At 33.2% G+C, this 72,089-nt stretch overlaps 2 protein-coding genes and 1 pseudogene across 2 annotated transcripts; 2 read left to right on the forward strand and 1 right to left on the reverse strand.

Moving 5' to 3' along the window:
• Nucleotides 1-212, forward strand: part of LOC146883201 (uncharacterized) — a 5,519-nt pseudogene extending 5,307 nt beyond the window's left edge.
• Nucleotides 213-22,905: 22,693 nt separating this feature from the next.
• On the reverse strand, nt 22,906-27,837 carry LOC146883202 (DNA N(6)-methyladenine demethylase ALKBH1C-like). Its single transcript, XM_085667474.1, has 4 exons — nt 27,790-27,837; nt 23,945-24,418; nt 23,518-23,862; nt 22,906-23,181 (listed from the first exon to the last, which is right to left on the reverse strand). The coding sequence occupies exons 1-4, from the start codon at nt 27,835-27,837 to the stop codon at nt 22,906-22,908; spliced, it is 1,143 nt and encodes a 380-aa protein (XP_085523600.1).
• An 8,126-nt stretch (nt 27,838-35,963) lies between these two features.
• Nucleotides 35,964-38,591, forward strand: LOC146883203 (uncharacterized). The gene is made up of 5 exons (XM_085667475.1): nt 35,964-36,198; nt 36,300-36,771; nt 37,330-37,692; nt 37,768-37,873; nt 37,971-38,591. Exons 1-5 carry the CDS (start codon nt 35,964-35,966, stop codon nt 38,589-38,591), a joined length of 1,797 nt encoding a protein of 598 aa, XP_085523601.1.
• The last annotated feature ends 33,498 nt before the right edge of the window (nt 38,592-72,089 follow it).

Here is a 72,089-nt window from a genome sequence, read left to right on the forward strand (position 1 = left end):
GTGGACCAAGGTCGATCTTTCATCTATGGATTCATTGAACCTCAAACAATTCAACCTTCGGGAAACTCACCTGACCATATCAAACTTTATTTGCAAACATGGATGGTTGAGTCAAATAGAGAGATCTACTTTGCACCATACATTGATTCGTAAGTGTTTTTGCTAATAATATTTTGTGAAGTATTATTAATTATTTTGGCTAAGTACTTGTGATTGATGGTAGGTATCATTGGCAATTTGTCTCATCATTCCAAGACAATGCCTAGTTGTATGGTTTTGTTCATGCCATAGGAAGATTCCACCAGCTTTTAAAACCATGTTACAAGAGTAAGTATTATTTCTTTTTCAATCCTAACCTATGTATCTACTTAGTTATAAAAACTTACATATGTTTTATGTTTCCAAAATTTCAATAGAATTGTGGGTAAGCCTAGAGGCCAACAACTTAAAGTCATATATCCAAAGGTTAGAACTCATTCATTTTAAAGTTATTAATTTATGTATGTCAACTTATGAGTTTGATGTGTTTATTTTATTTGTAATGTTCAATGTAACAAGCAAGAAGATTCATGGGAATGTGGATATTATGTCATGTCTTGGATAAGAACAATCATTCGAGCTGCAATTAAAGATGAATGGATAGAGGTAATTATATATATCTTTCACATATTATAAATCATATCAAACTTTAAAGAATGATATTCATACATAATGAAATTGTATTACTTTTTCAGCGATTCAAGAATCCATCACCTCTGCTAGATGACATTATCCACACACTAAGACAGGAATGGGCAGCATATCTATTGGAGAGATGGAGTTGATACCACATGAATTAGAACTCCTTTTAAAAACTTTATTGTACAAGAATTTCATGTTGAAACGTTTAGTTTGTTGTTATTTATATTAGTTTAGAATATATGTTGAAACTTAAGTTCTATTATATATAACTGTAACTCCAGAATTGTGCTAAAAGTATTATGAAATTGTTTTGGGAATTTTCTGATTTTCAGGTGTATGGATGTTGTAAAAATAGTCAATTTTTTTTTTAAAAAAATGGAGCAGTTTGACGTCTGATGTGCCCTGACAGACGTTATTTAACGTCTGACCGTACCAGGGCCGACGTTATTTAACGTCTGACGAGCTCTGACAAAAGTTAAATTGCGCAGGTTTTTCCATCATTTCAGCGTGAAAATTGACATCTGTTGTTATTGGCCCCGACATTGGATAACGTCAGACTCTTAAAGGACCGACGTCAAGTGACGTCTGCTATTTTTTTGACATTATTTTGACGTCACCCGATATGACGTCGGTGTTTGGGCAGACGTCAAAGGTCGAAAATGTCGGACGTTAAAAGGCTTTTTTGTGTTAGTGATTTTAAATGTTTTCATTTATTCATTTTTGCATTCAAAATTCTTTTACAGAGTTTTATATTTTATCATACATACTTTTATATATTTTAATATATACACATATACATTTTATATATAACAAAACGGTTGTATCTATATCTATCTATATGTAAGGCTCAATTATTTTTTGTTCTTATTTTTAAAGGTTGCCCCTAATCAATTGGATCTAAAGGCTGGCCCATAGTGTGTCAAGGCCCCTAAAGCAGCCAAGGTCCCTCATTCTGCACTCACTTGCCAAAATCAGTGCTCTCACTCTTCCCTCTTCTTTCCACATAAACTCTGCTAGGGTTTGGGTCTTACCCTTCTTCGCGTTAGCTCAACTCCATTCTTCAGTCCACGTAAGTTGATTCTCCATTATACCTTTCTCATTCTAGGCTCTGTCATCATGATTCTAACTAGGGTTCACCATGGTAACTCATTTTGAATCTATTCCAATGTTTTATAGCTCGTGAATCTGCTTCGTGGTCGGTAGTACTCCCTTGCTTAGGTGTCGAGATATTTTGCTAGCTTTTTCCAGGTAAGGGAAGCTAGAACTCCTTTTTCTTTGAAATATAGTGCACTTATTTTCGTTCTGGAATGAGTATGTTTGATTTATGTGGTGCTACTTTTTTTCTACATTGCACACTTTTTGTAAATGAAGGTTCCCACTTCGTTAACCATTGGATCGAGCGGAAATTTTAACAGCGGATCCTTAACACATAATTCTTGACTTTGACCGTTCGGATCTTGAATCGGAGCTCTATAGTGAGAGAAGTTTTTATCGCAAGGTCACTGTAGTTTTGTTATTGACATCATTGCACACGTTTCGTGAAATGAAGGTTCCTACTTCGTTAACCGTTGGATCGGGATGATATTTCAACAGCTGATCCTTAACACATAGTTCTTGACTTCGACCAGCTGGATCTTGAATTAGAGCTCTGTAGTGAATGCAGTTTTTATCGCAAGATCACTGTAGTTTGGTTGTTGACAACGGTGACCTTTGTTGCTAGTTTGGTGCATACCTTTCTTTATAGTTATTCAATTAAGTTGGTTTTTGTTTCATTTGGTTCTTGATTCAATCATATTTAATTTGAATATATATATACAAAATTTTGGAGCTTTACACAAGCTGCAATTTTATTTCTAAAATACCAAAATCGTTTGCATAATGTGTTGTTAAGTTGGATTGGATAAAAATTATAAGGTTAAAATACCTTTTTGGTCCCAATTTCAATCAAGTTTTTTCAAATAAGTCCTAATTTTTGTTTTGTGTTCAAATAGGTCCCAATTTTCGTCAATTTTGTTCAATTGGGTCCTTTTTTACTAACACCGTTTAAATCATTAACGGCCATGAACAGTGACTGCCACGTGTCACTTCGTGGTTTTTTTGAATTTTTTTGAATTTTATTTTTATTTTTTTGAATTTTTTTTAAAACTTTTTAAAATTTTTTTAATATCTTTTTTAAATGTACACATTCGTGGTTTTTCTGAATTTTTTATTTTATTTTTTTTTTGAATTTTTTTTAAATGTCCACGTGTCAACCCAGTAGTATGCCACGTGTCAAAGTCAATATTCTATATTCAATTTGGTCCCTATATTTGTTATTTTTGTTCAATTAGGTCCCAATTTTTGTTAACATTAACCAATTTGGTCCCTATCAAAGATGTGACCAAATAAAATTTTTATATCAAAGTTATAATGATGTGAATTTTAATATATTATATAAAAATATTTAATAAAATATGTGAATTTTAATATAAAAATTAAATTTGGTTTTAATTTGAAAAGGGACCAAATTGGTTAATGTTAACAAAAATTGGGACCTAATTGAACAAAAATAACAAATATAGGGACCAAATTGAATTTAGAACATTGACTTTGACACGTGCCACGCTATTGGGTTGACACGTGGACATTTAAAAGAAAATTTAAAAAAATTCAAAAAACCACGAAGTGACACGTGACACACTCTTGGGTTGACACATGTACATTTAAAAAAAATTTTAAAAATTTTAAAAAAATTTTAAAAAAATTAATAAAAATAAAAATAAAAAAAATTCAAAAAAACCACAAAGTGACACGTGGCAGTCACTGTTCATGGCCGTTAATGATTTAAAAGGTGTTAGCAAAAAAGGACCCAATTGAACAAAATTGACGAAAATTGGAACCTATTTGAACACAAAACCAAAATTAGGACTTATTTGAAAAAACTTGACAAAAATTGGGACCGAAAAGGTATTTTAACCTTATAAGAATTAGTTATTTTCCAAGAGAGAAATATGTTGTATGATTTTAATATGTGTCTTCAAATGCTTGTGTGAGAATATAGGAGATTCCATGGGGGAGATCCTAATTGATTTAATTAGTAGTGTCTTCATTGGTCAGGACGTAATTTCACGATGGTTGTGTGGTGATGCCTCATTGGTCAGGATATAATTCCATGACCCCTGTTAGTGGGAGTTCATGGTGGCGCCTCATACTTAGGACATAATTCCATGATGTTCGTGGTGGTGCCTTATTATATAATTTATTAAGGATTCAAGGTAAGGATTGCATCCTAACACTTTAAAGAGTCAATTAGTCTCACGTAGAGCGTACTAACTCAAGTGGTTAGAGTAGCAGGAGGCCTTAGATCTTTTAAGGCTAACCTTGTGAGTGGTAGGGTGAAACCCATTGGCAATTGGCTCTACAGAGCCACCACAAGTGCAAGAATTCGGTGAAGCAGACTAATTATACTTATTCGGATAAGTCGTGTCGCGAGTCTTAGTGTATTGTTTGTGAGTCATCACATGATTGGTTGATGTATGTATCTTGGACTATGAAAATGTATGCAAATGTATGATAAAATCACTTTATACTTTAGCTTATCGTTTCTGCTTGTTGTATGTTCTGTGTGTGGTCTTCTCTTTCTGCGATGATCATCAATTTATTGATGAGAGTAGATGCGAAAAATCCTCGTGGTCAACAAGGTAATGGAGATTTCGCTGCATAGCTCATCTTGGTCCAGACCCCACTTTTTTATGAATTTACTTTAGAGCTATAGCCCATGTATTTCTTTGCCCTTGGGGCACTTACTTTACTACTATTAAACTTCTTACTCGTATTATTGTTGGCATCATGGTGTGTCTTGGGTTCTTTCCTCGTTTATTCTGAACAAGTGCAAGGAGTGACTTCGATACTCCGCAAATTTGCTCTTTATATTATATTGTTCGATGTTTCATTTAATTAAGTTTGTTTATTAAATAGGATGTTACAAAATATATATATATATATATATATATATATATATATATATAGTTTTGTAGTATAACATTATTGTTATTAGTTAATTAGTTTTGATTTTTTATGTATTTATAGTTGTTATATTCATACGTTCATAATTTATTATAATAGATATATTATTATTTTCAATAATAATAATTATTTTCTATTTTTTAGAGGGTTAAATATGTTTTTGGTCCTTCAACTTTTAGTGAAAATTGTAATTAGTCATTCTTCGAAACTTTGGTCCAATTTAGTCTCTCAACTTTAAAATCGTGTGGATTTAGTCCTTTTAACAAGATTTTGTTAAGTTTATTTGACGTTTCAAATACATTTCATGATAGTTTATTAACTAATATTGAAGCAAAAATGTGTCAAATGGGGTAAACATCTCACATGCTATCATGAGATGCGTTTGAAACGTTAAATAAACTTAACAAAATTTGCTTGAAAGAACTAAATTCATGCAGTCTTGAAGTTGGGGGACTAAATTGGACCAAAAGTTCGATGAATGACTAATTCCAATTTTTACTGAAAGTTAAGGGACCAAAAACATATTTAACCCTTTTTTAAATAATATATATATATATATATATATATATATATATATATTAAAATATTTGTAAGTAATGTAATACATTGAAATGGTTGCACTGAAAAAAAAAATTGGTTGTTACATTAACGATCATAAAAAAAAGTATGTCTTTTTTTTTTAATTTCATGAATATTTAATTCCCTACTTATAAAATATTAAGCAAATTCAAGTTAAAGTCACATGGGAGATGTAACTATTTGATATTTGAATCCCTTGTTTTAAGGAACATAATATAAATAATGAGTAATGATATAAGAATACTCCTTTTATATATAATTGTTAAAATTGATAATTGATATTATTGATATAAATTAATGGTCGTTTATTGATTTGATATAGTTACTCATATAATTGATACGATTAATACTCATATGATACATTTTTCTTTATGTAAATATTTGTATATATTTTGTAGTAACGATTTGATTTGTATCCTTTATTAGTTACATTTTGTATCTATAAATAAGACTTGATGAGACACACAAAAGTTATTTCTCATTTTCTCAATCTCTATTCTTTCTTCTCTTCTCTTTCCTATTATTAACTTTATTTTATAACAATTATATTGAGATAGTAAAAATATATTAATTGATATGTTGGTAAAATAACTTATTGAAATTAAAGGTAATTTACTATTATGTAAAAATAAAAAATAATAATTTCCTCTAAAATTGAATTGACAAATGACACGGTTAAGTCGTGCAAGGAATGGACCACATGAAATATTTATCATATTAAGTTTGATTGTCACTTAAATTAGTTGAATTTAATGTTCCAAAATATAGCATCGTAAGCTTTAATCTCTACTTAGAACCTCCATAAGAGAACCAAATTAAAAGATTTTGTGTATAAACATTCAAACAAAGTTCGTGATTCCATTATTAGGTGAATCAAGTCGCTAATAGTTTATATTAAAATCTTAGTTTAATTACTTTTTTGCTCCCTGTTTTTGTAAAAAATGTCAATTTGATCTTCCACTTTTTTTAAGTTTAAATTTATTATTGATTTTTAAAAAATATGCAATTTGGTCCTTTTTGTTAAATTTCTTAAAGCGAATCAATGATTTTTTTTATCATAATTGACACTATGATTATATTAATTACATCAATAAAGTAAATCATCATTATTAACAACTTCAATTTTGATGAAAGTTTTTTAATCTGTTTCAAGAAATTTAACCAAAAGGACCACATTGCATTTTAAAAATAAGGATGAAATTGAAACTTAAAAAAAAGTGGAGGACGAATTTGATACTTTTGGACAAAAACAAAGACCAAAAGAGTAATTAAACCTAAAATCTTCATCCATGATCTTGGACAATGAAGAAAACCACCAAAGGGTTGTTGCTTACAATTGAAAACAATTAACTCATCAACATTTTTGTTGTTGCTTACAATTGGAAACAATTAACTAATCCAACTTTCTAACTTCATATGTAACCCGAATAATCTTAGAGACAGGGAGGGGCCACGCCCGCCCCCCCCCCCCCCCCCCCCCCCCCACCCACCAAATCATTTCATGTTAATAAATAATAAAACATAGAATACAAATATTTAAGTTTAATTACTCTTTTGCTCTATTTTTGTCCAAAAATGTCAAGTTGGTTCTCTAGTTTTTAGTTTCAATTTGGTCTCGAGTTTTGAAAAGTTGATGGAATTTGGTCCTTTTTGAAAAAAAAGAAAGAAAGTTAGACATAAACTCATTATTTTTGTTATCATTACTCATTTGTTTTATTCTTTTCTTGAAGAAAAAAAGGTAACTCTTTGTTGTCTCACTTGATAAAAATATTAGTTTAATACTTAACATTCTTTAAAATATTATACTAATGATTCAATCTAATAATCAAAGAATTATATTACTTTGACCCCTTCAAAAATTTGATAAAAATCTGCCATGGTATGTAACTCTATATAATAGTTACAAGTGACATTCATGCTAGCGATGTAACATTACACTATTCACTTGAACAATGATAACTTAATCAGTATAAAAAACATGTCCATAACAACATAAATAGCAATTCTTCGAAGTACATAAATTAGGTTACATTAATATTGTTTGAATGTAGGATTGAGTCAACCAAAAAAAAGACCAAAATCTCTAAGGAATTTCTTTGGAGCTGAATTTGGTAAAATTGATGGAACACTATGAAAAACATGACCAAATTTATCACCAAATATCACTATGTCCACCTAAAAGTAGGAATGTCAAAAAGGGTTGAACCTGACGGGTCAGCCCGCCAACCCGACCCAAAAAACATAGATCGGGATAGGAAAAGCAACTCGCGAACCCGAATTAACCCAGCCCGCAGGTTAAAACGGGCTAACCTGCAACCTGCCTGACTTAATTAAAACCCACTTTCAGTGCATGTGTGCAATTGTTTTGTGACCTAATGCATTTGAACTCACTCGAAACGAAGTCTCCTCTCGTCTCAGTTTCTTGTTTTCTTCTCTTTGCCTTTCTTTCTCAACAACCATCCATCCACCATGATGCTCGACGACGACTGGACGCAACCACCACAAAACGACGACACTCCACGCAACGACGATGACACTCCACGTAGTGGTGACACTCCACACAACAGTGACGACGACACTCCACACAACGGTGACAATGACATACGTCGTTGGCAACGGCGACGACGACATACGTGGAAAGGGTGAAGCTTGTTCTTCGATTTTTGTTTGTAATCTTCCACAAGATTGCAAGTCTCCATAGTAGTGAAGTTTCATTTCTCGTTCTCTCTAGAGTGATTGCAGACCAGGTTCAACTTTCACAACATCATGAATTCGAGGTTCATTTCTGGTTGTGGTGAATCTATGAGTTAGGGTTTTTGCATATTGAGGATGTTGCGAATTGGATTTTTACATGTTAGAGTTTTGCAGATTATGGGGTGTTGCGAATTGGAGATGTTAAAGACTAGGGTTTTGCGAATTGGGATTTTACTTATTAGGGTTTTTGCAGATTGAAATTTGGGGATTTTTTCAGCATTCATCTTCTTCCTCCTCAAAATATGTATTTCTATTTTCTACATCTATTACTACAATGTGTAATGGTGGGTTTGAGACTTTGGATGTGTGTTTGGTTCATTTCAACACGCTTCTTTGAAAAAATTGATAACGAAGAATTTCAGAGCAAAAAGAAAATAAAAAAATAGCGAGCTGACCCGCCAGCCCGCAAACCCGTTCTACTGCGGGTCAAGTTCTATTGTCCATCTTGTTTTCAGATGACGCGTTAGCCCAACCCGAGCCATTTTGGACGGGTCAATAATGGGTCGAGTAGACCCATTTTGACATCCCTGCCTAAAAGCATTAGAATAAATATTTAGCCTATGGAAGTAAAGTTATGATGCAACAATGGATAACTGGGGCAAACTTTTATGAATGAAATGCATTATGCCACAATCCCACAATGAAGAGTAGAAAAAATTGGTCGCATGCTATGCATTAATTATTAACATTGAAATCAATAACAGGATATTTGCCTTTCAAAATCAGTCATTAATCGATATTTAACAAGACCACGTAGTATTGCCTCTTTATATTGGTATGATTGATATATTCGGTTACATTTGGATTAAATCATCCATCTTCAATGTTTGCAACACTCAATTTTATCGGAGCCACTAAAGTTTGTCTTTTAAAAAATTGATTGAATAAAGGTGTATTCATTTGAAAAAAAAAGTAAGAAAATTTAAAATGTTAAAACTTAAGAAAAAAAGATAAGATTGAAAAAAAAATATAAAACATACATATCTTGATAATAAATGAGCGGTGGGAGAAGAAATTGATTGGTGCAGGAAGTAATTGTTATGGTGTATATTCTTCGAGGGCTTCTCCCTGCATCCCAAATGCATTCTTTTGCACCCCTAAAGTTTTCTTTAATTCCAAGATTACCCTTCAAAATCACCCCTCAGATAACATAGGAAGAATCTTTTCTCTCTCTTATTTAAAGCCTCACTCACCCCCAATTTGACCTAAGTCTCTTACACCGTAACCACTCACATTCAAAAGTCAGGTTTTCTGGACATCCACTAGGTTGACACAACCTTTCAATTAAGTTTTCCTTTCTCTAATTTTAATTATATTTCGTGTGGACCATCAAATATGTTTTCTTTGGTCTAGAATACTGCTGTAGATGAAACCCCAAAAACAAGATAAGTTTGTTTTAACTTCTGCATCATGATTGAACTAAAACACAAAATTTTCCTTGTACTATGGATGTGGACATCCGGTGCAAAAGTTTGTGTTGCGGTTGTCGATATTCGTAAAGCCATTTTTTTTTGGATTTTATCATATTATGGATGTCGACATTCGGTTCACAGTTTTGGGTTATGGATGTTGACATCCAATTTTTTTTTTTTAATTCTTTTATTACGGATCTTGACATTTGGTATGTGTTATGTTGTTTCAGGTTGTGGATGTCAATATCCAGAAATTGTTTTTTGTATAAATTTTTCTTATTATATATGTCGACATTCGATATGTTATTTCATGTTGCGGATGTCGACATCTAGACAATTTTTTTTTAATTTTATGTGATGCAAATGTCGACAACCAATATGCTAGGATATGTTGCGGATGTTGACATCCGGTAATGCTTTTTATTTAATTTTTTGTTGTTGTCTTTTTTTTTGTAGTTATCATTTTTTTTTCCGTGTGGACATCCCATCTGGTTTATTATATTGTTTGACATCGAGTTTATTCAAAATTGTTTTCTACTTATTTTAAATATTTGTTAAAAAATGAAACACATTACGAAAGTGCGTGACCATAATGTACCGTATGTCAACATTCGTCTCGCTAAAATTGACACTCGTCACCAAAATGTTCCGAAAGTCAACTTTCGGTTAAAAAACCTACCACATTATTTTTTTTAATTACCTTACCTACTTTGGTAGGTAAGGACTTAATGGTCATAATTGCTTAGTTTTTGGGTACTAAATATTGGTATTGCGCAGCAGAATGTTTGGTGTTTGGACAAAAACCAAGAGGGGGATGAATTGGTTTTAAGTAATAAAATTAATACTTTAAAATTTTTCTGAAATTTTACCGATTAATTTGATATTAGTTCCTTTATATGCAACAGTAGATTCAATATAGAGATAGAGAAAAAGAATGAACACAAGTATTTATACTGGTTCAGATCAAAAGATCCTACGTCCAGTTGTTAATATCTTCAAATAAAGAGATTAACTAAATCACTAACAAATATTATATTACATCAGATAGTAAAAGATTAAGGAAAGAAAACACCTCTCTTGAACACACAAGAGATGAACACTTTTCTCTAAATCACATAGAGAACCTTGACCTTAGCTTTCCTAGCAACAGTAGCAACACTCAATCTCCTAGAAACCTCTCAGGAAAAGTTATCACTCTACCCACACTAGATTTTTCAAAGCTTCTTTTGAGAACACTCAGAGAACTCTCTTTGCAGTCACAACACTAGTACTCTAGCTTCTCAAAAAGGTAAGTTCGAAGTAACTTTGATGTTCCTTAAATAGGGGTTCCAAAAATTAGGTTAAAAACTAAACAATCGTGCTCAAACTGACAAGGATAATCGATTATCACTAGTGATAATCGATTATTCCAGTGCATTTTCTGAAAACAAGGTTTTGAGCAAATAGTCGATTATCAAAGGTGATAATCGATTATTCCAGTGCTTATTCGAAAAATATTAACTCAGCTTAGGATAATCGATTATCCTAAGTGATAACCGATTATCACTTTGATTTTTCGAGAAATACAAGAATTTGATTTTTGCATATTGATTCTGACTATTCTAAGTACACTTTACAAGATAGCTTTAAACATAACAACACATGTTCTTCATATTGACTTCCAGATGGCTTTAAGCTTCTTTTATCATCATCAAAATCTTGCTTCAGCATTAGAGTTGTATTTGGTTTTGCCAACAATCTCCCCCTTTTTGATGATGATCAAAACAATATGTTTAAAGTATCTTCAATAAAAAATCTCATAAGTATATTTGTTAGTAGCACTTTTTGGTTTAAACTTTTAAACTTTTTCTCCCCCTGTTTTGATCATTTGAAAAAATTTTAAGAGAAAAGCTCCCCCTCAATTAGACAATGGTAAATAAAATGGACTTTTATTAAGAAATGAAACACTTTACAATAGCAATACAAATAATAACAATGATGTAGACATTTAAAATTCTTGACTCATGTCATCATCTTCATCATATTTGTCAAATTTATGTTCTAGATTAGAAATCCTAGAATCTAGTCCTCTAATTAAGCTAGTGACTTCTTCATGTTGGGTAGTGGAGATGAGAAAGAATTCTTCAAGTCGCTGGTTTAGATTTAAAATGTGCTCCTCTAAAGAAGAGGATGAGCCACCAACCCCACTTGATGAGCCAATATTGGTGTCAACAGGAGGGATAGGAGCAGTGGGAGGATTCTCTTCTTCTTCATGGGCCGAGGGGGGCATATCATCCTTGTGAATGTAAGTATTCCCAAAAGGAATAAATTTCATTTGCTTCAAGGAATTTTCCGCAATTTTGTTTGCATCAGTGGTGTTATGAGATTGTTCATCAGAGACATTTACACCTTTGTACTCACAAATGCGAGAGATTAGCAGAGAATACGGGAGTGGATATTGAGGCAGTCACTTGGCTTTGAGCGTTGTGTCAAGAATAATGCTTGGCCAATGAATAGGAATGTGATTGAGCATAGCATAAATAATCATGAGATCAGCTTCACTGCACTGTGCATGATTTGTACCACGTGGACATAAAATCCAGACAATAAGATAGTGAAGTAGACATTCATCAACTTTTAGAGGTCCTGCTAGCAATTGTCGGCCTATTTCTTGATCTAGTCTTCGCATAAATGATCTATAGGCGACTATTTTGTTGAATCCTTCAATGCCAGCAATGAGGATTGGAGAGGTGCCATCATCAATGGGAAATTCAGCAACATTTTCCCAAATATCATCATCCAGAATGATGTCGACACCTTTCACTTTTGTAAACCCCACTCCATCTCTGAATTTGTTGTTGAAGTAGAAGGCTCGTACCAGATCGGGGTAGTAGGTGCCCTGCATCTCTGTGAAGAATTTGACCCCTTGTTCCGCAAGAAAGGCAGGGATTGTAAAACGTCGATTTACAAACCATTGAGATTTGATGAATTTTAGAGTGATAAGAGGCTTGTCTTTCCATAAAGTGATGAATTCAACTCTCGTATCTTCATCTGAAATCCAACCTTCAATGGAGGCAATCCTAAGTGCAGTTGAGGGTTGAGGGGCACGAGATGCAGTTCTTCTGCGGGTAGGAATCTTCCTATGAGAAGCTTCAACCATTATTGAAGTTTGAGGAGAGGAAAGCTTTGAAAATTTTTTAGAAAATGAGAGGTTCTTGAGTTTGTGAGGTGAGAAAAGAGTGTACCAGCGACTAAAATGGCTTACATTTATAGAGAAATGTCTCCAACGATTATCCTAAGTGATAATTGATTATTCCAAAGTTGTTTTGATACTTGGCTCAGAATTAATGATAATCAATTATTGCACTCAATAATCGATTATTCCAGAATGGTTTGGGATTTTCAAGAGAGGCTGATAATCGATTATTGGCAACGATAATCGATTATTGACGCTGTTTTTCGAATTTTTGAAGGAACTTGAGTTTTGGCACCTTTAAGAAATCTTTAATATGCCTAAGTCTCTTCTTAGTTCATAAAATCTGTCTTTAGCTAATGGTTTGGTAAAGATATCAGCTAATTGACGCTTTGTATCTACATATTCTATCTCACAGTGACCTTTACTTATGTGATCTCTTAGAAAATAGTGTCTTATTTCAATGTGCTTTATCCTAGAGTGCATTATGGGATTTTTGGTTAAGTTAATAGCACTAGTATTATCACATTTTAGAGGTATATGATTTAGAAATATATTGTAATCTTCTAATTGTTGTTTCATCAAAAGGATTTGAGCACAATAGTTTCTAGTTGCTATGTATTCAGCCTCTGTAGTTGACAAAGCCACACAAGCTTGTTTCTTAGAGTGCCAAGAGACTAATGAACTTCCTAAGAGGTGACAAGCACCACTGGTACTTTTTCTATCTATTTTACAACCACCATAATCAGCGTCTGAATAGCCTATCAAACTAGGAGATGCTCCTAAAGGGTACCAAAGTCCAAAGCATGCAGTTCCTTTTAAGTATTTTAAGATTCTTTTCACAGCAGTAAGATGTGATTCTTTTGGATTGGCTTGAAAACGAGCACACACACATACAAATTGCATAATGTTAGGCCTACTTGCAGTAAGATACAACAAAGAACCTATCATGCCTCTAAACATAGTCTAATTTACCTCTATTCCTGATTCATCTTTGTCTAGATAGCAGGAGGTTCTCATAGGAGTACTTGCTTCCTTAGCAGTATCCATTCCAAATTTCTTAAGTACTTCTTTACAGTACTTAGATTAAGAAATGAAAGTTCCATTTTCCATTTGCTTAATTTGTAGACCCAAAAAGAATGTCAATTCTCCCATCATTGACATTTCAAATTCTCCCTGCATTATACTTGCAAAGCCCTTACATAGAGAACTATCAGTAGACCCAAATATTATGTCATCTACATAAATCTGAACTAGCAAAATATGCTCATCTACTCTTTTAATAAACAGAGTTAGATCAATTTTACCTCTTTCAAAATCATTTTCTAACAAGAATGTGCTTAATCGTTCATACCAAGATCTAGGTGCTTGTTTTAATCCATACAATGCTTTCTTCAATTTATAAATGTAATTAGGAAACTTATAGTCTTCAAAACCAGGTGGTTGTTCAACATACACATTTTATTTAATAAATCCATTTAAGAAAACACTTTTGACATCCATCTGATACAGTTTAAATTTCATGAGAGAAGCATAAGCAAGAAGTAAACGTATAGCTTCTAACCTGGCAACTAGAGCATATGTCTCATCATAGTCTATACCTTCTTCTTGTCTGTATCCTTTTGCTACAAGTCTGGCTTTGTTTTTAGTGATGTTTCCATCTTCATCCAGCTTGTTTCTGAACACCCACTTTGTTCCTATGACTTGGTGTGAATCATCCCTAGGAATGAGTTCCCAAACATCATTCCTTTCAAATTGATTCAGCTCTTCTTGCATTGCTATACACCATTGATCATCTTAAAGAGCTTCTTCTACATTTTTGGGTTCTATCTGTGAAACAAAAGCAACAATCATACAAAAATTTGACATATTTCTAGTTACTACTCCTTTTGATATATCTCCAATGACATTTTCCAAAGACAATCCTCTAGGTGATTTCCAGCTTTTGGCAAGATCTTCAGGTTCAGTCAATGGGTTCTCATTTAGGTACATCTCATCAAGAGCTTCTTTAAAATATTCTTCATCACCTACATTTGTTTTATTTGACTCAAGATGGTTCTCTTCAAGGTCCACAATTTCATAAAAAACAACATGCATAGATTCTTCTACATTCAAAGTTCTTCTATTAAAAACTCTATAGGCTTTACTAGTTAATGAGTATCCTAAGAAAATAGCTTCATCTGCTTTAGAGTCAAATTTACCCAAATTTTCTTTTCCATTGTTTAGGACAAAACATTTGCATCCAAATATTTTTAAATGTGCTACATTAGGCTTTCTTCCTTTAAACAATTCATAGGGGGTAATTTTCAAGATTGGTTTAATAAGCATTCTATTTAGTACATAACAAGTTGTGCTCATAGCATCAGCCCAAAAATATTTAGGCACTTCATATTCGTTCAACATTGTGCGAGCTAATTCTTCTAAGGATCTATTTTTCCTTTCTACAACTCCATTTTGTTGAGGAGATCTAGGTGCAGAAAAATTATGCATAATTCCATTTTCTTCACAAAATTTTTCAAACAATTCATTTTGAGATTCTCCACCATGATCACTTCTCAAAACTTTAATTTTTAAGTCTTTTTCATTTTGAACTACTTTTGCAAATTTCTTAAAAGCTTTAAAAGCCTCACTTTTTAAGGTGAGAAAGAAAGTCCAAGTATATCTTGAGTAATCATCAACAATAACAAGAGCATAGTAATTTCCCCCAAAACCTTTTGTCCTTGAAGGACCAAACAAATCCACGTGCAAAAGTTCTAAAGGCTTTGATGTAGAAATCACATTTTTTGAATGAAATGATGATTTTACTTGTTTTCCTTTTTGACATGCAACACATAGTTTATCTTTTTCAAACTTTATTTTTGGCAATCCAATTACTAATTCTTTAGAAATTAGTTTGTTTAATTGTTGCATATGAATATGAGCAGCTCGTTTATGCCATAACCATGGATTGTCTTCTTTAACAACCAAGCAAGTTATATCACTAGATGATGCATTATCAAGATCAATCACGTAAATGTTATTGTGTCTCATACCTTTCAAGGTTACTTCCTTAGAATCCTTTTGATGAATAGTGCAGTAGTCACTCTCAAATATTACTTTGAGTCCTTTATCACATAATTGGCTTATACTGAGAAGATTGTGCTTCAATCCTTCCACAAGTAGTACATCCTTGATCTCCAAAGTATTTCCTCCACCTACATCACTTATTCCAAGTATTTTTCCCTTGTTGTTATCCCCATAAGTGACAAATCCTTGTTCCTTTCTTTTAAAGTTCTTAAACTTCCTTTTGTCTCTAGTCATATGCCTTGAACAACCACTATCAAGATACCACATTGATCTTCTGGATTTAGAAGTTATCTGGAAAAATAATGGAACAATTTATTTAGGTCCCCAACAACTTGTTTGGGTCCTTGGGGTTAGAAGAAAAATATCTACCTATGAACAGGCACCCAATGATACTTCCCATTTGGAACACCAAAATGTTTAATATTGCATTTATTTGAAGTATGCCCCTTTTTCATGCAATAAAAACAAGTAGTAGTACATGCATATGTATTCATAGAATGAGAAGTTCCTTTTTCTACCTAAACTCTACGAGTTCTTATAGTTTTATTTTTATAATTATGATTATGAGCATGCTTGTTTTTATTTGAATTTTTCTTAGGGTTGGATTTTTCAAAATTTTTATTTTCCAAAGCATCCTCAAGATGTTTTTCTAAAATACATATATCAAACTTGTAATTTTTACATGAACCACATTCATCAGTTTCTTTTTCTTTATTTTCTAATATTGAAATTTTATTTTTCGAAATTTCTTCTTCTTCAAGAGATTTTTCAAATTTACTTTGCAAATCTTTAAAATCATATTTTAATTTTCTATGAGCAGTATCCAATTTAGTAGATTTAACAAGTAATTGTTGAACTGCATCATATAGATCATCATAGTCATTTTCAATGCAAGTAGAGTTTACCTCACTGTCAAAATCATCATGATTAGCCATCAAATGAAGATTTGCTTCTTCATTATCAAAATTGCTAGAATTTGATGAGCTTGAGGCATTGTCTTCCCATGCTATGTATGCCTTCTTTTTAAAGATTTTTCTGCCCTTTTTTTCTTCACTTTTCTTTGAATTTGGGCAATCGGCCTTGACGTGTCCAGATTCTCCATATTCGTAGCATTTGAAATTTGAGGATGATCCTTGATTCTCCTTCTTGTTGTTCTTGAATTGAATTTTACCTTTGGCCTTCATGAATTTTGTAAACTTCTTAATCATGAGACTTAGATTCTCATCTTCATCCGAATCTTCTTCTTCCTTTTGCTTTTTGCCTTTTACCACTTCAGTTTTGAAAGCAATGTTCTCCTTTTTACCAGTATCTTCTTCTTCATTTAGTCTGCCCAGTTCAAGCTTATGCTCCCTTAGCTTTCCAAATAGGGCTGACATCATCATCATAGCAAGATTTTGTGACTCCGTGATGGCCGTCACCTTTGGCTGCCAAGTCCTGTTCAAGGATTTAAGAATTTTTATATTTAATTCATCAGTGTCAAAAGTTTTACCTAGACTTGTGAGATGATTGACGATGTGTGTGAATCATTTCTGCACATCGTAGATAGTTTCTCCTTGTTGCATCCGAAACATTTTGTATTCTTGGATTAAGGAGTTCTTGCGTGCCCTTTTCACATCATCTGTTCCTTCAGGAGTCACACGCAAGATTTCCCACATATCTTGTGCAGTGGTGCATACTGAGATCTTGTAAAACTCGTCAAGGGTTAAAGCAGATGAAATTATAGTTCTAGCTTTTACATCATACTGAGCTCCTCTATTTTCGTCAGTTGTCCATTGCGAGAATGGCTTTGGTTCCTACACATCATTTACAACATTAACAGGAACAAATGGACCATTTAACACAGCATCCCAGATACCTCTATCAACAGATTCCAGAAAAATTTGCATCCTAACTTTCCAGAAAGGATAATTTTCACCAGTAAAAAAAGGAGGTCTGTTGATAGACGCACACTTAGCAAAAGTTTGATTTTATCCAACCATTTTCGAAAAATTTGAATAACTATCAAAGCAAGCTCTAATACCAATTATTGGTATCGCGCAGCGGAATGTTTGGTGTTTGGACAAAAACCAAGAGGGGGGTGAATTGGTTTTAAGTAATAAAATTAATACTTTAAAATTTTTCTGAAATTTTACCGATTCATTTGATATTAGTTCCTTTATATGCAACAGTAGATTCAATATAGAGATAGAGAAGAAGATTGAATACAAGTATATATATATTGGTTCAGATCAAAAGATCCTACGTCTTGTTATTAATCTCTTCAAATAAGGAGATTAACTAAATCATTAACAAATATTAGATTACAATCAGATAGTAAAAAATTAAGGAAAGAAAACATCTTTCTTGAACACACAAGAGATGAACACCTTTCTCTGAATCACACAGAGAACCTTGACCTTAGCTTTCCTAGCAACAGCAGCAACACTCAATCTCCTAGAAACCTCTCAAGAAAAGTTATCGCTTTACCCACACTAAGTTTTTCAAAGCTTCTTTTGAGAACACTCAGAGAACTCATTTTGCAGTCACAACACTAGCACTCTAGCTTCTAAAAAAGGTAAGTTCGAAGTAACTCTGATGTTCCTTAAATAGGGGTTCCTAAAATTAGGTCAAAAATTGAACAGTCGCGCTCAAACTGACAAGGATAATCGATTATTCCAGTGCATTTTCTGAAAACAAGGTTCTGAGCAAAAATAATCGATTATCAGAGGTGATAATCGATTATTCCAGTGCTTCTTCGAAAAATATTAACTCAGCTCAGGATAATCAATTATCCTAAGTGATAATCGATTATCACTTTGATTTTTTGAGAAATACCAGAATTTGATCTTTGCATATTGATTCTAACTATTCTAAGTACACTTTACAAGATAGCTTTAAACATAACAACACATGTTCTTTATATTGACTTCTAGATGGCTTTTAGGCTTCTTTTATCATCATCAAAATCTTGCTTCAACATTCGACTTGTATTTGCTTTTACCAACACTAAAGAAGGCATTGAAGGGGCAAAGAGAAGCCCCCTATTCTTCTTCAGTTTTTTTTTTCATTGACTCCTTACATGTGGACCTATAATGTCTTTCAAGTGGAATTAAGTTTTGAGAAGATAGTATGTCTTACGACTATTGTCGGTTAAAAAAATATGAGCTAAATATGTTTTTGGTCCTTTAACTTTCAGCAAAAGTTACAATTAGTCCATTTTTGAAACTTTGGCCTAATTTAGTCACTACTAAAAATTCTCATATTACATGAGAATTTTCTTGCAAATTTGTTAAAAAAATTTGCGAGAAAAGACTTTTTTCCTACTATTTTTATAAGAATTTTAATTGGCAGGTAATTCCTTCGTGGGTAATTATTTCCTACAAAATTATAACATTTGTAAGTATTTCCTACAAAATGTATTGCGAAAAGTGTTTTATACAAAGTATTTTGCAAAACAATTGATTGCAATTTTCTACAATTTTTTTTATAACAAAATTTATAAGTATTTCCTACAAAAAAAACTTTAAAACAAAATTGGCAGGAAATATGAATTTTTTTAGTAGTGAGTCCTCTAACTTTAGAATCGCGTTAGTCTTTTTAACCAAATTCTGTTAAGTTTATTTGACGTTTTAAATCTATTTCATGATAGTATATGTAACATCTTAAAATTTATACCACAATGTTTTCAATATGCTAACATCTAAAAAAAATTATAATACATTTGTTTTTTATGTATATTGTATCTAATCAAATAAACTATGTATATATAAATATAAAGATTATAAAAATTTATAGGATAAAAAAAATTGGTTAAATAATTATAATATTTTTTTTAGTTATAAAATATATAAATTTCATGTATATATATCAATGAATATGCGTATGATACATATACGGGGTTAGTTAATAATTAAATTAAATGATAATAATAATATAAAATAACTATAAAACATCAGAATATATGTACGTATAATATTTAAATATATATATATATATATATATATATATATATATATATATATATATATATTAATATCATAATGTTATAAACATTATATAATAGATTATGTTACGTTTTAAAATATGATATATAATACAAGTTTATCTCTTATAGTAAATGATGCAGGACAATCTTCAGTAACATGTATAATTTTAATTAATAAGATTCTTATTCATGTACTGCAAAATCTAAGATAGGATTGGGTGAATTTAATGATTCAATCTTCAAAGCCTCTATATAAAGAGGATAGTGCAGTGAAAGCCATATGAGGATAAACAACGAGAAAAAAAAAAATAGATCTAAGAGTTAGAGAAGCACATTAGAAAAAAGGAAACCTAACAATGAGACTTAAAGGAGAAATAAAAGTTGAATCGTTCATTTATTCAAACCTTTTTCAATCTCTATGGTAAGGAAAAGAGACATTTATCATTCTATCTTTTGACTTTTATTTTTCTTATCTCCTCATAATTATTTTTATATTTACCCATAAGTGAGGTGTCCCTAACCTCATTCTAATTTATATTTAGTTCTCATTCCTACTTATTTATTTATATTCATCTCTAATTGTGCAGTGGTTCTATTTATTCAATTTATATTTATTCTCGTTTACTTATTTATACTTATCTCCAGTTACGTACCGATTCTTTTTATTTATTTATATTTATTTTAATTATTCATTGATCCTATCTATTTATTTATATAATCATATGGTTTAATATTGAAATAAAATTTATGATAAATAAAGATTTGATTATTGTAGTTGGAGGTATAACCTTGGGGATTTAAACGAGATAGTATTACTCAAGATGAGATGTTCTTGAGTTACTTTGTTGGCCATGAGCTCATTTATCCTGACTAGTCACTACAAAATTAATCAACATCTTTATAAAGTATGATAAAATCTGGTTTTATGGATTTGAGAGAATTTTCATTTCATTTTATCTTATTATGATATGTTGTATATTTTTTTTATGTGATATTTGCTTCACTTTCCTATTTTATGATTGTGTATGAAAAACAAAATTTTATAACCTTATCGTAGATGGTCGCTCCAAACATGTCTGATCCCTTCTTTGCCGACATTGTGGCTGTTTTCCCGGGGAATGCATGACAAACCAATGCAATGAATAATTCTGTAACATTTCAGGAAACGGGAAACTCTATTATTACTTTTCTCTTTGCTCCAAATGTGCCGATTGTCATCGAAGGACAAATTGGAGTTACCTTCTATTTACCCCCAACAGTCCAAGTGAATCCTATCCATAACATTTTTCCTCCACCTGTTTGAAAACCAATATATGAGAGGGAAACTGTAAATAAATAACACTTCTTCCTCTTCTAGTGTAGGATATATAGGATGTACTCTGGATATAAGATTCATACAATATTGTAAATACATACATACATACATATATATATATATATATATATATATATATGTGTGTGTGTGTGAATATTTTAAGTATAATTAGATATCATTGTATAATTTTGCTTTTAAATTTTATAAGTATATTGTAGAAAATAATAATAATAAATAAATAATTAGAATTTTTTTATCGTCCCAGTATATGTATTGTTTACACCATTTGAGACATATTTGCTTCAATGTTAGCTAAGAAACTATAATGAAACGTTAAATAAATTTAAGAAAATTTGGTTAAAAAGACTAAATCCACATTGTTATAAAGTTGTGGACTAAATTGGGTCAAAGTTTCAAAAAGAAACTTATTTCAATTTTCATTGCAAGTTAAAGGACCAAAGACATATTTAACCCAAAATATAATAGTTAAAATCTATTATACGTTTTTTGCTGAAATAAAAAATGTAAAATCATTTTCACTATCAAATGTTAAAATATATTTCACAAACAAACATAGTAATAATTTAAGTTGAAATTAGTTCCTAAAAGCATATATTATTACATTTTCTTATATCAATTATAATTTAACATGTTCTACATCAAATATACATATCATATAGATTTACAACATGACATTGAGATTTTATTCTACGAAGTGGTAGAAAAACTAAAATAGTATTTTTTTTTTTTTTGGTAGATAGGGAGAATATTTGTTTGTGACAATCCATCCAAACATCTACCATCCCTCACACAGAAATACTCACCATCGACAACATTGACGGTGGATCAAGATATTTTCTTCCTTATTTTATTTTTGTAACAAAATTGGTTTTGGAGTGAAACATAACAACAATACTTTTGTGAAATTGTCCCAATAGATCATATGAGGTCGATCATAAAAAAAAATTAATCAAAAGAAAGCTATTTTATTTGTTTTGAAGAAGAATTAAAATAGTTTATACATTTTATGAGAAGAAAAATTCTAATATTGAAGAGATAAGAAAACATTTCAAAATATAAGGAAATCCGATAGAGTAGACAAAGAAAAGTTAGCATTAAACCTTTCCAAGATAAGACTTTTAAAAAACAATAAGGAATTTTAAAGGCCTTTTGGAATGCAGAGATGATAAATCTCTTAATAAAGGTTTGTTTTTGGATATGAAGTTTAAAGCTTGACTTGGAAGGTTTTTTATGTGAAGAAAACCATAGAGAACCGTATTATTTGTCTATGTATATAATATAATTTTTTATGGGTATGGTATGATGTCCTATTATTTTTTTTCATAAAATATTCATATAATATAATGATAGTGATATCTAATATATAAACTTTAGAAAGATAATTTATATTTATATAAAAAATTACTAATTTCTTGTAAAACTGAATTTACAAATTACAAGGTCAAGTCTAGTGAGGAGTGAACCACATAAAATATTTAGTGTAATAAGTTTGATAATTGCTTAAAATTCATTGAATTCAATGTTACAAAATGTAGTTTGTAAACTTTAATCTCTGTATGAACATTTAAACAAAGTTCTATAATCTGTTGTGATTCCATGAGGTGAATCAAGTCGCTACTAACAGTTCATATTAAGAGAACCTTCATCCATGGTCTTGGACAAGGAAGAAAACCACAGAAGACTTATATAATTTTGCTGGAACATGGCATTGGAATTAACTTATCAACATTTATATTGTCGCTCACTATTGAAAATAGTTAACTAAATTCAACTAGCTAACTTCATATGTAACTCTACATGATGATTATGAACAAGTGATATTCATACCAGCATTGTAACATTAAAAGATTCACTTGGACAATGATAACTAGGAATGTAAAAAAAATGTATATAACATAAATTGCATTTCTCTGGAGTACATAGATTATAGACTGTATTAATATTGTCTAAATGTAAGATTGAGTCGACCAGGACAAAGCCCAGAATCTCTGAGCAATTCCTTTGGAGCTGAATTTGGAAAAATCGATGGCACACCATGGAAAACATGTCGAGATTCACCACCAAATATGAGCACATCTCCAGATTCTAGCACTACCCTCTTTGCCTCCTCTACATTCCTTTTATCCCCATAAAGAAAATCTGCAGAATCACCAATAGAGAAGGACACAACAGGCAACCCCTTCTGAAGACTTTCTTTGCTTTCATCACGATCCTGCATCAAACAGTTTCAAGTTAAAGGCTTGATAGAGTTTGTCCGTTTTATAGAATAGAAAATGTATAACACAATAAACTTGACTTTGGTAAATGCAAATCATGAGCCACTCAATAAAGTTTGATTCATTTATACCAAAAGTATAAGACACTACACAATGTTTTAGCATTTAGAAATCTGAAAATAGAACAATCAGATAAGAGAGACTGAAATAATTACTATAGTCATATAATTGACCAAGTGAATATCTCATATTATTCCTAGTATCACACATTTAAAAATTTTCCATCATTCTGATAATGAAAATGCAAAGTTTAGGACGTGTAAGAGCTTAACCTGATGAAGACCAAGCTTTCCATTTTCTGTGTAAAAATTGACAATGCAAATATCAGGAGTCATAGAAGGAAGAACATTCGCCACATTACATGCTCCATATTCCTTTTCAGTCAGAGATTGAGATTCTAGGATTGCTCTTGTAACTAGTTTACTGAAGTGATTGGGAATACTAGGTGGGGTGCTACCATCAAATACTCGTTTATTTCCATATTTATAGCTTTGAGGATCCCAATCCATACCAAGACACATCATCTTCAATCGAAGTTTTGCTCCATTTGCATATCCTGGTTGATAGAATCCGCCAAGACCAAGACCAAGTTCACGACACACTTTCACTATTTCCACCTAAAAGTATCTCAATAATTGTTCAGCTGATGTAGTAAAGTTATAAAGAATTAAAAAACAGTCACAAGTGAAATTGAAATACCTGTTCATCATGGCTTATGAAATTTTTTAACAGAACCATCCCAGGTCTCAAAACTGACCCTTTTGTCCATTCCTTCTGAATCTCAATTCTACTTTCTTGGTTTTCCCCATGAAAAGTAGCTCCTATAAAACCATGATTTCTCTTTCCAAAAAAGCAAATGTCATATGGTCTGAACTCTGGCTTGTTAACTGAAGAATCCAACTTTTGACCACCAATTGCAACATAGTTTGATTTGATGTTTCTATTATAAGGTTTGTTGACAGAATCAGGTTTTTTCCTCCAACATTGTCTATTTTGAGACCATTCATCATGAGGAGTTGATATGTTAGTCTTTGAAAAATTCTTAGCAAGTGGTAAATTGATATTTTCAAAACTGGAGTGAGGTACACAACATTTGTCTCCACCGGGCTTGGTCGATTCTAAATCAACTCGAGTTCTCTTGAAATTTCTTGGTTGAAAACTACGAGACATAACCTGTAATTATTAGATCATGTAAATTATAATCAGAAAACAGTTATTACTAACAAAATTTTTAATTTAATCTATTGTAGCTTGTTTTTGTTATAAAGTACATGTTTTTTCTCTAAAATATGGTTATATTTATTTTGAATCAATTTCTTTTAAAGGACAACAAAAAAAACGAGAAAAAAATTGTTTCACAAAATCATAACAATAGCAAATATGAAATTATTCTTCACCAAAAACAAAAATCAAACAGACATTGAGAATCTTTAAAACAAAAGAGTTGGATCATACGTGAACTTTGTGAAGAACAGAGTTTATTGCAAATGGTGAAGACTCGGTGGTTGAATCAATCCACGAATTTGGTTGAAACAAAAATAAGGATGATATTGCAAGAAAAGAAGTTGTGAATAAGTGACAGAGAGATGAAGTGTGAAACAACACTATTTAAAAGAACAACCTATGATCACTTTTATTTTGATTCCAAGATATAATTTGATAAATTCAATAATATCTAATAATGAATTAATTGAGATTATAAATATGAATGATTTTTAGAAAAGATAAGGTTTGTTGTTTACGCATTAGATAAATCTTATCATAATTCAAAGTATACCATTTCAATCTAAATACCTTTTCAAATCTTGAACAGATTGTGATTTTTCTTTGATTTGGGTTTTTAATTACTTATCAAATAAATCCTACCAAGAAAGGTAATGCATAAGATAATGTATTTGATTTTATCGCAATTTTGAACCATTGATTTTATAATGAAAGATTCTGAAATCAATTGATTTTAGTAACTAATTGCAAATTGAACTTTTACTAAATTTGATTATTAAACAGGATTTAAATTTTTATATTGACAATAGTTTTAGAAAAAATTACTAAAACTCCTAACAGACAAAATAAAACACAAAATTGACCATTTTCATTTACAACACTTTAATTAATGTAAATACATTCAAAATCAAATCACGACTTTTTATTCTATTACTATTAATTATATCTTTGAAGTTTATTTTTATCTTGTATTTCGTACAATAGAGGAAATATAAGTATCGTTGTACATATTTATTATTTTATGTTGCATTAAAATTGATATAGTATGACAATTTCTCTTATTATGCACTGATACTATATTCATGTTAGGTCAGAATTTTGTTAGATACATTTTAATTTATATAAAAACCTTTTAAATTATCTTGTTTTTAATTCAAACTTACTAGAATTTTAAAGTGGAAGATACAAATTTTAAGTATGTTGTATTTAACTTAAATTTAAAATAATTATCTCCTCATATTATCATATCAAATTTAAAAATGATCATTTATCTTATGCAATTCAAATTATTCATGATCACCAAAAAAACTATGATATTTGTGATGGTTAGAATTCAAGATTCTAACTGTTAATAAAAGCAAAAAATATCTTACAAATATATTTTAAATGTTGGAAAATTTTATTAAAAAAGAAAAAAAATCAATAACAATTGAAAATCTCCACAAAGTATATTTCTATTATATTTTCGTTTAATATTTTCTGTAATTCAAAATTATAAAAAAATATACTTTACTTTATAATAAAATATCATATTTTTATAATTAAAAACGGTTACAAACTATATTATATTTCATTTTTATTTAAATTTATTGAAGGTTCAAGAAATAGTCAACAGTTGTTAAATCAGATGACTGTGTTGGGTTAGAAAAATTCAAATTGAAAATTTAACATCGATTTTTCGAGCAGCGAGTTTAAACACTGGTGGTGAAGATACGATGGTTAAATAAACTCAATAATATCTAGTAATGAATTAATTGAGATTGTCAATGATTTTTAGAAAAGATAAGATTATTAGATAAATTTTATCTTCAAAGTGTCTCTCCTCATTAACTCCATTTTAATCTCAAAAATCCTTTCAAATATTAAAACATTGAAAATTTTTGTTTGATTTGGTTTTCTAATTTCTTATCAATCAAATCCTAACAAGAGGTTATCCATAACATAATATATAATATTTTCTTCATAGTTATCAATTTTAATAAATTTTGATAAATTGCAAGTATCCTAAGTTTTTTTTTTATTTTATTTTTACTAATTTGATGACTTAATTTTTGTTATAAACTTTTTAAAATAAAGTATATCACTTTAATTATATATATATATATATATATATATATATATATATATATATATATATAAAGAGTTATATTTATAATTAATCATTTGAATATATTTATTATTCACTACAAAAAATTAATTTTAACAGAGATTTATTAATAGAGGTTATCAAACATCCAGTAATTTATACATATAGTAGAGGTTTTTAGAACAAACCTCCAGTAATTTATACATATAGCAGAGGTTTTTAGAACCTATGGTAAGTACTAGGGGTTTTTTTGAAGAACTCCAGGAAAACTTTTCTTCCCTCCACATCTTTTTTTACAGAAGCTTTTATATTTTTTTTTTCAAAAAACATTTTGACCAATTTGTTCGTATGTTTGACAAAACAGACATAATTTCAACGTTCGAAAAACTCACCCAAACTAACTTTCCTCAAACTTCACTTTGCTTTCATTATGCAGTTGTAGCTCACTCTCAATCTCAATCTCACTCTCAATCTCAATCTCAATCTCAATCTCAGTAAAATCATTTTCATCCACGTTGCAGCTCACGATTTCGTTCGAATTTTCACCTTGCTTCCAAACGGTAATGGTTTTCCCTTTCTTTTCTTTAGGTTTTCAAATTTTATCGATTTGTTGTTAAATTCTAACTTTGAAATCTTTGATGTTTGTTTCTATTAAGGAATCCAATTATAGGTTCTGCATTTTCTAAAATTTATAGTGCATCTCCGTTGCTCGTTCAGTGGCTTTGCATCTCTGTTGTGGGTTTGGTTGATTGTGGTTTCTTCATGCTTTGCGTGTTCATAGTTGCCATAACATTTATGGTTCAATTTCAGGTGAAATGGAGTAATTGGTGAATGAAGCAATTCTGGTTTTAAGAGTAGTTGCGCTACAATGGCAAAATATGGAGTGGTACTTCTGATTGTTGCTCCTTCGGAAGTCTCGGAAGTGATTGATTGTGTTAGCTCTTACATTGAGTTCCTTTGAGACAGAACAAAGGTTATATTTCATTGGATGTTTCCACCTTCCAAAGGTAACCCTATGTTTTTCTGTTTATTTGGACGTAGAATTCTAAACTGGAGGTTGTAATTTTTCACACACATTCATCAAATTCTAGTGCTCCCTATTTTAATATTACAAATTAAATTATAATATTTTGTTGGTGTTGTTGTTGAACGTGTAGCCGATAGTAGAGTGGGAGTAGAATTGGAAGGACTATGAGATAAAAGAGGGAAAAGTCGGATGATATTGTTGAAGTACCACAACCACTCCTTTTATTGTATCCATGAGAGAGAAGATAGTGGCCATGGCTGAGAGCGCGGGAGGAGAAGGAATGGAAGAGAAAATGGTGGGTGACGAAAGAGAAAGTGGATCTGCAGCAAGAGACAGATCCAGTGCTCGTGAGAGAAGCAAGAGAAGGTAAGCAAAGCTTTATATTACTGTTTTGTTTTATTGTTACATTGAAGGGAAAAACCCAAGCGGGTTTTTATAGAAAAAGGGGAAAAGGGGGTTTTTACAAAGGAAACCCTAGATTACTAATTAAATCAGTAATCAGCTATAGAAAGGGAAAACGAGAAACCCTAAGGGCTTTTAGGGTTTCAATATCCTCCCCTCAAGCTAGATGGTGGATGCTCAACATCCCAAGCTTGTGAACGTTGAGTTTGAACTTGGTACGGTGAAGTGCTTTCGTAAAAATGTCGGCGAGCTGGTCACTGGAGCTAATAGGAAGAAGGCGGAAGAGGTTGTTCTGAAGGCGCTCGCGAATCACATGACAGTCAATGTCAATGTGTTTCGTTCGTTCGTGGAATGAAGGATTCTGAGCAATATGTTTGGCGGCCTGATTATCACAGTTGAGCACTGGAGGCAGATCAAGTTAAATGCAGAGGTCATGAAGAATATAGCTAATCCACTGAATCTCACAAGAGGTAGTTGCGAGAGCCCTATACTCGGCTTTAGAAGATGATCGAGAAACAGTGCTCTGTTTCTTGGATTTCCATGAGATGAGGGACTCTCCAAGGAATACACAGTAACCAGTGATACTGCGTCTCGTTTCAGGACATGTGGCCTAATCAGAATCACTGAAGCCTTTAATTTGTAGACTAGTGTCTCTAGGGAAAAACAGTCCCTGACCAGGATCGGCCTTGATGTATCTTAGGATATGCTGGGTAGCTTGGTGGTGGTAAGCAGTGGGTGCTTGCACAAATTGACTGAGAAGATGGACATAGTAGTTGATGTCAGGTCTAGAGTTGGTGAGATAGAGTAGTTTCCCTATCAATCGCCTGTAGGAATCAACATTGTATGATGTATTGTTGGTGGCAAAAAGAGGTTTAGTGTCACTCATGAGGGGAGTTGGGCAGGGTTTGCTGTTAGTCATTCCAGTTTCATTTAGTATGTCCAGGGCATACTTTCTTTGGCACATATGGATCCCTTTCTTGGTCCTTGAAATTTCAAAACCCAAAAAATATTTTAGTTTCCCCAAGTCCTTGATTCTGAAGGTCTGATGCAGGGTACTTTTAGTCTTATTGATAATCTCCATAGAATTCCCTGTTAGAATAATGTCATCTACATACACAAGCAAAGCAGTGAAAGTGATAGAAGTTTTATGTATAAAAAGAGAGTAGTCAGAATTAGATTGAGCAAAACCAAGGTTTAAGAGGAAAGAGGAGAGTTTAGCAAACCACTGACAGCTGACCTGTTTGAGGCCATATAGAGACTTAGATAGTCGACAAACTTGTCCTTGTTTGGGAAGTTTCAGCCCTGGTGGAGGTGTCATGTAGACTTCTTCATTTAAATCTCCATGTAAAAAGGCGTTATCAACATCAAGTTGATATATGCACCAGTCCTTAGCAGCTGCTAAGGCTAGAATAATCCTTACAGTTGTGAGTTTAGCCACAGGAGAGAAAGTATCAAAGTAGTCTATTCCCTCTTGTTGGGAATATCCCTTCGCAACCAATCTAGCTTTATGCCTCTTAATACTCCCATCAGAATTATACTTGGTTTTGAAAACCCATTTGCAACCTATGGGCTTCTTTCCATTTGGGAGATTGGTGAGATACCAGGTTTTGTTGTTTTCTAGAGCTTGTATTTCCCTGTTCATAGCATCCCTCCATTCCTTAGTTTTGCTAGCCTCAGTATATGATTGTGGTTCATGGTTGGTAGTGATGGTGAGAGTGTAGTGAAGATGCTCCTTTGATAAACCATCATAAGAAACAACAAAATCAATAGGATAAGCAGTTTTGTAGTTGGCCTTAATTTGATTAGTAGGCTTAAGCTGACAAGAGTTATTGATAGTTAAGGAACCATTAACATGGTAGTCCTTTAGATAGTAAAGAAGCTTTTTGTCTCTTCTGGATCTTCTCAAATCCTGAATGTTGTCTTCTGTGTCACTCTGTTCATATGCCGCATTGTCTTGGTTGTCCTGAGCTTGGGCAGGTTGGTTCATAATCTGTTCAGGTTCAGTCTGCTGTAGATTGGAGCTGTCAGCTGTCCTGTCTTCTTCATCATCAGTAGTACTGTCATTTTCTTGAATTTCTCCTGCAGAACTATCAAGAGCAATATGGTCCTCCCTGATATTGATATGGGAGTCATTCAAGAAACTAAAATCCTAATTCATGTGATTATTTTTCTCAACAATGGTGGTTTCCGTAGAGCTGCAGGGAAAAATGGTTTCATAGAACAAAGCATTTCTACTTATAAAAATCTCTCTAGATTTTAAGTCAAGCAGGATGTATCCCTTTATTCCATTTTTAAACCCAATAAAAACACATTTTCTTGCCCTAGGATCAAGTTTATTTCTATTTATATCAGGGGTAGAGGCAAAACTTAAACATCCAAAGGTTTTCAAATCAAGATAAGTAGGAGATTTTGAATAAAGCATTTCATAGGGGGATTTATTTTTCAAAATAGCAGATGGTATTCTGTTTATTATATGAACAACATGATTAATAGCATAAGACCAATAACATTTAGGTATATTAGACTGGAAAAGCAAGCTTCTAGTAACATTTAAAATATGTTGATGTTTTCTTTCAACAACAGAGTTCTGCTGAGGAGTATGAACACAACTCCTTTGGTGAATAATACCATATTTATTATAAAGATCATCATACTCAAATTCAGGACCATTGTCAGATCTGATAGTCTTAATATCCTTCTTAAACTGATTTTTAATGTAGATGACAAAATTTAACAGAATGTTTCTGGTTTCTCCCTTAGAATGCATGAGAAAAACCCAAGTATGTCTAGATAAGTCATCTACAACAGTAAGAAAATATTTATGCCCATGTATAGAAGGAATAGAGATAGGACCCCATATATCAACATGAATCAAGTCAAAACAATTATCAGAAGTAGTAGTATTGTGAGGAAAAGGCAATCTATGTTGCTTTGAATAATGGCATATGTCACATATGTTTTTACAAGAATCATGAACATAAGGAAAAGCTCTACAAATTTGTCTTAGAACATTATTACATGGGTGTCCAAGTCTATAATGCCATACATTTATGTCTTTCTTAGAGTAATTCATAGTAGTATTAACAAAAACATGATCTCGTGAATTAGAGGTGTTTTCATCAAGGTAGTACAACCCCCTTATCATGCTAGCATGCCCAATAATCTTGTATGAATGATTGTCATGTATCTGACATTGCTCACAAGAGAAAATTAGTTTACAATTTGAGTCCTTTATGAGAGTTTGAACAGATATTATATTGAAAGAAAATTCAGGAATGTATAGCACATTGAAAATGATGAAAGATTCTAAAAAATTTTTAGTTCCAGCAAATTTAGCAATAACAGTAGAATTGTTAGGCAGTTTTACAGTAATAGGTTTAATTTTGTAAAAACTAGAAAATTGACTTATGTCATGGGTCACATGATTTATGGCCCCTGTATCAAGGATCCAGGTTTTACCTTGCTGATTCTTGTGGGTTGAGACATTGTTGTTGAAGCTCTGGATGTGGTTGACCGAGTGCTTTGGCTCATCTTTGTCATCTAAAAGCTTTAGCAGTCTCTGAATCTGTTCAATGCTCAAGGTTGCATTAGCAACACCTTCCTCTGGAGTGTGATCAGGGGGCTTTTGAGTTTCAGGATTGACATTGAGGTTGCACATCTGTTGAGCATTAGAGTTCTTATTGCCATAGGTCCCTTTATCTTGTTCTATCCTTTGTTTGTACCATGGAGGATATCCATGTTTTGAATAACACTCCTCTGCAGTGTGGTTCATTTTGTGGCAGTAGGTGCACTGTTTTCCTTGGTTAGGATTTCTGCCTCTGCCTCTTCCTTGTGTTCGAGACCCATTGCCTCTTCCTTGTCCTCTCCAAGAAGCTTGTTCTTGGTTTCTATATCCTTTGTCAGCTGCATTCATGAGAACTTTGTTTTCATTAGCCAGATTTCCAGAACCATTGCCCTTTCTTTCTTGCTGCATGACAAGAGAAAAAACTTTGTTTATGCTAGATAGAGGCTCCATGAGCAATATCTGAGTTCTGACACTGTTGTAGTTGTCATTTAATCCTTTTAGAAAACAGATGGCATGTTCAGTCTCCCTCTGTTTCAAGAAAACTCTGGACAGATCACATTCACAGGGCTTTCCACAGGTGCAGTTGGGTATGGGTCTCAAGAATTCCAGTTCTTCCCATAATTTCTTTAATTCTGTAAAAAATTGACTTATGCTTCTATCTCCCTGTCTGATAGAGTGAACTTCTTGTAACAAATCAGAGATTTGAAAGTAGTCCCCTTGAGAGAATATTTCCCTTAATTCTTCCCATAGTTCATTAGCAGAATCTATGTACATTACACTCTTTGCAATGTCTGGTGCGAGAGTCCTCATAATCCATGAAAGAATCATCACGTTACATCTTTCCCAGGATTCATAGTTTGGATCAGTGGGCAGAGGTGTTTTAATGCTGCCATTAACGAACTTCAGGTTATTCTTGGAGAGCAAGGCACGTTGCATGTTCCTGCTCCAAGAAACGTAGTTATTATCATTTAAAACATTAGAAACTAGGACCAAACCTGGATTTTCTCCAGGGTGCAAGTAGTAGGGACTGGTGGGTATGAGGGATTGATCAAGATCAAAGTTGTTGGCCTTCTGGCTGGTGTATTCTGGCTTGGTTTCAGATTTCCCATCCATGATTCTTCAAAAGGATGCCAAGAATCACGTTCTTGGCAGAAAGAAAGTGAAGCGGAAGCACAGCAGGTTAAAAACCTGCTTTGGTACCATGTTGAAGTACCACAACCACTCCTTTTATTGTATCTGTGAGAGAGAAGATAGTGGCCATGGCTGAGAGCGCGAGAGGAGAAGGAATGGAAGAGAAGATGGTGGGTGACGGAAGAGAAAGTGGATCTGCAGCGAGAGACAAATCCAGTGCTCGTGAGAGAAGCAAGAGAAGGTAAGCAAAGCTTTCTATTACTGTTTTGTTTTATTGTTACATTAAAGGGAAAAACCCAAGCGGGTTTTTATAGAAAAAGGGGAAAAGGGGGGTTTTTACAAAGGAAACCTTAGATTACTGTAATCAGCTATAAAAAGGGAAAACGAGAAACCCTAAGGGGTTTTAGGGTTTCAATAGATATATATGATAATAAATAATTTCCCAATCTTCTCTTCTCCCTACTTGAAACCAAATTTTACCTATGCTACTAACTCTTTACCATTTACTTCCAAACATATTCACCAAAGAAGAAGACACAACTGAAAATTAAATGTGAGTGATTGAAAAATAAAATATTCATGCATTTGATAACTGACATAATTTTGTGATAAAAATTGTTTTACGAAATATTGATTGATGATAGATTGAAAGAGAAAAGATAAAATTTGGGATTTGGTTGGCAATAGCGAAACTTGGAGCAGAAGGTTGGGGCAAAGAAAAAAGGGAAAGTGGAAGGTGAAGCAAACCACTACCATACATTCTATCATTTTATCTTTCTCTTTTCTTCTCTTTGATCAATCAATTATCATCATCACCATCACCCTTCCTTCAACCCAACTTCCAACTCTTCTAGAAACTTGTCCCTGTAACAGATACTCACTCTCTCTCATAAACAACAACAACTACCATTACCATCTCTATGCTTTCATACATGAATAGCCAAACTACCGATACATTTCTTTCCAGGAACCTCACAACCAACTTACTTAAATCACTAAATCTGTTTTTTTTTTTCTTTTTCACAATATCCAATATCTCACTTCCACCACTCATGCCAATACTAAACATTTATGTTATTATTAACTCTGTTTTTTATTCAACGAGATTGACTATATGAATGGTTATACATGATATCTATTTTATTAAACAGTGTACTAATTATTTGGGTGGTTAGTTTGTGAAATCAGGATAACAGTGGAAAATATGAGAATAAATTATGTTATAAATATTTTACAAAATAAAAAATTTCTTGCAAATGATGCATATAATTTAAAGTGATTAAATGTGGAAGTAGCATAGTCCTTATAGTAATAGCAACAGCATCACATGTTAAGAGGGCATTATTGAAAAAGAATTGATGTGAGTGACTTTATTTATTTGTTTTTTGATGTAGAGAAAGGGGAAAAGGATATAAAATGATGTATTATTTATTAGTTTATGCAAACCATTCAGTGTTTTAATTTAGCTTTTTTCAATTAAACTTTTACTTTGGAAGATTTATTTTTAAAAGAGTTAGAAAAGTTTACTTTATTTAGTGGTTATAGTCATATAAAGAAAAAAAAAACATTGAAAAGAAGTCTTATATTAATATAAACCAAAATGACTTAAAGAAGTCTTAAATTAATATAAACCAAAATGACATTTTTTTTTCGTACTTTCCTTACTATTAGAAGAAATATATTGTTTTTTAGAAAGATAAACCAAAGTGACCTTTTTTTTCTTTTATAACATTTTAGTGTTTGAGAGAAGAATTAGGTAATTTCTCTTTGAAGGTTCTTTTAGTAGTTATTTTTTTCTACTTTCAATAGAGGGTGTTATTATTTTAGTAATAAGTTCCATTCTTTTTATTAGTAATAATTAATATATATAAATAAAAGAATGTGATATTAGATGTCTCAACCCATATATAATACCAATAAAAAGTAGTAAGTTCTCGTGTTATTATGTTGACACCTAATAATGATATTAGAGTTTGGTTAGTATTTTGTTGCTATTGATAGAAGAAAGTATTGTATGAAACTTTTAGTATGTTATGTGATTGTAACTGGTTTCTAGTGTCATTCTTTTTTTTGGATGTAGAGTGTAGTTGTGTGAAAATACATGTCTAAGAAAGTTCTATTAAAAGAAAGATTTGGTAATTAAGTTTGTTTATGAGTGACTGAACTTTCGTTCTTAGGAACTTACTTTGTGTACTAGTCACAGTTTGTCGTGATTGTTCCAAATAGACAATACTATTTATTGTCAAAAGTACAGAAGTTGTTTTTATAAGCCATCATGAGATATAGAAGTTCAATTAGAATATAAAAAAAAGCACCAATATCAGTAATCACTTTTTCTTTTCAGTTAATTTTAATTTTGCTCTTATTATTAAGTTTTTACTATTTTTTTGCTTTAACACTTTTGTTTTCCCTGCAGAGCAGCACTTATTTTTTAAGTTGAGTTAGTTTTCTTTGACTAAGGAAGAACTCTAGTTTGGAAGATTTGTCAAAGGAGAAGGCAAGGCTTGAGTAAGTAACATATTTTAACAATTTACTAAATGCATGTGTTTTTGTTTGCTCTGAATATCTACTACTCATAATGCTGATAATCTGAAACGAGAGTTTGTGTTATCACCTTGTGTGATATAAGGTTAATAGTTTAATGTGTCCGCATTACATGCATGACAGAAAAGAAAATTATGTGTATGTTATTGTTGTCTTGAAATGACGTATCAATTTCTTGACTTGAACAGACCCTATTCTAAATGGACAAATCTTGGATAGAGATGCCTAGAAATACACCTCAATATATGGAAGGATTAAACACATTTTTGGACTTTTCATTTGTTAATAGCAGTGTGAGGGGGGAAATAGTATGTCCATGTCTGAAATGTAACTTTAACAAGTGGCAATGTCGTCAAATAGTGTATGAACACTTGATTATCAAACCTTTTCCAAAAGGATATACAGTGTGGCTTCTACATGGGGAGAGAAAAGGAGCAAATGTGCCAGATGAAATACATATAATGCCACAAGAAAATGATGAAGTAATTCCCGCTAATAATCCAATGTGTGACATGATTAATGATGCATTTGGGTATCATCAATACAATGATGGCATGGTGGATGATAAGGAAACGGGTGCAGAGTCAAGCGATAATATGAATGATGATCTTAGAGCTTTTTTCAGTTGATGCAAGAAGGTCAAGATAGTTTATATGAAGGGTGTGATAAATATTCTAAACTTTGTTTCTTGATCAAGTTGTATCACATCAAATGTATATGCAAAATAACTAACAAGGGAATGTCCATGATACTAGAGTTGTTAGCCGATGCTTTTGGACATGCTAAAATACCAAGCTCATTCTATGAGGTGAAGAAAATTATTAACAAGCTTGGTCTTCATTACAAAAAAATTGATGTTTGTCCAAATGATTGCATGTTGTACTTTAGAGAAGACGCAAATAGGGACTTTTGTAAGAAATGTAAAACATCTAGATGGAAGGCAAAAAAGAAAGGGACAAGTGACAGTGGTACAAGTAATAAAAGAAAAAAGATTCCTACAAGTGACAGTGGTACAACCTTCCTCCTTGGATGTGTATGAAACAAAGTTCCTTTATTCTCTCTATGATCATTCCAGGAAAGCGAGCTCCAGGAAATGATATTGATGTATATTTACAGCCACTAATAGAAGAGTTGAAAGAGTTATGGAGCACGGGCATAAAAACTTTTGACTCATATGGTAATGAAGTGTTTGATATGCATGCAGCCATATTGTGGACTATCAGTGATTTTCCAGGTCTTGGAACTCTATCGGGATGGAACATGCATACTGGGTTGGCATGTCCTGGATGTAATTTTGACACAACTCCTAAGAAGCTTCTTAAAGGTGGTAAATTTTGTTTCATGAGTCATCGTCGTTGGTTAGATGGAAGGCATAGATTTAGACTGGCTCGCATGAGATTTGGTGGAACTATAGAAAATAGAAATCCACCTGTGGTAGTGTCAGGATATGATGTCTTACAACAAGTTGAAAATGTCAATGTTGAATTTGGAAAAGAACTAGTACTTGAAGAACGAGCCAAAAGACAACGGGGAGTTAATCATGCCAAGTTAGACACTCAACAATGGCGAAAAAAGAGTATATTTTTTGAACTTTCTTATTGGGTAGACAACTTATTACATCACAATTTAGATGTTATGCATATTGAGAAAAATGCATGTGATAATGTGGTGTTTACCTTGTTGAATGATAGTTCAAACAAATGTAAAGACAATCTAAAAGCACGAAAGCATTTACAACTTTGGGGTATTAAACCTGATCTTTGGCCTGATGAGAATGGTAGATATCTCCCTGCTATATATACATTGACAAAAGCAAATAAAGATATCTTTCTCAAAACTTTGAAGAACATTAGTAGATGCATTGATGACAAACAACGTAAAAAAAAGTCATGACTCACATGTTTTGATGGAGCAACTTTTACCTTTGGCAATGAGAAATACACTTCCTAAAGAAGTATGCTCTATCTTGATTGATCTGTGTAATTTTTTTTACAATTGTGCAATAAAGTTTTAAGAATGGATGAACTTGGCCAACTACAAAGTAGAGATGTTATTTCCTCCTTCTTTCTTTACAATCATGATTCATTTAATTGTGCATTTGGTAGAAGATGCCAAGCTTGGAGGACTAGTCCAATATCGATGGATGTATCCCATGAGAGGTATCTAGGAAAGTTAAAGTCCTATGCTCATAATAAGGCACAAGCAGAAGGGTCAATAGCTGAAGGATACATGGCTGAAGAGGCTTTAACTTTTTGTTCTAGATATGTAGATGGAATTGAGACTGTATTTAATCGACTGCGTCGTGTTAATGATGAACCTCATATTGTTCCATCTAATGTAAGTACATTATTCCCACAAGTTGGAAAACCAGCCGGTTCTTTTGCTTATTTCACTCTATCGGCAAAGGAAAAGTTGCAAGCACATCATCATATGCTAACTAACTGCACCATAGTTGACCCGTTTCTGCAGTAAGTATTTATGCATTTTTGTATAATTAGTTTTTCCTTCAACATTACATTATATATTTTATATCTTTGACATAGGGAATTTGGAGACACTTTACGAAGACAACTAAGAAGCCGCACACGATCATCCTCTATGATAGACAAGAGGGTTCATAGGGAATTTGTAGAATGGTTTTCACGTCTTGTATGTATATTTTCTCCTATAATCTTTAACTTATATATATTATTAAAATATTAAGCATGTTTCTGAATATTAAGTATTTTGTTTTATTTTGTTTTAGATAATGAATGAATCAATTAATATCCATTCAATTGATTTAAAATTCTTAGCTATAGGTCCGATTGATTGTGCAAAGCGATACAGTGCCTACAATGTGAATGGGTTCAAATTTCGTATATTGGAGCGTGACCTTTGGCTTAAAACACAAAATAGTGGAGTGTTTGGTACATTTGGGACAAGGAGTTATGCAAGTAGCATTGATAATCAAATGCGGTTTGGAGCTGTGCCATATTACGGTCGATTGGTAGACATAATTGAGATAAATTACCATGGACATTTCTCAGTTGTTTTATTCAAATGTATGTGGGCTAATAAAACTTCTTCTAGAGGGATTATGACTGATGACTTTGGATTTACATTAGTATGTTTTTCACGTTTGATCCACACTAGTGATAATGATGATGATGAGCCATACATTCACGCATCAGAAGCTCAAATGGTGTATTATGTAGAAGATGAGTTGGATAAAAATTGGTGCATACCTGTACATTTAAAGCCTAAAGACATGTACAACATGGGTGAAGAAGATGTTGACGATTTTCATGAATCTGAACCATTTGAGCAACAAAACTTAGAATTACTATATCCAGATGAGGATGGAAATATACAACTACCAAGGTAATTGTCACATAACACTCTGAATTTCAGTTTTTGTGTAATTGAATTTCAGTTTCTGTCTAGCAACAGTCTAGTAAGGTAATTGTCACATATACTACTAGAAACTAGCACAAAGTGGAGAGACCATCGACAAGAATTGTGGCAACAAAGGAATGATGGTACACGTACTAGAGATGAATTGATCACAATGGCTCCAAAAGGAATAGATAGAGACCAATGGGCTTCTTTTATTAACTATCGTTTAAATTCAAAAACAAAGGTATAATTGAAACTCTTTTTCATCAACCTTATTCATTATTATTAATTTTTATATTTTGATGATTAGGACCATGCCCTCAAAAATAAAAACAATAGGGCAAAGCAAACCATTGCTCACACTGGTGGATCTAAGAGCCTTGCAAGGAAAAGAGATGAAATGGTGATAATATTACATATCTTCAAATTAAATTTATGTTTTAATTTTTTGAATTGTGTCATAAATTTTTTCTTCAACTCTATAGGAAAAAGAGTGTGGCCAAAAGGTCAGTAGAGGAGAGGTATGGATAGCCACCCACAAGCATGCTAATAGAACATTTGTTAGTGATGAAGCAATGGAAATTGGTGTAAGTTTGATTCTAATAAACTCTATAATTATCATCTACAATTCAGGTTATTTTAATTAGTTTCTTCTCGTGTTCTGTATAGGAAAAAATTCAATCATATGAATCAAAATTATCAACATCCCAATTAAAAGATGTATCTAGCACCGATTCCTTAGCTTTTGCTTTCGGAAGTCAAGAACATTGCGGACGTGTTAGGGGTTTAGGTTTGGGACCTTGTCCATCTAAAGTGTTTGGCTTCAATGCACATTCATATAGTGGGGCGTCTTCGAGTTGTCCTTCTTATACACAGTTACAAAATCAGGTTAATAATTTATTGTTTTCAATTATTGCTTTTTTTAGTTTATCTCTTCTGTATAATGGTATTTTATTGCCATGAATATAGTCTTTTTTGTTGTTATATTGGGAATACAGAACCCCACTTTTAAGCTGAAGAGTAGCATCCCACATGGTTACCAAAAATGTGGTGAAAGGCATGCTTTCTATTGCTGTTAAATTACCTTAAATTGCTATTGATGTCATTGTTGTTATTGCTATCATTATTAAGACATCATTATCCTCATTTGGGTGTATGTATCACATTGTGAATGTGAAGAGTGGTTAGTGAGTGCACCTATCATTGTTAGTTCTCTCTCCCTTGTGCATATTTAATGTGAATGTTAAATAAATTTGAAATTTCAACCCTCTACACAGTGATTGAAAATAATATATGGTTTATTATCTCTCACAAAAACCATACAGGCACACTAGAACTTATTTAATTTCGATATGTACATGATGTATTGGATCACGCACTATAAACAAAAGAAGATATGAACATGATGTAATATGTTTCATTATTGATGATTTTGAGTTTGATTTAAGTTTGTATTATTGTTAGGCATGTTGTAAAATGCAGACAGTTTGATTAATTTGATTAGTTATGTTCTAAAAAAGGTTTCTTGATTAACATCGCAAGTCAATGAAATGAAGGCAATGATGACTTTCTTTGTACAAAACTATCAAGGAGAATTGCCTCATGACTTTCCTTTGTTTCATTCGTCATCGGTAATATTTAAATTTTAAGTATATTAATATATATTTTATATTGGCAAGAATGTTACCAATTATTATTATTTTTAATGTTAGGTATCTGATCAGGGAAGTGTTCCCAATGGAGAAACAAATGACTCAGATCAAGATTGATACAGAAGAATCTTATTAGACTTTCATTTTATTTGACTTTATAACAAGTATAACAAAGATATTGTAACATTTCACTAATTTGAACGTTTAAACTTTATTATTTACTTTGAACTTATAGACTATGTTCCTTGTTTTTATGAATGTTATATCTAGTTATAAACAAATATCTAAATGTTAGAATTTTTTCATATCATATGTTTTATGAATTATATGCACTCAAAAAGTATAATAAATAAAATTAAGGGAATTTGAAAAGTAAAAACATCAATAAATAATGAATTGCATTGTACGGGTAAAAAATGAACTTTTAGTACTATTACACGGTATAAAGGATTTAAAACTACATACAAGAAATAGGTACTAGGGTTACAAAACCGCAGTGAATGCCAAGGGTTCTAAAACCGCCGGTAATTACTAGGGGTTTTAAAACTCCACATAAATACCAGGGATTACTAGGGGTTTGATACCGACGATAATTACCAGGAGTTTTAAAACCGCCGGTAATTACCAGGGGTTTTAAAACCGCCGGTAATTACTAGGAGTTTTGAAACCGCCGGTAATTACCAGGGGTTTAAAAACTGCCGGTAATTACTAGGGGTTTGAAACTACCGGTAAATACCAGGAGTTTCAAAACTGCTGGTAAGTGTTGTTTTACCAAGGGTTAGTGAAAACCGCTAGTAATCCGTTAACGACGCTAGTTTTTCTAGGAGAAAAACAAACCGCCGGAAACTCCTTTACCGGGGTTAAAAGCCCCGGAAATACCATAAATAATCTCTAGTAAAAATTATTTTTGTTGTAGTGATTATTATATACATATAAACATAACTTTAGACTTAATTATGTTCTAAGTCTCTAATAAATTTGACAACCTTCAACTAATCTCTAATAACATTTTATGGTTTATTGAGTAGATTCAAAATTTTTGATCAAATTCTCATCGTTAACTTTTTCTGATATTTTAGTCATATGACTATGATGTGGTTGACATGGTTAGTCTTTTGTCAAGTCACTTCTGATCTCTGGTCTCCCATTCTCTCTTTAGTTGATGGATAACAAATGCTGAATCTCCATACACATTAAAAAATTTTGCATTCCATTCAATTGCGGCTTGGATGCCCATAGCGCAAGCTTCATATTCAGCGATATTGTTCATGTAATTAAAACACAACCTCGTTGTCATTAGAATGTACTGATTCTCTGGAGATATCAGTATCGCCCCTATACCATGTTCCATGACGTTAGAAGCTCCGTCGAATAATAATATCCATGTCTTTCCATTATGATCTTCTTGATCACCTTCAAATAAGGCCATGATGTCTTCATCGGGAAATTCAGACTACATCGACTGATAATCGTTAATGGATTGTTGAGCCAGATATTCAGCCAAAACACTACCCTTGATGGATTTTTGAGTGACATATACAATGTCATATTCTGACAATAGCATCTGCCACCGAGCTATCCTTCCAGTGAGGGCAGATTTTTCAAAAATATAATTGATAAGGTTCGTCTTTGATATCAACAAGGTAGAATGACTCAATATGTATTGTCTCAGACAATGGGTAGCCCATGCCAATGCGCAACAAGTTCGCTCTAAAAACGAATATCGTTATTCGCACTCTGTGAACTTCTTGCTCAGGTAGTATATGACATGCTCTCTTTTTCCAATTTCGTCATAGTGACCCAACACACAACTCATTGACTCATTCAGTACAGTCAAATACAAAATGAGTGACTTTCCCGGTTCAGGTGGGCATAACACTAGAGGATCTTGTAGATATTGTTTAATTTTGTCAAAAGCAGCCTAAAAGTTTTCCTTCCACTCAACAACCTGATTTTTACGCAATAGCTTGAATATTGGTTCACAAGTGACGGTTAATTGGGAGATGAACCTAACAATGTAGTTTAGTCTGCCCAAGAAACCCCGCATCTTGTCAGGATCGACCTCTATCCCCTTTTGACTGACCACAAAACCCAACAACTTTCCAGATTTCACACCGAATGTGCATTTAGCCAGGTTTAGTTTACGTTTAAGCTTCCTCAATCTCTCGAACAATTTCCTCAGGTTGAGGATGTGTTCTTCTTCTTACCCAGACTTGGCGATCATGTCATCCACATAAACCTCAATTTCTTGGTGCATCATATCATGAAAAAGTGCCACCATAGCCTTTGATAGATTGCTCCAGCATTCTTAAGCCCGAAAGACATCACCTTATAGCAAAATATTCCCCACAATGTGATAAATGTGGTCTTTTCCATATTTTCAGGCGCCATCTTGATATGATTATATCCCGAGAAGCCATCCATAAACGAAAATAGTCAGAACCTGGTTGTATTATCCATTAATGTGTCGATGTGCGGTAATAGGAAGTTGTCTTTTGGACTCGCATGATTCAAATCTCAATAGTCAACACTCATTCAAACTTTGCCATCCTTCTTAAGCATTGATACAATATTTGCCACCCATTGAAAATATTTTTCCACAGCTAAAAATCCAACGTCAAATTGCTTTTGCACTTCTTCTTTGATCTTTAATGACATTTTTGGTTTCATTCTTCTTAGCTTTTGTCTGACTAGATGACATTCCAGCTTGAGTGGAAGCTTATGTTGCACTATATCAGTATCTAAACCACGCATATCATTGTACGACCAAGAAAACACATCCCTAAACTCCTTTAGCAACACACATAATTCTTCTTTCACTTCTTTCTTCATACAACTGCCAATTTTCACTTCTTTCTTCTTATCCCCCTTGCCTAGGTTAAATGTTTCAACATCTTCTTGATGGGGTTTTATTTCCTTATATTCTTATTCCACTAATCTCATTAGTTCAGAAGAGGGTTCTGAATCATTTTCATAATCATCTTCCATATTATCGACAGGGTGCTCAAAATTACAGATATCGACATTGTTATTTTCAAATATTCATTATCATATATGCATTATTTGAGTTTATAAAAAGGATAAATAAATAAACAATAGTTAAAAATATAACCAAAGATAACGAAGGTAGCAAACACAAATTGATTATCACGTTGAGCATAAAGGAAAAGGTGTTAGCTCATTAAGTCATGAATCTTAGAGCTCTGGGTAAAGCAATAGGATTAATTAAAAATATTATATTTTAACCAAATTAAACATCACAGGTAGATCCAAAGTCTCATAATTGTTAAGTGGTGCATCTGGAGCGTAGGGCTACACAAAACTCGATCTTTCATGTTCATCTTCATCACTAACGGCTACTATCTAGCTAGTGTTGATCCATTCGGCACTACGAAATCTCTCTTTGATGTTGGAGATGCAGATCTTTCCTAACCCCAATGCTTTTCCTAGCATGTGAGCCAGACCACGCTCTCTCCTTTCTTCCACCAGCTTTCTCTTATCTTCTCTAGTAGGCTTGTATCCTAGGTCGTATATATTCCTTTTCTCGGCGACCTCTAGAGGAAATGTCAATCCTCGTCCCTTTTTGCCTAGCCCTTTTCTGTACTCATATTCCTCTTTCAACATGACCTTGGTCGTCATAAGGGAAGCACGAGACAGGCGTGAGTTCATTGGAAATGGTTCCACATAGGCATTATCCACAATTTCCAAGGACTTCCTCTATTGTTTCAATATAGCGAGGAGACGAAGGTCTACTTACCAAAATATCTTCCTCCCCAAAACTATCACTAGTTTATCACCCATGACATATTTCAACTTTTGGTGCAAGGTTGAAGGTACCACACCCGCTAAGTGAATCCAAGGGCGACCCAACAAGCAACTGTATGCTGGGAAGATATCCATCACTTGGAAAGTAACTTGAAAGACACATGGCCCGATTTGGATTGACAATTCTACCTCTCCCATCACTTCTCTCTTACTCCCATCAAAAGCCCTCACGATCATTACACTTGGTTACATGTGAATACCCTCACACGGTAACTTCCCCAATGTTGCTTTCGGCATTACATTTAAGGAAGAACCATTGTTGATTAATACTCGCACTATGAGATGATCCAAGCATTTTACAGAGACATAGATGGCCTTGTTGTGTCCTCTCCCTTTAGTAGATATCTCCTCGTCAGTGAAAATGAGGTAATTGTTAGCAGTGATGTTGCTAACAATTCCCTAAAAACTGTCCAGAGAAATATGTTGCTCCACATGTGCTCCACTGAGTATTTTCATTAACAACTTTTCTTGGGAGGTTGAATGCAAGAGTAATTCCAAAAGTGAGATCCGAGCAAGAATGCGATTCAAGAACTCGCAAGCCTCCTCATCAGATATTTCTTTCCCGCCATCTTTTTTTAGACCCTCATTAGTTTGCATGGTCTTCCCCTTCAAGAGTTCTTTAGCCTTTTTGGTCATCACCGATTCACTATTACCACCTCCATCTTTCATCAAGATTGGAGGCATAAAGATTCGACCACTACTTGTCATTCCATCAATGCCCGATATATTTTCAACCATTGGTTCAACACTGGTAGGTTGACCTTCTGCCCATTGTTCCTCACCCAACACACATACACCATATTTTCACGGGACAACTTTCTAGCTCTTGTAGGGAAAAAGGGATGGTGCTTGGATGACAATAGATTGCCTTTCTTGAGTTGCTGATGCAGAGGTGGATCTGGTGAAATGAATCACTATTGGCTCTGGCAAAGTCACATAAGGTTTCGCACCATCCTGTGCAAATACTTCTTCCATATCTCCACGACATATTTGTACAAAATTTATGTCGAGCAGATTTTGCAGAACATCCTCAAACTTGGTGAATTCATCGATAGAATGTTTAACACTCAGATGAAATCCGCACTTTTCACTCAGGTTATATTCCCCTCTTAACAAACCCAATTTCAACAATGTCTCAAAAACAAACCGTTTGGAGCTCCGAATTTCACTCACATTCCTCATCACTTTGTGTTCCCTAACCTCAATGGCATTTGTTGAAGAATTCCCATGTCCAGAAAGGGGATTATCCTCAACACTAGGTTTGTCTTCATGAAATTTTACCCACCCTAATTTGATTAAAGCTTCCACCTTGTGTTTAAGGGCCATACATTTCTCAATAGATTAACCAACTCCCTATCCGTAATAATCACATTTGGCATTTTGATCATAATTCTAAAGGAAGGGAGGTTGCATAGGTTTCATCGGACAAATGGCCACCAAACGGTTTTGGAAGAGATGAGGTAAGAATTCTGTATACGTCATAGGAATGTGAGTGAAATGAACAAAGTTCCTCTCTTGATTCCTCCTTATATTAGCGTTTCGACTCGAGTTTCGGTTGAAATTCGAGTTAGGTTCGGTTTTTCAAGCATTATTTGAAGCATGCCGTGGTTGATAAAGATTCGATAGTTGATAAAACCCTTACTGTTGAGGTTGTGTTTGATGAACAGACACTACATTGGCCACATAAGGAGGTTGGTTCAAGTGTAGTCGATAGTTATGAGTAGGAGCCCGACTTTCACACACATGCATTATTGAGGTTGTGTGTACCTCCAGTTCCTTCTTCTTTCCGGGATTTAAACTAGGCTTCTAAGAAGTTGCAGCCACAAACAAGCCATATGCAATCTTTCCAATTTTTAACCCGATTTCTATTCTTTCACCTATAATAATGATATCAGCGAAATTGGAAGACACATTCCCCAACACATGCTCATAAAATGGTGATTGCAGTGTGTTTACAAACGTTGCCCCCATCTCCTTATCAAGTAGAAGTGGCTCAACCTGAGCAATCAACTCTCTCCATCATTGTGCATATTCCTTGAAGCACTCAGTATCCTTTTTGGCCATGTTTTGTAATTGCAATCTATCTAGCACGTTATTTGTGTTGTATTTATACTTTTTCACAAAGGTGTGGGCCAAATCCATATAGGAATGAATTCGAGATGGCTCTAAGTGTGTATACCAATTCAACGCTACACTAGCCAGACTATCTTGGAAACAATGTATCAGCAATTTATCATCATAGGCATAAGCAACCACCTTTCTACCATACATTATCAAATGGCTTTTAAGGCATGTGGTGCCCTAATACTTTTCGTATTTTGGGACCTTAAACTTGTGTGGTATGATCACACCAGGAACCATGTTTAATCTCGCAACATCATCGATCCCATAACCTCCACCACCCTCAATGGCTCGAACCCTTTTTTCAAGAATTTCAAGTTTACTTTTAGCCTCATCAACAACAATGAATACCACCTGCACTATAGCGTGCAATATGACCTTAGTCGTAGCATCTTCATCGATAACTGTGTTCGGAGGCTTAGGTGTCACAGTCACCCTCGGTCTTGTGAATGTGATTGTCTCATTCATTCCTACTCCTGTCACGGGTGTTGAAGCTAATACCAACCCTTGAGTATTGATCGATAGTGTGTTGTTAGTCACATGAAAAGAAAAAGAAGTTTGTTCCGCCTCCGAATATTCTCCAACGGGTGGAGTGTACCCTGGAGGCAGACCATACATTAGGAACGGGACTGGCGCACCCTGAGTATTTTGAACCTTATATTGTGGAACCTGAGGGTGAGAATGAACATTTTCCTCAATCCTTGCAGACGAGGCTTTTACCGAAGCTTTCAATGACTTTAAGGCCTCCAAGATCTGGCCCACTTGATCCTTTAACTGGTTAATGTCGGTTTTCACAGCTTCATGGGCCTCTTCCCAACCTTCCATGCTTTTGTGGTTAGCTCGTGTGCGGTAAGGGCGTCGTGGAAATTATGTCGTTGTATTTGATTTTTCTCTTATTATTTTAATTAAATGAAATGAATTATGAAAAATGAAAAGAAAGAAAAGAAATGCAAAACATTTACTTTAGTCGAAAATTTTAAATTTGTGAGAACCTTCAGGTAAATATATCATAGAAATTAACATGAAACTAAGTCAACCACATATTATTAATACAACTCGATCATTCACAAGTCTTTTACATTCATTACACGAGAAAAGAAAGAAAACCTATTCTCTAGCCCTAGTTATCATGCTTTTCATCTCTCTCATCAATTCCTTGTAGTGACTAAAGAAGGCTTCAATCTCCCTAGGCGAATTGAATATCGGTCTTCAATTGCTCCATTTTCCAAGGCAGCCTTCCAATGTTCTATGGTCATTTTCTGTTCAGTTGTGTATTCATTCATCCGACTGATCACCTTTTGATGCTCCTTTTTTGATTCAGCTTTGTGCCAACGTTCCTCATCCATTTTCACGTCATAGGTCGACACCATCTCCTTCATTTTTGGTTCAACCTCACTGATCCTAATTTGAGCATTGTACAACTGTTTCAATGCTTCAGTCTTATCTCTCTTAAATCCCTCACACAACTGGTCCGTTTGGCGGTTAGATGTTGTTGCTGCATCTCGCTCGGTCCCTTGATTTTAACGTGGTGCTTGCTGTAGTCAAATCCTATTTAACTTTGAAAGCAAGATCTCGTTCTTCTCTTTGTTTCCTAAGACTCCCTTGATACGCTTTTGTCATTTCCTCATTATCACGTCTCAGATCAATATATTCATGTCGGAGACTTTGAAGCTCGTTAACTAATTTGGCATTTTTGAGTTTCATCTTTTCTATCTCTTCTTTTAGCCCTTTCACATCCTCAGACTCAGCAGGTTCTAACCGCTCAGGAGCAGGAGAGTCTAATTTGAAGGGTAACTTCATCACGTTAACCCTTTCCAGAATCCATTGTCAGTAAGATATCTTCTTATCGATCACCCATGGCCTTACGTCTTTTTCTACTCGCAGAACCTCACCCCAGGTGCTCCTAACTCGTCGAATTAGATCAAAGGAAACTCTTTCTTCTTAATAAGTCCATATGGCAACCAAAGATTCTAGAGTTGGAGAACTCTTAATTGGACACCCAAAATTGTCGTTGAGCGAAAACGGGGATATAATTCACACAACTTCTAGTGCCTATTATAGGGACGTTAGGGAAATTCCCACAATAGACATGTGACTTCGGCAACCCAGGGACACACCATTTAATCTTTCCTCCATTCAAATTTGCACAGAACTGGATTCATTCTTTCGCCCCCTGAATTTCAATGTCGCCAGGTGGTAATTCCCCAACCTGACATTCAGCATTCAATGTACCCAGGCGGACTCGGGATATAAACCATACATACAGTATAGGTACACAACATAGCATCTTCTTCCTCTTGAGTGCATAGAATAGGTTCAAACTCTCGTACACATCATCTAGAATCGCAATAACTAGGCTTTCTGAATGAATCTTGTAAGCGATAAACACATCGATCGCAGTTTGATCAACAAAAATCTCCATGTAAGGGAAGAGCATGACTCCATAAAGTGTGAGAGCAAACACATCAATAAATGTCTCCCCAATCTCTTTTTCAATCAAACGACGCGGATGCCTTTCTAAATACACTTGAGGAATCCCTTTTAAGTTGCCCTTGGAAGTCATTTTACTCTCGTGTACCTTCAAGATTCCAACCAACGTAGAGATAGATGTATGATGCTTTGAATATTTGTATGAAGATGCCTTTCTAAATACCCTTGAGGAATCCCCTTCGAGTTGCCCTTGGAAGCCATTTTACTCTCTAGCTCGACAGGGTGTACCTTCAAGATTCCAACCAACGTAGAGATAGATGTATGCTGCTCTGAATATTTGTAAGAGACTTTATTTTCCATAGAAAAGCCTAAATTTTGCTCGAACTCTTCCATTGTGCCAATTAAAAATCCTGGAAGGTGAAACATCTGAGCGGCGGATCATAATATTGAGCCAAAGCAGTGACTGCCGACGCTTGGACTTTCACATTCAACAACCTCAATAACTTCTCATACCGCTTCCTAAAAGCATTCTTCTGTATAGTTTTCATTTGTTCACTATTTCCCTTAAACCATTTAGATTGCCATCTATAACTCTGATAGGTAACTTCTTCTTCAAGGCATCCGACCCTAAATTCCACCTGACTCCAAATTCCATGTTAATTTCTCTTGTTATTTCACAAACTCAACCATAACCTTAAAATTTCTAACCTAGAATCACAAAAAATGTTATGACATGTCATGATAAGGTACATGTTATACATGAACAAATAACCAAATGCATGTACAATGAGGCCATGAAAGAATGTACAAATGCATGATTTTATTGCCAATTCAAATGAAGCGAGAAAAGCAAGATGAGCATTAAGGTAATGCACATGTCTCCCTTTGTGCCTTATCATAGGTCTGACGCCTACTAGTTCTAAGCTAAAATACATGCACTCACCAAGATGGTTCCCTAATACTTAAGGATCAATGTTGCTAGAGTTATGGCCCACTTCCTAGTATTTCCCATAATAGTTGGTAGACAATAAGATGCGAGAGTACTATCAAAGCAAACAAACTCTAGTTGGGGTTCTCACAATGACATTTTAATTCTAAGTTACATCCAGTGTGACATTACTACACAATCCCTTCTAATTCTATGTTACACAAACCTGGGTAGTGCCTTGATAGACGTCAAAGGATGTCGGGTAAAGTAAACCCCGGCGTCATTTCACATCTGACAACGTACTACCAAACGTCATTTAATGTCTGGCAAGGCACTACCAGACGTCAAACAATGTTGTTTTTTGGCACCATTTAGCGTAAAAATTGACGTCTATAGACTCTAGCCCCAACGTTGGATAACATCGGACTCTCCTGGCCCCGACGTTAATTAACGTCTATGCTGCTTTGAAATTTTAATTTTGATGTCACCCAATACGACGTTGGTGTTTGGGTAGACGTCAAAGACCGAAAATATCGGACGTTAAAAGCCCTTTTTTTTGTTAGTGCTATTATTCCCCAACACCCTTACTAAAATTAAAATATGCGTTTGTGGTATTTGGTTTTGTGCTTAACAGTATAAACCAGCCTAGCCATCACTCTTAGGGACAATTCCTCAACCTCAACTTTATAGTTTCAATAATCCTCTTTGTCTGAAGATCAGTTCGTAGATGATACTTTTAACTCATCTTCAACCTGCTCTCAATAGTCTCTTGTAGGGTTTCCTAAGATCTAAAGATAACTTTGGGTCTCTATCTAAAACATGTTAGTTAGTGTTCCACACCACCTTATTCTCTCATGATGTACAACTTTACTGACTTAGTCGCAAACAACTTCTAGCTTACTGACAAGAAGTGAACATTCTTGGTTAATTGATCTACAACCCCCCCATTTAGCATCACACCCCATCACCAACCTTGATCGGTGGGTAACAAAGTCCATAGCATTGCTACTCTACTTCCAAAATTAAGCCTCTGACTACTACAACAACTAAACTGATTCTGATACTCCACCTTCACTTTCTAGCCCACAAACATATAACCTACCCTCAATAACATCTTTGTTTAACTCATCAGCCATAGAACCATAAATTATCCCCTGAACCTAAGAACTCCATCTTCTCTCAACTTAAAATCACTAGCTTGAGCATTATCTAGCAAGTCTATGGTACGTCTCAAACTGGAATCGTCTGGTGGTCTTTCCTTAACCATATTAAGGAACTCATTAGTTATAGTTAGATGACTACACCAATGAAATCTCCTTGCAACTTCACCACAAGGTCACATCTTTGGACTTCTCCACCCATTCTAACTTTTTCCCCATTAAACCAGTAACTTGAACACTTTTTATGCTTAAAACATCTACAATCACATTTTCATCTCTAGGGAGGCACACTCGAAACTATAATCTTTTTGGAACTTCATTCATCTCTTTTGCCTCCTATCCATCTTCCTCTAGTTAACCTGACACTTTAAGATCTGTGTGGTCAGTAAACACCTTAAACTAAGTGAGTATTAGACGCCATAAGCACTATATGTCTTAGACGACCATTGCATTAGACGTTGTTGGCGTTATATGCTTTACAAAGTAAAATCCATGTATTAGACACTCTTAATGAATAGATGACAAATGCATCAGATGACCCAAGCATTAGACGAAGACGCGTCTATGAAACCTAGCATTATTCTTTTCTTAGAAAATGAATTCTTTCTTCTTAGGTGGCATGCACGACTGTTGCTTTGAACCAAAAACCTCTTCAAAATCCCAAGCTCTTTTCTTTCTTCTGACGCTTACTTTTCAAATCTATATCAGACGAAAATGTTTGCTATACCATTAAGAACAGCGATCAAAGATTCAATTTCATAGGATTTTCCACGAGATTAGGCATAACATATTTCACCAAACACTCGAATCTTATTTGCTTCCAAATTACTCTGTGCCATGATCTCCCGTTCAAAAGCAAAATTAACGGCTAAATTTGGCAAGATATCAAACAAAATAATTTAATAAAGTCTCAGCAAAAAAAAAAATCAACTAAAAGAACAAAAACTCAAAGAATAATAGAATGCTATTGAATTGCGAGAAACTAACCTCAAAACGCAACAAATATATGGTGCAAATGTAATAATGACTGGGTTGGGAGAGTAAGTCTGCTTTGGACCAATTCCCTTTAGGAAATTTTCCTTTCTCCACTTTCAGATTGATTTTGGGCCTTCTTTTTGGGGCTAAAAACACCTTAGTAACACAACATGATACTTTTCTTGAAACTAAGAAAATAGCCTGCATTCCAAGCCCGCCTATGGCATGTTTAGGTCTTTGATATGGATATGATGATCTTGCGCTGAAGTGAACATACCATGTTTTAACGAAGGAAGAAAATCAGACACATGAAAATGGTGAATAGACACAACTTCATAAGTACAATAAAATGGGAATTTATCAACATAAGAGCACAAAGTCAGGGTTTAAGTGAATCTTACATATTGGAAAGCCTTCAAGTGAATATTACATCTTATAATGCTTAAGCAAAAAATAACTCTTATAAACTATCAATAATTCCTATAAGAACACTTCTCACTCAGAAGTCAAGCAAAGACAAGTTACAAGTGACACATTGTCTGTAGGAGTGACAAAATAGGTTAGTCCGACATGTTTTGATCCGTCCTGTCTTTGGTTCACTAATAACAGATCAAATTGGATTGACCTACCACAGAAAAATAAACTAAAAATTAAGTTTGTCCTGTCACAAGTCGGGCCACCACAGGTAAATGCACATGAAATGCACTATTCCATTATTATCTATCCATTTACTTTCCTATGTCTTTTTTAAACATTTATGAATATTTTTAGTTTAAATAAAATCTTTGATTTAAATTACTAAATTTAGAAGTTTTAACCTTGTATTTAGGAGGGGTTGCTTTGGTTGACAAGCTTTGCTTATTGTCCGTTCCTTAGAGTTTTCTTTAAATTGGTTTGTTTGTATATTGCGTTATTCAAATTTTATTGATTGGACCCACTTTGCTAACTGGGTCCGTGTAAGAATTGGAAGGATTGAACCCAAATATTCCGAAACTTTTTAGTTGTTTTTTTCTTCTTTTGTGCTGGCCTAGTCATAATTTTTCAGTAACTTTGCACTGGGCTTTCTTCTTTGCACTAGGCTTTCTTCCTACATCTCCAAAATTTTTTATGCACCTCAAAATTTTTTTCAAATCTCAAAATATCTCCAAAATCGACTTCCGACAAAAGATATTTTTAAGATGTCAACATCCATTAAAATTATAAATTTCCAGATGTCAATATATATATATATATATATATATATATATATTAATTTGTTTAATTTAAATTTTATTTTTTAGTTTAATTTATTTCCTAATATGTAAGGTCCACTTTCTTTTCTGCCCTTAATGTTTAAGGGCCTAGCCTCATCTGTTGGGCCTAAGGGTCAGCCCATAGGGTGCCCCAAAGACATCCTTTCAGCCTCTTCGTTTTCCATTTGGTTCACTTTGCAAAAACAACTTACTTCCTCTCTCTCTTTTCTCTAATAGAGATCTCTGCTAGGGTTTGATCAAGACTCTTCTCCGAGCTAGCTAAGTTCCATTTAATCCATGTAAATTGATCCTCAACTGGTATTTTCTCTTCCCTAGCTTTGTTGTCGTGGTTCCGATTAGGGTCATCTTAGTAATCTCGTTTTTGCTTTGGTGTCAATATTTTCAGCTCACAAATTTGTTCCTATAGCTGTAGTGCTCATTTGTTGGGCGTTTATCGTTGTCTAGTAGCATCTATCCAGGTAAGGGAAGTTAGGGTTTCATTGTTGGATAATACATTGCTTGTACTGCTGGAGTTATTTGAATCTGGTTTTGCATGCGTCAGAGCCAGTGGGATCTGCTATGCTCGTCTAAGCGAGTTGTTTTTCGCCCAAACGAGAAGCTCTCGCCTAAGCGAGGAGGTCTCACCTAAACGAGAATAGCAGCAGCTCAACCCATCTTTGTTTCGAGGGCTCGCCTAAGCGAAGGTCACTCACTTGAGCGAGATGGGCTAGCTTGAGCAAGACCTCAACGTGCCCTCTGTTTGCAGTCTCGCTCAGGCGAGAGCTAGTAGCTTGAGCAAGGGGTTCCTCTCGCCTGAGCGAGATTGACAGAGTTGATTGTATTCGTGTGTGTTTCACATGATTGGATGATTTGTGCTTTAAACAGTTCAAGTATGATGTCATGTATGCTCTATAAGATATATTGGGATTTGAATTGATGAGATTGGTATGAATGAATTCATGGAACGTGATGGGGTGGTTGGTTGGACATTGGTATGAGTTTGTTATGCATGATAAATCTATGGTTGGTTGGTGAGACATGGTTATGGTATGAGTTGGACGTAATTCCATGAACCTCTTGGTGAGATCTCATGGTAGTGTCGTCTGTGATAGACGTAATTCCATGAACCTCTTAGTGAGATCTCATGGTGGTTCCTTATGTGATGGACGTAATTCCATGAATCTCTTAGTAAGGTTTCGTGGTGGTGTCGTAGTGTATATAATTAGGTAAGGATCCAAGTAAGGATTGCATCCTAAAACTCTAAAGAGTTAGTTAGTCTCACGTAGAGCGGACTGACTCAAGTGGTGATAGTAGCATGAGGCCCTAGTCTTTGGCAGGATAATGGTCTTAGATGTTTGAAGACTAACCTTGTGCGTGGTAGGGTGAAACCCATTGACAATGGCTCTGTAGAGCAGTAGAGGCCACCACAAGTTCAAGCATCCAGTGAATCCGACCGATTATATGTATCCGGATAATTGAGTCTTAGAGTCTTGCTTGTTTGCTATCACATGATTGTTTTCCTATCTTGTTACATGTTTATGATTTGTTATAAGTATTTGTGTGCCATAACATGTTAAAATGATTTATACTCTACTTACCCTTTCTGTTTATTTGTCTGTTTTGGGTGTGGTTTTCCTTTTTGTGATGATCATCAATTTATTGATGTGAGCAGATATGGAAGCCCCTAGTGGTCACCAGGGTGATGGAAACTCTGCAGTGTAGCCCCCTCTTGGGTTGAATCTCATTCCTTCGAGTACTCTCTGTAAGCACTATTGCCTATGTAATATCTTGCTTATAAGCAAGCTCTGTCGGATAATTGTGAACTTTTATATATTTGTTCTTGGCATTGTGTAGTGTCTTTGTTTTCCTTTCGGGTATCTTTGGATGATAGTAAAATCCTTATACTTTAAGTCTCGTGCCCTTTGTATATTATAATTTATGCGATGTTTTATTTAATTAGATTTATCTATTAAATGGGACGTTACATAATACATTATATATAAAAAAATTAAATATGAATGTATATTAATTTTTTTAAAATATAAATTAAAAGATAAATAATAAATAAAACAAAGAAATAATAAATTAAAGAAAAAATAATTAAAACTCAAACAAAATTAAGTTAAAAAAACTAAAATAGAATACAAAATAAATTAAGTTAACAAATAAATTAAAGTAAAAATATACTTAAACTTTAAATTAAAAATATCGATTTGGTCCCTCAATTTTTTTTTATCTCAATTTGGTTCCTGTTTTGAAAATTTGATGCAATCAAGTCCTTTCCGTTAGTGATGTAATAACAGCGTTAAAGGGCTGTTACGTGTTAATACCTGGATTTTTTAATTTTTTTTGTATTTTTTGTATTTTTAAAAAAATTATAAATTTGCCACGTGTCAAGCTGACGTCGCGCCACATGGCAGTGAAGTGTGATATGTCACTGACAGTGCCACGTGTCACTATTATATCAAGTGTCATTTCCTTATTATCAATTTGATCTCTGTATTTTAATTTGTCTCAATTTAATCTCCATTTTGGAAAAATTGAACAATTTTGTCCTTCTTCAAATTGAAACAAAATTTAATTTCTACATATATGTACACAAATATTTCTTTCAAAATTATTTAATTTTAAATTAATATATATATATATATATATATATATATATTTAAGGTTAAACTTTTTGAAATTTATTTAATTAAAAAGAATTTAAAAATAAATAGAAATAAAAAACAATATATATATATATATATATATATATATATATATATATATATGTCTACAACTTTAATTCGAAAGTATTTTTTATTGAAAATCGACATCCAAAAATAATTTTGAGAATATAATATTCGTAATTTTGCTTAAATATTCAAAAAATATTTTTAAAATTTAAAAGATTCTCGGAGGTGCAGATCAAATCTTGGAGTTACATGAGAAAGTCTCCTTTGCATGTTAGAGACAATTATTCTCTGGTTTTTGCTAATTTCACCCACAGCCTTTACAAAAACATGTATTCAAAACTTTTCTGGTCAGCAACATGTTTACTTTTTGGTTACGAAGGATGTGATTCCATACTGCATCATGGATACATGTTGCAATTATGCATTGTAGAGTCAGGCCTCTTCTAAGACAATAAAAAAAATGTTTTAGTTGTAATGTTTTGGTGGAAAGATTGATGTAATGAAAATGTGTTTCCCTGTTCAAACAAAATACATAATGGAAATTTTTTACTTTGCATAGTCGATTACATATACAAACTAATATTAATAAAAATAATATTGAATTAAAATTAAATTAATATATATATATATATATAAATTAATTAGATTCCTAATTTAAAAAGTAAAATGTGTTAAAATGAATTCAATAACATTAAAAGGTGAGAATTTTTTAAAAGCACAATCAAGAAAAAAGCTAACTTTTGTTCTTAGAAATTTTAAAAAACTTCAGTAGACATATTTCAAAATTTAATATTAAAAACATCAAGCAAAAGTATTATCTACATACTCTATCCAAACTTTTTGTTTAAAGTAAAATAATGTTTTTTCATAATTGGAATTCATGAAAATTAATTAAAATAAACAAAATACGAGATAAACATATATCTTTATGATAAATATTCTCGTAAAATGGAATTTTGTTCCATATTTGATAATCATTACTATTTTCTTTTTCTTTGATTATTACATTCATTAATTCATTCTATCAATTCAAATATTATTTCATTTGGTTCTTCAAAGTCATATCTAAATATTCTATCTACTAGTTTCTATGATATAAAAAAAAATAAAATAATTTTTTTCATCAACAAAAATAATATATTAAATAATATATATATATATATATATATATATATATATATATATATATATATATTCATATAGGTTTATACAAGTAAAAAACAGATAGAAAAAAATAAACTAACACTACAAAATTATCGCTTATTACAAATGCAAATAATTTGTCGATAATAACAGAAAAATGATAATTTGAGCTTATCAAAAGGTTAACGATGATAAAAAATTTGGGATAAAACAAACATCGATAAATGATTTTGACAAATTGCGAAATTCATCGATAATTACTGATAATAGCAAATCGATTGGTATATAATCGTCGATAAATGTCATGATTAGGTCTTCTTCTTACTCTTCATCTTTCTCTTCTTTTTCTTTTTTTTTTCTTCTTATTCCTCCTTTTCTCCTCATCGAGCCTCCACCGTCATCACCTTCGTTTTCGCCACCTCCGACAACTCCTCCTCCTCCTCTTCCTCTTCATTCTCCTCTTCCTCCTTCTCCAACTCATGCCACCACCACCACCGCCCTCGAGCTACAATCTTGCCACTACCACCATTGTTCCATTACTATAGCCACGCCTCTTCCTTTTCTTTCTCCTCCTCCTCTCCTCGTCTTCTTCCTTCTCTTCTTATCCTATTCTTCTTCTCTCCCATATGCCCTTGATATATAAAAAAAAAATCTTATTAGGCTTGGTGCGAAATTTGTCACTAATTTTATCGACAAATTTATCGATAGAAAAATTTATCGGTAATAGGCATTATAAATTATTAACGAAATTTATCAGTGGAATTGACTATCAGATATATTATCAACTAAAATATTCTTCAACTGCACAAATTCTAATTTACCAACAAATTTTATCGAGCTAGATTAATTAATGACAAAAATATTCGTTGGTCATTTTAATTTTAAAATTTGTTGGTATAATTCATAGATAAAATTGAGTTTACTAACAAATTTATTTTCATTGGTAAAAATTCGAGCAGTGTAAATAAGTGATATCTAAATTTTGACATATACCTATAAGAGAAAAAGAAAAGACTTCTTATCAACTACTACAAATTATTGTTGATTCTTTGATTGTACACGACTCTCCATGTTATTGTGGGATCACCATTTCCTCTTTTTTACTATGTATCAATAAAGTCAATGTGTCTTCTTCAATTGTTGAAAATCATTCATAATATGAATAATATCTATTGAGGTATGATGACAACAAATATAATGTAGCATAGATTGAGTAATCCAATGGTATGGGATTGAGTTATCACAAAGCATGACATCCTAAGCCTAAAACTTGAAGCAAATTTCATCATTCATGGTTCGTGGTCAAACAAAGGAGTATTGGTGACAAGTTATGGTCACACAATGGAAAATTGGGACTAACTTATGTTATTAATAGCAATCCAAAAAACACATTATATTCCTTTTAAGCAAGTTGGAGTATATACTTCCATGTTTTAAGTTGCAACTTTGTAGAGGTATAATATGTTGTTGTCACTGATGAATGTCCTAAGCTAGAAAAGATTAGGCAAGTCTAACAATAGGTAAATGTATGTCACTCATCATTAGTAACATAATACATAACCTAGTAATACCCTGCATATAGTGATTTACTTCACTTGTGTTGTTTCAACATTTGATCATTGGGAAAATACATCATAAGGAAAACAATGAAAAAAAATTATGTTTCTCTTAGTGTTAAAGAGGCAATATACAAAGCCAAGTCAACATACAAAAACATTTAAAACCCATATACTTTGTTTAGATATCTACTATACATTTTTCACAGATATTGGTCAATTTAAGATTTTTTATCCCCTTGTAACTATGTTTGAAGCTATGTTCATTTTGTTTTGTTTAGTTATTTAGTTATGTGTGTTTGATTACATAAGTATCTCTCATTTATTTATTTATTTATTTTTTCTTAGTTTGATCCATTAATTGACCCTTATCTCATTATTATGTGTTTGATTTTCTATATAGTTTTTTCACTAATGTGTGCTTAATTACATAAGTTTTTTCATTTTGTTTCTCGTCATTACACTAAAGCTTATGCAATATTAAACTTAACAATCTTAATTGAATATCACAAATCATGACTATTTTTTAAAATCCTAAATTAATAATACAAGGTCTTTTTATTATTTAAAATCCTAAATTAATAATACAAGGTCTTTTTGTTATGAAAAAATAAAGTTTTGAAATACTAATTATCAATACACCACTTTAATTTCTCATTTTTCTTCATTTTCTCTTTTGTTCTACTTTATTAAGACATGCTTTTAAATTGACTTTAGTAATTTTTTTAATGAAATTATATATTTTATTATAGGGTTAACTATATTTTTAGTCCTTGAACTCTGATGTTGAATTAGAATTCGTCACTATCCAAAAATTTGACTCATGTTGGTTCCCAAACTTTTAAAATGAATGGATATAGTCATTTTAACCCAATTACATTAACTTTTTTTGTGTCAAATGCATTTCCCAGAAGACAATGAAGTGGGCACTTGTCAAATGGTGTAAACATTTAAAATGCTAGCATGAAAGTATTTGATACATCAAAAAAATTTAACATAATTAAGTTAAAAAAACTATATCAATTCATTTTTAAAGTTTGAGGACCAAGCTATGTCAAAGTTTCAAAAATGAACGAATTTTAACTTCGCGTCAAAGTTAGGGGCTAAAAACATACTTAACCCTTTATTATAATATTTATTAATTTATAATGCAAAGAAACCTTTTAATGTAATATTTTCCTTTTATCACACCAAACATTCATGCCATCACATAAAAATACCATAAAAGAAAAAAAAACATCTACAAGAAGCAAAAGGGTTACACCAAACCCATGCAATAACAAAAATACGCTTTGAAAAGAAAACAAAAAAAAATGTAAACGTAAAGTCTATGACACTATATTTGTTACGCAAAAAGTCAATATTAAGAATGAGAGTAAAGCATCAAACCATCAAAAGTCTATGTAATATCAATTCAGCGCAACAATTACTTTCTCAAAAGATTTGGAAAAATTTTAAGTCCACCGTTCTCTATGGCTGAAGGCACTTCAACCAATGATAACAAAGACTTTAAGGAGCAAGTTGAGAATCATCAAAAGCTTGGCATACCAAAAGGGAATAGCATTCAAGAGATATTCTACTAAAATTATGAGTTTCAACATGCCTAATAGCCAACGTAGTCATCATAAACACCACATACAAAGAATTTATGATGCCAACACAAGTAGAAAAAACCCTAATGTGTTCTCCTCCACTACAACCTCTAAAAATGCACCACTAACTGCATGTCTAGGACAACCTATAGTTCTTCCATCAATGTTAACTCTCACCCTCTAACACTTGTAATCTTCCATTTAAGTTGACAAACTTAAGAATTGTTCACAGGTATTGTTTAGATGACAAAGTCAATAATAACATTATGTATATTTTTCTTATATGAGTTACTTAACCCACTTATCTACCATTATATAATGTTTAAAGAAATTAGAAAGTCTAAATTTTGTTTGAACTAAGCATGTTCCTCATTGTCCACAACATCCAAATAATATAAGTCACAACAATAAGACAAATGTCTTTGACAAGAGGACTTCCTACATCATTTTCAAAAAAGCAAAATATACATCTTATTAAGAAAGGTTGAACCTAGAAAAATCTATTGCAAACATGATCAATGCTTGACAACCATCAAACAGTTATTTAAAATATATTGAGAACATTTCACCTGTAGATTATAGTTTCCACAAAACAAGAGATTTAACAAGAATGTTACTATTCTAAACAAGAGTTCCTAAAGAAATCAAAATTGTCAAAGTGTACGTAAAAAAATTCATGCAACCTTTAGGATAAGAATACCTAGGGCCTCTAGAGTCTAGTTGGGAACATCATGCTTATCAAAAATAAAAGTGTTGTAAAAATCATATTGAAAACTAAAGCCCACCTTCAAGCTTTGTTAGAACAAAACTTATTACTTCATATTACAACAAGTTGCACATTTATGTTGCCAATCAAATCAAATTCCTCATTCATCTATAAACATCTTTCATGTGAAAAAGAAATCCAAACACAATAAGGGAGACTTGAATTGTGTTTTAGAACCTTTTCCAAATTTTTCAAAATATCATTAGATGATACACAATTAGACAATAGTTTTATATTCGATAGATGATCTATCAATTTTTTCCAAATATCATCTTTTTCTTAAGTTAGTACAAGTGCAATAACATGCAATATGAATAAGATAGGGAAGGAAAAAGGTACTCTAATATTTTTATATTAGTTTGTTTGTAGTGTAGTTTATGTCAAATTTTCAATCAACTGAGTGAGTTCTACTATCCAAACTAACACTATAAGTTACAATATGAGTATTCCTTCGACTCATAATTACTTTTGCGCAACTTGAATGTAAATGGTGTACTAAATGTATGCATTACCTGTTATAGTCCTCTTGAAGCAAGATCTTGATACCTGGTAGAACTTACTAGGTTTTAATTAGAGTTCCTTTACTCAAGAGTGTGCAAAGTAATGAATTGTACAGGTTACATAGTTTTCTCTAGGGTTGACAAAGCATGCATCAGGAAGTTATTTGAAACACAACAACTTTAGCTCATTTACCAATAGATCGTTCATGTAACATAAGATTTTCTAAATATTCTTGGCACATATTATATCATTTGTCAAATGAAACAATTGTATCTGTTACGGGATTGCCAAGTGTACCAAATCGCACAAGTAATAAAGTGGAAAGTCCAAGTATCGTTTCCCAAGAGACTTGTGAAATACTTGGCAAATCTTGTAATTCATAACTCAATTAGATAACAAATTTCACAAAAAAAAAAAACTCTTATATTTTAATCAAACATATGGTGTGCAACAATATATGATAAAGGCTTCACTAGGATTGGGATTCATGATCCGATTCAAAGCAAAAACACCAAACAATATTCTTTTAATTCCTTCTCTAGCATTCACACCTTATGTAACAAGTCCTAATGTCTTAGCGATAAGTCTAAACTTGAATAATAAAAATCCTAATGTTTTAGCAGGTTTTATTATAAGTTCGCATTAATGATCAAAATTCTAATGTTATGAATGACCTATGATGTACTTTATGTCTAGATGCACAATCAATTAATTGTCTACTCTAGTCTAGATTCTAAAATCGTGTCCAATAATTAGAGACCCACAAATATGCAATCAATAATTATCATGCAGTTAAAACAAGAATAAAACATAAGAGTGATGGAAAATAATTATATTGAATAGTGAAATACACAATACATTACACGCAACCCTCATGAATAAGAAAGTTAGTTACTTCTTTAACATTCTGAATACTAGAATAATGATGAAGATTAATGACTCCAGCTTTGAGAATACGCTTCTACCTTCTTTCCCCGTGAACCCAAAGGCATTTTTCCCCTAAAAAGGTTATTTTTTCCCAAAAGGGGTTTCTTTTTTGCTTGAAGGATTGTTGTTTGACCTCTATCAAACCCTTTATTTATAGATTTTTCGAATTGTAATGGGCCTGGAACTTTTTTACTTGATTTTGCAATTGAATATCCTGAATTTATATCTTTTTAATCTTCAGAGATTTCATATCTTTGATATATTCTTCAAATATTCTGATTTGTAGTTGAAGTAACCAATCCTTAATTTTGCAATTGAATATCCTGAATATATATCTTTTAATCTTCAGAGATTTCATATCTTTGATATATTCTTCAAATATAAGGATTTTTAATTGAAGTAACCAACTCGGTGGATAACTAATTTTGTTGATATATTCTTTTAATAGTGAGTGATCTTTACCGATTTTGTTGATAATCTTCTTAAATCTCTAAGATTTCCACTTATTTACAAAATATAAACCAAATATTTATGTTTTCCAAATTTATTAAATAAAAATTGAAATATCTAAAAAGATAATAATAAGTTAACAATAAAAAAATAAAAATAAATAAAAAATAAAACATGATAATGCCAATCCTTTTACATAATTTGTTATGAACAAAAACCTTCCATATTATAAAGAAAATATGATCATGTTTTACACTTTGATGTTTGACAACACTTAATCAAAACATGGGTTGTTGGATTTTCCTTTAACGTTTCAAAATAATTGTAACTCATTTATAGATTTAATTATAAATAGATCAACTACAACAACATTAGTCAATTGGACTTTCTCAAAATGCTAAGCAGATTACCTTTCCAAGAATCTAAGTTTGAGACTAATATTATTAGCCAAAGATAATGAGTTAGATGGGCAGTAGAAAAAAAACAATTGGAGCCCCAATATACGTGTAAAAGAAATAGACTTTTTTCCAAAACTGACTAAAGGATTTGGGAAACTTAAAGTAAATTTAAGAATGAGGTCTTTTTAGGCCTTTTTTTTCCTTAGAGACCTAAAGTAATTAGTACTTAAACAAATTTGAAGCATTTTTTTCTTAGAAATCTAACGAAATTAGTACTAAAAAAAATTTGACAAATTTTTTTCTTGAAGACCTAAAATAAGGACCTTAAGCCGCTGTTTTCTTTGAAATTCAAGTGAAAAAATGAATTTTTCTATTAAAAGTCATATGCCATGTTCGGGCCATACATGGCTTTTAGAATATCATGGCTTTTAGAATATTAAGCCATTGTCGAAGCAATCTCATAAGTATGAAGAAATTGCAAATATACATACTTTTTGAACTCGTCACAAAAATCAACTTTGCCTCTTTGCCTAGAGACTCTTTGCCTCTATCCAAGACTTCCTCATCTAAAAACAAGAAAGTGGAGAAAGAAGATCTTTAATAAACCTATCCATAGCATTTGATGAATGTTTGGCAGGTGAACCAATCGTTAACGAAGTAATAAAATATCGTCCTCTAGGATTGACTCATTGAATACTAGATTCCTAATTTACATAATTTTGAGTAAATGAGATTCAATAGAATTGAAAGCATAAAATTATAACAAAAGCTTCAATCTAGAGTCTTACATCAAATGTAAAGAGTAGAACCTATAATCCAGAGTCTTACATCAATCTTCCAACAAAAGGGGAAATTAGTTCTGCATAATGAAAAAGAAAACAAAAAATGCTGGAAAAAGAGAAGGATGAAATTGAGGAAGAGACTTTTTTCCTGAACGATCCCCCCTTTTTATCTTTTCCATTTTCTCTCCCTTGTCTGAGGTGGTTTTCTCTCTCCTCTAACCGTTTCCTTCTCATTCTCTTTCTTTTATTTTCTTTTTCCTTTAAATCCTTGGTAGTCCACGTCATATTTAGATTTCTCGCTGAAAAATCCACAAGTCGTGGAAAGACCCACTAGGCACATGTGGAACACATTGTTTTGTATCCTGCAATTTGAACCAAAATCTACAAGTCGTGGAAAAATACACCAGGCACATGTGGAACATGCTGTTTTGAATCCTGCATTTTTGAAGCCAAATCCACAAGTCGTGGAAAAATTCACCAAGCATTTGCGGAACATGTTATTTTGTATCTAACTAACTCCCTCTAGATTCTTTTACACAAACAATGCACAAACTCAAATGTATGATCCGAAACAAGATAATGCATGATGAAATTAGTCCAATAATGCACAAATGAATAAAAGTGGCCTAAACTAATGTATGAATACACATATATATTATGTGCTCATCAAATTCTCCCAAGCTTAGACATTTGGTTGTCCTCAAGCAAAGAAAATGTAATGAAACAAAATAGTAAATGCAAACAGAATTATGTGTTAGTATCTAATCTCAAATCTAAATTCACCCAATAATATTCTAGACGCACATATTCCACATTCGTTGGGTCCCTAAGGGAAATTTATTCAATGAGTAAAGGCACAAGACATTAAGGAGGAAAATCTTTGATTTTTGTTCTCATTCATAAAATGATTTCTTCTGAGGTTTCTAGCTCAGAAAACACTTACCTACTACTTAAGCATGGATCCTCCACTCAAATGCTTTGCACTTACCACAGTCTCAAAGGAGTGCCCCTTTTACTACTAACACACAATCTCAAAGGGATGTCCATTTCACTTATTCTTATTAATAATTATATTCTCCCTCTCTTTTTTTTGTGGAATTGACAGGCATTTCTCCAATAACCAAATGCAGTGATTGTCACCTTAGAAACCTAAAAAGTAATTTAAGTCTATCACTCAAAAATTATCTTCCTTACATGCCAATTGTCAAGAATTCTTGTGTACTGTGTGATTTTCCCAACAATTATCCAATGTACTTAACAAAATATAATTGAATAAACATAAACTTGAGTCAAGATGATGTGTACGTTATACAAATGCAACAACAAAATGAAATGCAACAACTAACATGCAATTGACCCTCCCAAGCTTAGATGTTTAAGTTGTCCCCAACATAAACACAATAACTAAAAATAGAAGGGATAGAACTCACAAAATTACTGGTGGTGGCGACGGAGCAAAGCCATAGTGTCTTGGAGTAATTGTTCCATACGTTGCTGATGGAGGAGTTGAGTATCGCGGACCTGCTCGAACTCATTGTAATGGCATTGTTGGTGCAAGTAGAGCTCAGCAAGGGATTGATACTAGCAAACGCTTCAGAATCAGAATTTGCAGGACTTGATAGCACTCTAGAGGGTGGACAAAGTGTAGGAGGAGAGGAATTGTAGGCATCGGACGCAGAAACGTCCACATGTCTTTACCATGCACAATAGTAAACTCAGGATTAGGAAGAGGTTAAGGTGTCATGCCTTCTATAGAATTCAGTACCAAAAAATATTGACCATCTCATTTAACCAACATGTCATTCTTTACAAGCGTATCAAGATCAATACAAGATGTCCCAGATATTGGCTTGTCATCCTCCAAGGGAATGTTGAAATGTATAGCAATAGTCGTGATTAGTCCACCAATTGCTATGTTTCCTGAGGATGCTTTCCCAGCCTTAGTGAGTTAACGAGCCAACCAAGCACCTGAGTCTAAGCGAACATCATTAACCATACCCCACATAAATAATAACTCAGATTTCCTAACAGCAGCAGTGTTATCACCCCAAGCAAACAATGTATGAGCTAATAAGCGATTAGTATAACGAAAACAAGGGTGATGGATGTGGGATTCTTAGGAATCAAATGAAATAAACTAACTAGAGGTAGATAAACGACACCAAAATGAATGTTCATCAAAAGCTAACTCAAGGGTAAAATTAGTGTTGTGCAATCCAAACTTAATCAACCCCTTTATGCAATTATTTCCCTGCAAAATATCTACACTAACAAAACTAAGACATTCAAGAGTGATTCTCTCATAAGCAAGGTTTTTCAAGTTGACAAAAGTGGTCCAACCAATTTTTCTCAGCATCCCAATCATTTCTTCTAACATCCCTTAGGCATTCAAAGCATTTTCATCAATATATCAAGTAGGGAGAATAACTCTCTTAATCAAAGAAGCATACTTTGTGTTTGTTCTTTGTAACATCCCGTCAGGATATTACTAATTTTTAATAAAATAAAGAAGAAAAATAATAAATACGCTACATTTAATAATACCTCATTTCCCAAAAAGCGCGGGAAAATGGAATAGTCTAAAAACATCTCATAAGAGTTTACAACTTATTCCACAATCATAAAACATAAACAAAATATATAAAACTCCCAACCTTTTCCCCGCTCCGTGGTTAAGTCTCACCAGGACCACCTGCAACAACATCATCTGCTCACGTGTACCGCGTACACGATCATTGCCAAACACAAGCATATAGGGTGAGCTTAACAGAATAAACATATGAATATTTATACATATATATAAAACACACTTATTTTCATATATATATATATATATATATATATATATGTATATGTATATGTATATATGTATATATATACATATATATACATATATACATATACATATACATATACATATGTATATATATATACATATATATATACATATATATATATATATATATATATATGTATATGTATATGTATATGTATATGTATATATATACATATATACATATACATATACATATATATATATATATGTATATATATACATATATACATATACATATACATATACATATATATATATATATATATATATATATATATATCATACAATCACCCAAAGGGATTTCCTCATTTGATCCCATATCACATGGCCACAACCATGTTATTCGTGTTCTACATCTTCTAGTGATTACCTCAAGATGACTTACTGCCACACCTATCGGCCACAACCGATAGAGCACGTGCGGGAAACCATTGCTACGGATCACACACCGCAACGCTAAGTGGAGTTCCCAAATATGAACATAGTTCGCAACGTTCCAAGACTACCAAACTCGTCAGTCCACTACTGAGGAGGGAAATTTATCTGGACCCATCCGTACTGGCCACAACTAGCACACTCACACCAGCAATACTCACCAACCCGAGCTCAACTCAAGGGTTTCTCGTGTTCATCCGCCATCCCGAGCCACAACTCAAGAGATGCTATTCCGAGCCACAACTCAAGGAACACCACGTGCTTAATCCCCTATCCCAAGCCACAACTCAAAGGATACGTTCCGAGCTCAACTCAAGGAACACCAGCAATCCACCTTTGAAGCATCACCAAAAGCCTTGTAGATCATGCCTACAGAACTAGCAACCCAAAGTTGCAACAACAAAATCGCTTGGCGGGGGACACGTACCGCCAGGTGCTGCCGCTTCCAAACTGCCTGGCGGGGGACGCGTACCGCCAGGCACCAAACGCCTCAAAACCATCAGTCACAGAAGCCACCGCTTGGCGGGACAACCCACACTGCCAAACAGACGTACTCTAGTAGTCCACTGATCCTAGCGATATCGCTTGGCGGATTGACCCTCGTCACCAGGCACCACACCTTTGTTGCTCCCTGGATCCGTAGCTATGGCCTGGCATATCTCGCTCTGCCGCCAGGCGCTGCACTAGTACAGTGATGGTTACTGGTTTTGATCTTCCACCTCCATCCTTATAGCTTACGTACATATCAAATCCAACTCACCATCATATACTCCTATCTCAACTAACTTTGTGTATTCATTATGGTATCCAATTAAGACCTATCAAGATCCTATATTTTGCTCCCACCAGTTTATGTATCACACCAGTATTTCAACTCCTATTATTTCTTATTAACCTCATATACTCCACTCAACATAACCTATCTACAATTTAGGTAGTTTCAATTCACAAGCTCATAATCTAGTGACCCCAGGTTCCATCATACTGAACCAATTCTCACATAAAACTCCCCAGACCCTCAATTCTCTCTCGGCCAAGCAAAATTACAGCCTCTACACTGGGTCCTGGTGGCAAGCCCCATGCCGCCAGGCAATGCATACCATCTGGGCATTTCCAGACTTTTTTCCCAGCACTCATAACCCCATCATTTCACCATTCTTCCTTCTTTGCAAATTTCCATCAATCTCCATCCAAATTCATTCACATTCAGAATAATCCATAACCTAATCATATTGATCAACAATTTCCAATGCCAATTCATAGTATTCATTTTCGAATCATAAATAAAGACACCCAACCTTCAACCCTAAAAGGTGTTCATAGCAATTTATCAAATTGAACCTTCAACCATATATAATTCTACAATATAACACATAACATCATCAATAATCAAATAGGACTTCATTTTTCCCCGATCAAAATCACCCCAAAACACACAAAACATAAAAAACGGGTCAATTCAACTCGCGTCGCCTGGCAGGTGTTCATCACCGCCAAGCAGTTCATCAGAAAACCCAGAAAATGGGTTGCAGGTTTGTGGCACCTTGCTATACAGGGATTCACCGCCAGGCGGTTCCTCAGGGAACCTAAAAACATACTAAAATGGCATGTGCCGCCTGACGGGCTATTCTTAACCGCCAGGCGGTTTCTAGAAATTTTCCAGAAACACAAAATTCGACATACATCAGGGAGAAATCATGCATATTCAAGTCACACATCATATATTTAATCAAAAACATAACACTAACGTGGTAAAACTCCCCTAACCTGGATTCCTTAGCTTAAATTTGGCACTTGAAAATTCTCCCTTGATTCCAATGACCTTCCTTGACTCTTTTCAATTTAGTCCAACGATTCACTCAAACCTTACAACTCTCAAATTTCGTTCTCTCCTCTGCTAGCACAATGGCAGACCACAAAAACCCTCTCTCTTACCACTAATTGGCCTTTTAATTGGGTCTTAATGTGGTTTAATGGCATAAAAACAAAAATGATTTAAAACTAGTGTTTATTGCCATTCATGAGTGCATTATGGACTGTTTTTCAGCCACTTCTAGGTTGCCCATTCATCTAGGGTTTCCTTCAACCATTCACATTCAAGCCAAAACTAAGTTTAGCAAAAATAAAGTTTAATTTAGGTTCTCTAAGGCTTGAACCCACAACCACACCAATGCCAATTCAATGCACAACCATTACGCCAATTCATGTTTCTTGATGATTAATATAATTTTATAGTTATCTCATCATTCAACATGATCAATCATAACCTTAAAAACAATAATAATGAAATAACACATAATTGGCATACATACGACTCAAACTCAAGTCCTCTCACACAATTAAAGCACTCTCAACCATTTGAGCTAGTACTTTTCCACATTATACAAGTTAGGATTTAATGACATAAAGGCTCCCACATCCCGCATATATAAATTAATTATTTATTTAATTAATTAAATTTCGCGGGTCTTACATTCTTCATTTTGGAAGACAATACCATGGTCATTGTCCTCAGAGGAAGAAGAAGATCGCATCCATTTTCTGGTGCCGGTGGACGTCTCCACCATCTGAGAGAGTGCGAAAACTACATGACTAGGTGCTGGAGAGGCTAGAGGTCGCGATGACTGAGTGCAACTAATGGTGACCTTCGCGGAGGCATGAGCGGAGTGGGGCTTGCTGGTCAAAATAACACGACGACTTGAACAGTGCATCATTGCCGACATTAATCGGTGACGGTGGCTGGTGAAAGGCATAGAGCAAACCAGGCGAGGCACTGAGGGTTGGGTGAAATCAACTTCCCCTCTTCTGGCACACTTAAACATTCACGCTTCTCTTCTTTTCTTTTTTCTTTCTCGATTTTTTTCCTTTTTTGTTTTTTTTTTCTGATAAACAATACTCATTCAAAATACCTTGTATGTGGTGATGTTAATGTAGCATTGGCCACATTTTTTTTCAAAAACACCACATAAATACACCTTAAATCTTTGACCATTCACTATAAAACTTCTTTTTAAATTGAGGTCTGAAATTTCAATTGTACCAAATGGAAACATTTACGTCACAACAAACGGAGCAGACCACCTGGACTTTAACTTACTAAGAAACAATTTGAGCCTAGTATTTTATAACAACACATGTTGCCCTGGTATAAGCTCTTTATGCACAATTCCTTTATCATGCCATTTTTTGTTCTTTCCTTATAAATGCTAGCATTCTCATAAGCCTGTAGTCTAAATTCATCCAACTCATCCAATTACAGTAATTTCTTTTCACTTACATTCTTTAAATCGAAATTCAAGAATTTAATAGCCTAAAATGCTTTATGTTCTAGTTCCACTAGTAAATGACTTGATTTCCTATACACCAGTTGATATGGAGATATTCCAGTAGGAGTTTTAAAAGTTGTACGGTAAGCCTAAAGTACATTATCTAGTTTCCTAGACCAATCTTTCCTAGATGAGCTCACGACTTTTTCTAAAATTCTCTTTAACTCCATATTGGAAATTTCCACTTGCCCACTAGTTTGTCGATGGTAAGGAGTAGCTATCTTGTGTTTCACACCATATTTTTCCAAGAGTGCTGCAAATTTCTTGTTATGGAAATGTGAACCTCCATCACTAATGATTGCTCTTAGCACCCAAAATCTAGAAAATATGTGTTTCTTGATGAAAGAAATTACCAGTTTAGCATCATTAGATGGTAATGCTCTAGCCTCCACCCACTTTGACCCATAATCCACTACAACCAAAATGCATTGGTTTGAAAAAGAGGATGGAAATGGCCCCATAAAATCAATACCCCACACATAAAAAATTTCCACTTCTAGTATGTTGTTTAAAGCCATCTCGTTTTTCTTTGAAATATTTCCTACCCTTTGACATCTATCACACTTCTCGATAAAACCACGGGCATCTTTAAAAAGACACTACCAAAAATAACATAAATCGGTCGCTAATACCATTAGCGACTGAATTAGCGACCAAATTTATGGGGTAACAAAAACCTTGGTGGCAAAAACAATAGTACCGATTTTAATTTAGTCGCTAAATAGCTACCAAAATATCGGTCGCTATTTGGTCCCTAAAAGTTTGGTCATTTCCTAAGCATAAGAGACCAATTTAGCGACCAGAAGTGATACTGAATTCGGTTTCTAGTTTGGTCGCATAAGGTAGGTAGTTAGCGACCAACTATTTCGGTCGCTAAAGTATGATTATTATATTTATGTACAATTTATTTTGGTTTCTAAATTGGTGGCAAAGTTATGAGACAAACAACAACCAATTAAATCGGTCGCCAAAGTATGATTGTTGTATTGATACACAACTTTTTTTGGGTCGCTGAAATGGTGGCAAATTTTTTTGTGAACAGGGACTAATATTGGTTCGTAGCTAAATTGGTGGCAAAGTTCGGAGACTAACAGCAACCCATAAAATCGGTCGCTGATTAGCAAAAAAATGAAAATTTTGTTTTGTATTATTTACGAATTTTACTTGGTTAAACACAATATTTTTACCTGTTTATGCATGATAAAATTTAATCTAGCTAAGTAATAACAAACTACATTACATAATATAGTAAAGTGTAGTACATACATTACAAGTGGTAAATATATAACATGATCCAAAAGAAAAAAAACAAAAATAGTTTGAAAGTGTGCAACATTGAAACACACCAAATAACTAAACGTGAAACTAATGATCGCCTGGTCTACTATCACTAATATGGTCTACTCTATCCTCTCCAATAGTAGGAGGATCACTAGGACCTGGCACAACATTCTTCAAATGAATATGTTGCAAAATAAGTTTCATTTGTTCATCTTGTTGGTGCATACGTTCATTTTTTTCATGCATACGTTCACTCTATTCGGCATGATTTTTCAGCAAGTGTTCAACCTTTTCTTCAAGTGTCTTCTCCTTGGAATTCTTTGCCATAAGTTTAGCATTCAACTTTTGAATAGTCTCACACATTTCTTCTATTTGATGTTCAATGTTGAAAGATAAAAAATATGTACCTACAACAAAGATAAAAAAAAAGAATCAATTTCTACCATCCAAATAGCGGAGTGGTTAAATTTCATGAATAGATTTTTCTATGAAT

The sequence above is a fragment of the Vigna unguiculata genome, chromosome 10 (assembly GCF_037176805.1).
Source record: "Vigna unguiculata cultivar grain cowpea cultivar isolate G323 ecotype 2 chromosome 10, ASM3717680v1, whole genome shotgun sequence".
NCBI classification, from domain to species: Eukaryota; Viridiplantae; Streptophyta; class Magnoliopsida; order Fabales; family Fabaceae; genus Vigna; species Vigna unguiculata.

What these genes read in the sequence shown, in the direction of transcription:
- LOC146883203 (XM_085667475.1), top strand. Translation starts at nt 35,964, where the DNA reads ATGTCCATGATACTAGAGTTGTTAGCCGATGCTTTTGGACATGCTAAA. An exon ending in CGGGGAGTTAATCATGCCAA is followed by an intron (nt 36,772 to 37,329) that starts GTTAGACACTCA and finishes TGCATTTGGTAG; the next exon opens with AAGATGCCAAGCTTGGAGGA. An exon ending in ATAGTTGACCCGTTTCTGCA is followed by an intron (nt 37,693 to 37,767) that starts GTAAGTATTTAT and finishes TCTTTGACATAG; the next exon opens with GGAATTTGGAGACACTTTAC.
- LOC146883202 (XM_085667474.1), bottom strand. Translation starts at nt 27,837, where the DNA reads ATGGCCACTATCTTCTCTCTCATGGATACAATAAAAGGAGTGGTTGTG. An exon ending in CAATAAAAGGAGTGGTTGTG is followed by an intron (nt 24,419 to 27,789) that starts GTACTTCAACAA and finishes TAATAATTACAG; the next exon opens with GTTATGTCTCGTAGTTTTCA. An exon ending in TCATAAGCCATGATGAACAG is followed by an intron (nt 23,863 to 23,944) that starts GTATTTCAATTT and finishes AGATACTTTTAG; the next exon opens with GTGGAAATAGTGAAAGTGTG.